At 37.7% G+C, this 72,089-nt stretch overlaps 1 long non-coding RNA gene across 1 annotated transcript; it reads left to right on the top strand.

Annotated features, from left to right (window-relative positions):
- Window positions 1–24,237: 24,237 nt before the first annotated feature.
- Gm34933 lies at window positions 24,238–36,761 on the top strand. Its single transcript, XR_377949.3, has 3 exons — window positions 24,238–24,450; window positions 26,156–26,360; window positions 36,638–36,761. It is a non-coding gene; the product is annotated as a predicted gene, 34933 (long non-coding RNA).
- The last annotated feature ends 35,328 nt before the right edge of the window (window positions 36,762–72,089 follow it).

The following is a 72,089-nucleotide window of genomic DNA, read 5'->3' as shown; positions in this document are numbered from 1 at the left end:
AAGAGTGGTAGCTGTTGTAAAACCTTCTTACTAGGATAATGATATGTTGTGAGCCGGCCAGGGTCTCAGATGTCCTGGTTCAAGCCTGGGAGGCCACCTGGAGCTGAAAGAAAAGAGGGGACCTAGGTGGGTCAAGAAATAATGGAACCAAGACATGCTAGTCTGCTCAAGGTTCAAATGTTTAATGGCGGACATGCTTTATAAAGGAGGGGGGGAGGCCCATTCCGGCCAATTCATCCTTGGAGCCTTGAACCAGCTGCAGGTGTAGTTAAGCCTCTCAGCAGGTAGCAGTATCTTGAATAGGAACAGCAACACTGGCTGAACAATAGAGTAATCTAGGGAGGAGGGCTCCACCCTAGGTAATCACCTTAGTGGCAGCAAAGTCAAGGTCTGGCTCAGCCTGCTTCTGGCTTGTTGGAGGTTACAATGTGGGATGTTCTGCATAGTATTCAGTTGCTACAGCCAACAGGGTGCTTATATTTTAGGCAGGATTATTTTCATTGCTTGGGAGTGATAGTATGAGACAGCCATTTCCTCCTTTAACTTCTGAATATCATCACACTGATTCTAGAAGGTGAATGAGAAATGGGGGGAGGGGGGAAAGTTGGTAATCTTTTTTAAGAAAAAGCCTGTGACAGATATAAATTGCTGAGTCAGAGCTCCCAAAGGCACCAAGGAGCATCTAAGACCACCACAGAAACCATATGGGGTGAAGTGAGACACTTGATTTATCAAGAAGAAGGGCGTGGGAAGCTCTGGAGAAGAAAAGCAAAACAGAGCATGGAAAATGGATCCATACAGTGCTAGTTGCAGTTAGAGGTCAATGCCACACTTAAGACAGATAATAAATAAATAAAAATGGAAATAGGTAAATATATTCTAGACCTGGCAGAATTTAATCTCCACATGGAACCTAACATTAAAAAAAAAAAAACAAGATTAGATAAATTTCTGCCTACCAATAAAATTGAGATATTAGTTAACATTTACTGAACAAGAGAGAAAAGTCATTCTTGACAAATGTTGAAAACAGGTGATTTTTTTTATGAGATGTGAACTATTTTGAAATTAAACTATTATAAATAAAATAGAAGTAAGGATGTAGCTTAGTGGTAGATGCCTGGTATCCACAGGGTCCTAGATTCTGTTCCCAGTATATTTATATATATGTCACTATAATCACTCCAACCTTGTCCTGATGTATGGATGTAAGATGACTTTTCTTTTGTATACCCAAGGTACATATATATGATATTTTATATCATATTGTATTATATAATATATCATATATTTATTATCATAGATATAATTTTACTACCTCAATACATGAGGGTAGTAAAATAATATTCCTTTTATAGGTGACTCAGATAATATGACTATATGCTTAGAAAAATTATGAATAATAAGATGTTACTAAAACTACAAGTAGTGACTAGACTACAATATACAGTCAGCAGAAATTTTCATAGATAATAACAGTAAGCAAAAGAAACATTTCATACTGGGGGGCGGGTAGAAAAGTGAAAAGAGGACAGATGGAGTGTGTTATAGAGCTGGTAAAACTGGGTGCCATTCTGGGAAAGAAACTGCATCTGCCATTTATACTCAATACCAAGAAAACTCCTGAACCCTTTAAGGTTTAATTATAAAATAAAATTATTTAATTTCTGGAAGAAAACAGAAGACCTACATTATAGCCTCAGCATAGAGTAGACAAAGCCTACTGAACCTCCAAAGGAAAACATTGAAAATTCAACTGCAGACATAAAGTCAAAGACTTTGTATTGACTATTAAAAATCAGCACAGGATAAAGAGATGCTCCAGTGGATCAGGGAACTACCTGCTCTCCTTGAGGACCCTATGTCAGTCCCCAGCACCTATACAAGGTGGAGCATAACTACCTGTAACTACAGTTCCAGGAAGACCAGACACCTCTCACCTCCATGGATCCTGTACTCATATACATATCTCCACACACGTTTACATACATAAAAATAATTTTTAAATCTCTAAAAATAGAGTCATTACATAGTTAAAATAGAAATGACTAAATATGAAAAGATCTGTTATTCAATTTTGTATGCAGACTATGAAAGGGACTGGGAAGTAGCTCAGTGGGTTAGAGAGATACCTTTGCAAGCATGAGGACTTGTCAGGGGATTCACAGCACCCATGTAAGGAACTAAAGAAAGAACAAGGCAAAACTGATTGTGCCTCTAGCCCCACTGTTGTGTGTAAGAGAAAGATAGAGGGGGCTCTCTTGTATGATGGCCAGCCAAGACAATGTGCAGGTTCAGTGAGAGACCCTGTTTCCAAACAGGAAGGCAGAGAACAATAGAAGACTCATGTCATCCTCCTCTGACTACCCTTTTGTCATGCACTAGTGTATGTTCACTCACCTATGTACACGTGAACACAGACATGTATACACAAATGGCTATTATATGTTTGTCCAATGTTTAAGTCCTTTTCAGTGATATATCAAAAGTTAAAACTCACAAATCTTGTTTCTTTGTCCTTTACATTCTTGTTAGCCTGAACGTGTGTCTGTTCATGGCTAAAGACCTCTAGAAATTGATTAAAGCATCACTACTTATTAAAAAGGAGAGAGAGAGAAAGAAAAGCAATGAACCCATATTCACAGCAGAGAATATCTTGAATCAATTAAAGCAAAACAAAACTAAATAACCACAAACTCCATTCATGAGAGGAATAACTTTAAAACCCTACTCTTGTATTATTTTTATTCTCACTTATTAGGGCAAAACAAACTAACTTAATATCTGATGGTGATGTCATAGAGGGCAGGCTCACTCATATCATCTCTGGAAGTCTAATTCAATATAACCCTGACTTCAGAATACGTTGGAATATCTATTATAAATATAAAATCAGGCCCTGCCCCAGAGCCAAGAATTTCCTATTGACAGAGTTTGATTCCCATAGTTTTACAAGTGATAAATATCACGTTCATGAAATTATTTACTAAGGAGCTCTTGTTTGTAAAAGCAAAGGTTAGAATCAACCCAAATGCAGCTCAGAAGATTAGTTAAATATGATGCATTTGTCTCAGGGATTGACAAACCTTAGTTCCCAGACCATACTCAGCTCAACACCAACATTTGGATGGCTTGGTAGTTAAGAATGTGTTTCACAATTTTTAAGTTTCTTTATTTTTGTTTTATATGTTTGGGTGTGTTACTTACATGCATATCTGCACCAAGGGTGCTTCTGATGCCTATGAGGTCAGAAGAAGACATTAGATCTCCTGGAACTAAAGTTACAGATGGTTTGAGTGCCATCATATAGATGCTGAGGACCAAAACTGGGGCCTTGGAAGAGAAGCCAATGCTCTCTAACAAATGATCTATATAGCCCTGTGGATTTCCTGTTTTAAAGGATTTTTCTGTTGTTTTATCAGTGTCTCTCTTCATAGCCCAGGCTTATAACTTTCTTTTTGAGATTTTGGAGTGCTAGAATTTTAGCGTACCCCATTATACTAGGCTTCCAATGCTTTGTTCTCATGCTCTTTTCTCTCTCTCTCTCTCTCTCTCTCTCTCTCTCTCTCTCTCTCTCTCTCTCTCTCTCTCTCTCTCTCTCTCCCTTCCTTTTCTCTTCTTCCCTTTTCTTTTCCTTTCTTTCTCCCTCCCTCTCCCCTTCTCTCTCTCTCTCTCTCTCTCTCTCTCTCTCTCTCTCTCTCTCTCTCTCTCTTTTTCTTTCTTTCTTTTTCTGTCTGTCTGCCTTCCTTTCTTCTTTCTTTTTTCTTTCTTTCTCTCCTATCTCTCTCATTATTGTGTTTGTTGATGCTGTTTTTTTTTCTTGTTTGTTTGACTGATTGCTATAAAAAGGGTAATGTCCTGTGATATCTGCAATTGATATAGAAGTATGTGTTAATTACATTTAGTGCAGGTGTAAGAGCACATGCATGTGAGGGGGCACACATGAAATCAGAGGACAACTTGAATGTGTCAATCCTCTCCTTCCATCATGTAAGCCTTGAAGATGAAACTTGGGTCCTCAGGCTTGGCAGCAAGTACCTTTTCCTGCTAAGCCATCTCCCTGGCCCTAAAAATATGGTTTTAAAAGTTTGTTGGAATGCAGCAGTCGTTGGTTCGTGCATTGCCTGTAGCTTCCAGGCTTGTTGCAGATTTCAGTGGTGCACTTAGAACCCTGCAGTGTTTTGAATATCATTCAGCTAATGCATAGAACTCACAATGGGTACAACAAAACTGTAGGTATCCATTTGTGCAAGCCAGTTAATTATTTTGGTGTGCTATTGATATATTCAATATCAAGTACTTTTGGAAAAAATAAAGGAACATGCTATACATACACAACTAAAATCACACATAGTAATAGTTTAGTGGCATTTGGTCACTTTCAAGAGGCACAGAAATGTAGGTTAAATATTCTGTTAGCCAAAAAACATTGATTTCCAGGCAATCATTTAAGAAACACTAAGCTACTTTCTAGATAAGTAGGAATTTGAGATTTCCCACAGAAGGGTGATATTTGTGGACATTAATAAAAAATGAATGCTCCAATTCTTGCACACCTTCCGATGGCCCTCACATTGGCTGTTTCATGGTAGCTATTCCTACTCTGCCCTCAGCTACACAGGGTCTTCCCTTCATGGATAACTCAGTTATCACCCTGCTAGCTTACCACACATTGTATATAAATTAAATAATTTTCATAAAATCATCACCCACTTATCTCAGGCATATGCTCCCTAGCACAGGTCCAAACAAGTCCATATTACTTAGTAGTAGGATGATTTAACACATTGATTTTCACAACTCTGTAGCAAGCAAATGAAGACCTATTGGATGATATGTGTGGACTCTGTGGTGTTATAATATAATTAACTATCAAGATGAATACTATAAAGCTGAATACTAGCTGGGCAGTGGTGGCACACGCCTTTAATCCCAGCACTTGGGAGGCAGAGGCAGGCAGATTTCTGAGATCGAGGCCAGCCTGGTCCACAAAGTGAGTTCCAGGACAGCCAGGGCTATACAGAGAAACCCTGTCTCGAAAAAAGCAAAAAGCAAAAACAAAAACAGAAACAACAACAACAAAAAAGCTGAATACCATGAGTAATTGACAGCTGACCAGTTTCAAGTATCATGAGAAGAATACATAGACTATGTTAAATGATAACCCTATAAAAGCAAGTTTTATAGGTCTTTGGAAGAGAAGTTAATTCTTACTAATATGCCAGAGAGTGGATTTCTTAGAACATATCCATGCTGACAATGGTTCTTTTATTCAGAAATTATATTATAGTCACATTGAGAAGACAAACATGGACTATAATTCATCTAAGCCAATTACAGAAATTGAAAGAATGTTTTAGATAAATCTGGAAATTTACATATCACAGCCATGTTATGACTTGGATGTACTTTAGTTGTTTGTGTGCTAGATGATTGCATATATTGTATTATTTAAAGCTAGGCTAGTAATCTCAGACACAATAGCAATTTATCACAATTACCATCAAGATACATCAATTATGAGGGTCTTACGGTTAAAGGGATTAGCTATTTGGAGGAACTATAAAAAGAAGTTAGCCTTTCTGACCCTGGGACTCAGTTGTGTTCGCCATTTTCTCTCTGGGTACTCTCAGAGGTGGGTCTGCACAGGAGAGCTTGGGGCACAAAAGCAGCAGAGCTTTTTGGACAGGGTCCCTTAGGGCTTTCATCCTCAGCCAGGAGGCAGAGCTGATCCTCAGTCCTCTGTGCACCTTCCCTGCCAAAGGAGAGCTTGCCTACAGCGGGTGCCCAGACCCCCGGGACTCAGGTCAGATAGCTCTTCTCTTCTGTTCTCTTCTGTTCTCTTCTGTTCTCTTCTGTTCTCTTCTGTTCTCTTCTGTTCTCTTCTGTTCTCTTCTGTTCTCTTCTGTTCTCTTCTGTTCTCCTCTCCTCTCCCCTCCCCTCCCTTCCCCTCCCCTCCCCTTCCCTTTTCTTTGTTTTTGTTTTGTTTTTTTTTTCAGTTACAATAGTCCTTTTTTTTTATTAGATATTTTCATTTACATTTTAAATGCAATCCAAAAAGTCCCCTATACCCTCCCCCTGCCCTGCTCCCCAACCCATCCACACCTGTTTCCTGGCCCTGGCATTCCCCTGTACTGGGGCATATAATCTTTGCAAGACCAGGGGTCTCTCCTCCCATTGATAGCCTACTAGGCCATCCTCTGCTACATATGCAACTAGAGACACAAGCTCTGGTGGTGGTGGTGGTGGTGGGGTACTGGTTAGTTCTTATTGTTGTTCCTCCTATAGGGTTGCAGACCCCTTTAGCTCCTTGGGTACTTTCTCTAGCTCCTCCATTGGGGGCCCTGTGTTCCATCCAATAGATGACTGTGAGCATCCACTTCTGTATTTGCCAGGCACTGACATACTCTCACAAGAGTCAGCTATATCAGGGTCCTGTCGGCAAAATCTTGCTGGCATATGCAAGTGTGTCTGCGTTTGGTAGTTGATTATGGTATGGATCCTTGAATGGGGGCAGTCTCTGCATGGTCCTTCCTTCTGTCTCATCTCCAAACTTTGTCTCTGTAACTCCTTCCATGGGTATTTTGTTCTCCATTCTAAGGAGGAACGAATTGTCCACACTTTGGTCTTCCTCCTTCTTGAGTTTCATGTGTTTTATAAATTGTATCTTGGGTATTCTAAGTTTCTGGGCTAATATCCACTTATCAATGAGTGCATATCAAGTGACTTCTTTTGTGATTGGATCACCTCACTCAGGATGATATCCTCCAGATACATCCATTTACCCAAGAATTTCATAAATTCATTGTTTTTAATAGCTGAGTAGTACTCTATTGTGTAAATGTACCACATTTTCTGTATCCATTCCTCTCTTGAGGGGCATCTGGGTTCTTTCCAGCTTCTGGCTATTATAAATAAGGCTGCTATGAACATAGTGGAACATGTGTCCTTATTACAAGTTGGAGCATCTTCTGGGTATATGCCCAGGAGTGGTATTGCTGGATCTTCTGGTAGTACTGTGTACAATTTTCTGAGGAACTGCCAAACTGATTTATTGAAGGCAAAGGGAGGGGAGGGGAGGGGAGGGGAGGGAAAAAAGTTTTAGAATCCACATGCTGAATAAGAAGGAGGAGTGTGTCCTTCATTTGAGAATCCACACCACATGGGGGCAGTAGTGAGAAGCACATGGGTGTACCCACAGAGAGTAAAGAGCAGATTAACCATACTAAGGTTACAGAAGGCATCTAACCTCTAGGTTTGAACTCACTATTAAAAATTAATTGGAAATGTAAATGAGGAAGATACCTAATAAAAAATTAAAAAAAAATTAATTGGAGATTCTTAAAGAGAAAACACTCTCCATGATGTGAGTTTAGGAGGTGGGGAGAACTGGTTTCTTGCCAGAGCTGCAGATTTTGCCTGAGCCATGTGGTTCCTCCCCAAGCTGCACAGGTTTGGAACTAGAACAAAGGATGTACTAATTGGTGTGTGCACAATTCTGGAGTTTGTGGGTTAAGGATGAGACACACCCAGGCAGACCCAGGAACATGGGCAGCAGGCTAATGGTTCTGCAAGAGCCTAAGCTGCAAATGCTAACAACTCCTGCTGGGCAAAGGCAGGCAGCAAACTAGGGATCTCCTGCTGAGGAGAAGACAGGCCACTGAGTTAGTCTAAATAACATACAGAAATGGAAAAATTGGCTTAAAAGAAAATGAAAAAGTCTATGCTTTACAAGCAACAGATTCTGTAAATTTGGGCTCCATGGCAATTCTGGGATTGCTTAGCCTGGCATATGACATTGATAGCCTGGAAATAAGCTCATACAGAAATGTAGAGGGGATTTTAATTAAAGTTAGAAGCATAGGAAAGGATGTTAATTCAAGTTATATAAAGAGAAAGGGGACACATATACCATAGAGATATTAATCTCTATAGAAGGGAGAATCTAAGTATACATAGATGAATAAATTAATTTAGGCCTTGATCTCACTATTAAACACTAATCGTGTAAGAACAAAGCAGGAGATAGCAAAAAAGCACTGTCTCGATGGATAATAATTGTTTAGATTGCTTTATATTAATTAAACTCTTATAAAGAGAAGGATGATATATATACCCACAAAGAGACTAATCTTCAGACTAATCTTCAGAGAAGGGAGAGTTTAAGTATGCATAGATGAAGAAATAAATTTAAGCCTTTTGATCTCAGGTAGATCAGGGCAGAGGGGAGGGAGGAAAATCTTATCTCAGACAAATAGTAAAAACTTAGGCCTTGTTCTCACTATTAAAAATTAATTGTGTAAAAACAAGACAGGGCATAGTTAACACTGTCTCAATGGATAATAACATTTGTTAGATTGCTTTAATTTCTTTGAATTGTTTTAATTATCAAAATTTATGTGGTTATAAGTTTGTTGGTTGTGGCATTAAAAATCCTCGGGAAACAGGTCAAAATAGAGCAGGCTTGAAGAAAAAAGAGGCAGCTAATTTGAATCAATCTATACCTTTGAGGATTTTGGATTACTGGACCAAGGACATGCTATTTTGGGAGAGAGGCTCTGTAATTGTGTTAATAGGAAAGAAGAAAAGGATTTGGACCCACACAGGTCCAAAAGGAAGGGTCCAGAGTGATATGGATTAGATATGATAGGGGAAGACTCCCTGAAGATCTTTGCTACAGTCAGAAAAGAAAAATTCAAGAAGATCAAGCAGGACAGGTAACTTGATTTGCTGATTCCTCCAAATGGAAACAGCGCTGTAACTGGCTTAGACATTAAAATGTCTCTAGCCAAAAGTTCAGCTAAAATAAGCCAATGAATCTTGTTGGTTATGGAACCCTTAAGGTTCATCATTCCATTCTTCACATGGCATGAATGAAGATTTATTACAATTGGTTATTGATCAAATTAACTCATAAAAGGATAGTTATCTTCCATCTTCTCAAACAAAGAGCAAGTAATTCAACCTAAACTGATCTGTACACCCTGCATGATCCATGCAAATATATTAATAGTACTAAAATTTTGGTTGTAAGATTCATATGTTGCAGAATGTGCAGCTTTGACAAGATTCATCTGTAGAGACACCGAAATAACCAGCTGTTCTAGCTACCTGCCTCCCAAAAACAGCATCAGGAATAGTTTCTGATTCCTGATGGACTCAGCTTATCTAGCCTTACAAACAGATCCAGTCAGAACTTCAGTTAAGTACTGAGCCTTCTAAACACACAGAAACTGGATAACAGATACTAAAGCTAGCTTTTAAAAGTCTAACCAAGTTTTTTTTTTTTTTTTTAATTTTCTTATCCCTCCCCACCACTTTAAAAATTTTTCATTGCCCCAATTAAGCAGGAAGAAGTTGTGGAGAGTTGTCTTCCTGATCCCTTGGATTTGGGTGTCTGTTAATGGCTACTTTGTAAATTATAGGTTGTCGTTTTTAAGGAAGGATTTGGAAATGATCATAATTTTGAACAGAGAGGAATAGATGGAATGGATTACTAAATTATGAACAAAGCATTATATAGCCATAATCTTACATTGATAGAAATCTTTATAACTGATGCAAAATTGAAGTTATAATTTTGTACATTGGTACAGAATTTATATATTGGTACAGATTTAAGGTTTTCATTGGAATAAATCATTGTATATTGGTACACAATTTGAAACAGATATTGTTACTCTTAGACATTGTGCCTATGAAACTCATTTAAAAATACAAGGCTTAGACCCAGTCCCTCTTATAGCTGCTATTACAAACCATTTAAGATGATTAAGTAATACAAGTTAAGGGCTAGATAATAAACTCATTCTGATTTAATCATATGATGGTTTCAATATTATTCGAATAGAAATAGCTAAAAGCAGTCAAAGTTTAACAATTTAGATATACTTTACGGAGTTAGTCTTCAGAAAAATCAAAAGTCCACAGATTATGACATTTATACTCATTTCATTATTATTAGATTTTTGAGTAAGAGATATGTCTGCTCCTGACAGTACCCCCTTCCTGGCTCAAAGAAGATATTGAACATCATAATCTCCATGTGGAGTTGCTCCAGTTGTAAGTACTTGTCAAGAATTGCCCAAATTTATCAACAGACAAAAAATACTGTCCAGGAATAGGACAGGACACACAATGTGGAATAGTTGACAGCTTAGCTTTGCCAAAACAGAGTAAGCTAGTCCATCATAATTCCAGCTTTACTTAAGGTCTGTCAGATGATTCTAGGCCAGAAGGCTGAAGATATATGCTCCAACATTTTGAGGAATAGAGGATTGTCTGGGTAGTCAACTGTTTCTGCAATTTGTTTGTTTTAGAAGCTATGTTTTTTTGTGCTTCCTATATTCTTAGGTAATATTTAATTCATTCTCATAGATCTGATGGAGTTTAGGACTAGTTATAGGCCCATAAGCAAACTTAAGTTGCCTAGCACTAAGGATGATGATCTAGATTTGATAGGATGGTCTTCAGGTGGTAATGAAAGTTAATTTCAGAACATAATTCAGGTATAGAATTGTAAACTCTTTAAGTTAAGATGGGTGTTAGAATAATGTATGTAAATTGACAAAAATTGATAGATTGGACATTATTAGTGTATATCATAACTTATAGTTTACATAACTGTTATTACTATGTTCAGTACATATCTAAGAGGAAAGGTCTTTTTAATAGATGAAAGGGTAAATTTGTTAATTTGGTTTATTGCTTATGGTATTTGGGTTCCCAACTTACACAGGATGTAACATGTTTGCATGTAAGATGCTGTGGGTCCCTGCCTCCAGTAGGTTTTAATTGGTTAATAAAGTTGTTGGTGGCTAATGGCTGGGTAGAGAGATGGTAGAGGAACTTTATATTTCCCAGGGAAGGAGAGGCAATGTTTTAGAATTGCCATGAAGGGGAAGGAGGAGGATAGACCTTGAGAGCCGCAGGAGGGAAAGCATGCAGCCATGTAAGAAGCAGGGAAGAGTATCCCAGCCCTCCTCCCCCTCATTGGGTCTGGGGTAGTAAAGATTGAATATAGATTTTAATATATAATAATTCAGGAGTATCAGAGTGGAGGCGTTAGCAATGTGGAAGTTTGAGAGTGGCCCAACCGTTGAACTGTTTAGGGCATAATAAAAATAAGACTGTGTGTGTATGTTTTTCATTTGAGAATCCAGAGCATTTTGGCAGGTGGCAAGGAACACACACCATTGCTGTGTGTGTGTGTGTGTGTGTGTGTGTGTGTGTGTGTGTGTGTGTGTGATTTGAGTCTCAGTATTAATTAATACAAAACTAGAACAAATATTCTACTCTGTCATGTGGTATCTTGGACATGCAGGATTCTGTGATGTCTAGTTCTTTGCTTGCCTGATAGTTTTTTCATTATAAATCTTAAGCATAATTTTTAATTGTTTTTTTTGGGGGGGGGAACAGTATCTACGTCTTTAAGTATTCATAGTCAATTTGGATTTAATATTAAATTACTTTACATAAACTGAAACAATTATTACTACAAAGCCCTGTTCATTCACTTATCCTCATCCTTCCTCTCCCATCATATTTATTTGATCTAGATATATTTTAAAACTCAAAGTACTAGTTTATGGTTTTTCCTTAACATAGCTATTTGTTTTTCAAAGAATTAGAAGGAAAATGGTGGATATTTTCTTTTTATACACATGCTTGGCATCCAAATATTCAAGGAATATTTCCTGTCTGTCTGAAAACCTTCCTTGAACTTTTTTTTTTAATGTGTTGGGTGCTGTTGACAAATTCTTAATTTGTTTGGCTAAAATTCTATGTCGCTTTTATTCTTGAAGAATGTATTTTGCTGGTATAGAATTCTATTACTTTCGTTGTTTTAAAGATAGCATTTCGTTCCATTATGGGTTTCATTTTGTCTCACAAGAAGTCAGTGGTCAAAGGTGGTAGTGTTCCCTTGCATATAATGTTTTCAGTATTTTTATTTTTCTAGTTCATTTGATGTTCCTGCTTACTTATACATTTCAGAAATTTGATTGTGGTTTTCTTAGTAGTTGTATTTAAGTTTCTGTTTTGCTTCTTGAATCTGTAAATATCTATCTTGATCTAATTTTTTAGGTATGTTTCTAATTGATTTTAAGCAACATTTTTTCTCTTCTCTTCAAGACTCCAATTACATACTTGCTAGTTTAGTTGACAATGACCCATGGATCTCTAGGCCTAGCCTTACTTTTTTTTTCCCTAACCTTTACCCCTTTTCAGATTTAATTTATCTGTAAAGTTACTATCTTAGGTCTGTCCCTAATTGAGTCCATGTCACCTTTGCATTGATGGCGCTTGCAGTTCTTAGATTTCCCGTTAGAGTCATTACATGCTCTCTGTTTCTCATCTGGGATTTTCTGTGTGTCAGTGATGTGTTACAGTAATTAACTGTGCATCAAATTATATTCTGACAAATACTGATTTAAAAATAATTACCAAGCAGTTAACTTGCCAAAGCTAAAAATCTGCATCTGATTTTTTTTTTTTTTTTTTGATGGATAAGATAGCAAGAGTCTCTGTGTAGCCCTTTTACATCTTAGCTGGGCTGCTTCCAGTCAAATTAATGAGGATCCACCCCTAACTGAGGAACCACTGGCAAAAGAGATGTGGTGAATGGTAGGTTGTCCATGCTCCAGTGGATGGGCCTACATCCATACACAAATGGGCAAAACTAATTGGACTCAATAGGTTGAAGAGAGGGGACATGGAGATGAAGGTAAAAGGCAGATGTGGTATGATTGGTCTGGGAGAAGTTGGAACCTTAGGGGTCCATGTGATCAAAATACATTTAATATATTGTATAGTGTATGAAACTCTGAAAAAATACATAAAATATGTTTTAAAAGATCAGCTAGAGATCAGGGTAGAGATTATTCCCAGAATACAGAGTTTTTACTCACAAGAATCAAAATGCAGTACCTCACTTAGCTAGCTAGACTCTGACTTCTGATGTGAAACCAGGACGCTTCTGAGACTGTGTTATTACCTATGGCCGATTTCTCTCCCTTCACTGTCAGCCTGTTGTTTTGATGCCTTTTGTCTCCTGCCTTTTCCTCTCCTTCCTCTTCCTTGGTTTTCTTCAATATTTTGTTTCCAGTTTTTTATTTTTCCTTGTGGCTTGATATAAATGGTACCACTATAACTAGAAGAAAAATTCTATTAATATATTTTTATTTAAAATATTTAGATTACATTGCTTTGTCATATTGGTTGTGATCAATCTAAAAAGCTGGGATGTTAAAAGAATTTTTTCTTTATTTCTAACATTACACTGGATGGAATAAATGCTCTATGGGTGCTTAGATCCAATCCCATCAAGAACAAAATGAGAGTTGCACATATAGACTGATAATACGTTTGACATTATTTCTAGCTTCCATTTTTGAGACTTCCTTTCATGTTGGCAATATTTTTTAATAAAGAAATTACAACCACATCTAGTAATATAATGAAAGTAGTTATATAATGTGGCAGTGATACAGGCTTCCACAGCAAAGCACAGTTTGGAATAATTTGCATCAATTACTCTGTTTTTATTAAAGAAAATGCATTTTCTCCTAGGATTTGTTGAGCTTTAAAATGTTATTTTAGAGAAACAATTCTTTAAGATATTCATAGCTTCACCCGAAGGAGTAAAGAAATTTACTCAAGCACAGGTACGAATGATACAATTTTCATGTCCTTCTGAGGAAGTCAGTAATACTGTCTCATTAGGATTTAACCTGTTAGGTCCTAAGCTGCAATTAATTCAGAGGTTGTCATTTCCTAGAAAAATCCAATCAACATGCTACTTGATACAGCTCACGACGATGACAGTGAATTCTGATAATCACAGATATCAACAATTATATATCCCAGATATAATGTTTGCCCCTAGTCTCCAAAATTCTCCTGTATAGCACTCAGGAGCTAAATAGTTAATGTAGACTATCACAACCTTGATGTTAAATCTTCATTGTCAACTTGACAGAATTTAGAATCACAATAGGGACATATGAAGGAGTTCTAAGCCAGAAGTGTTAAAATGAGAATGGGGTGACACTTCCTACATATGGGACCATCAGTGGATTGGGGACCCAGAGTGAAAGACAAGGAAAAAGTGACCTAAAGCCAGAACTCCTCTCTCCCTCTCATCCCTGACTAGAGACATGATGTGACTGGTCGCTTCTCATTCCTGAAGCTGAGCCTTGTGCCTTGCCTGCTACTATGGACTGTGCCTTCAAACTGAGCACTAAAACAAACCCTTCCTTCCTTGACTTGCTTATATTGGAGTTTTTCAACAGAACAATGAGAAAAATCACTAATATATTTCCATGATTTTTAAAAAGTTAAATAAAAGCTTAGGACAAAGTCTGTAATGTGTCTTTCTCCCATACTTTCTACTTTATTATGAATTTAGTAACTCATAACAAAGTAGAAAAGAAAGTATGAAAAAATATACTTTTCATATTAAATAAGCTCATATAAAATCCCACTACACTAGAAAAATTAACAAGGCTATGAAAATGAGGAAATTGAAACTTTTTAATATTAGTTTTCACTGAATGCCTTTTGAGAGTGAATGTCTTTCTTTAGTTTTTTGTTGTCTCAGTATAATATAGTATCTTCTTAGGAATTATCTTCAAGGAATACAGATTTGTGATGAGAATATTGTAAAATTTCATTGCAATCTTCATATTGTAGCCCCCCCACCCAGTCTCAATTCTGATTAAGTTAATGATTCCATCTTGGGTTTTGGTGTATGTTGCTATAATTGAAACATAGTAGCTTTTGTAATGTTGATCATTTCTCTTGATTTTTTAAGAATGGCAAGTTGCCTTCTAGACAAATTATAAAACAGAGACATTTTTAATAACTTCCTGTAAAATTCTCAATTGTGAGACTATAAGAAAAAAAAAGAAAAGATTTGAAGTTTCTCACCAGGTAATTGGTGCTGTGATTTTTTTTTCTAATTTATTCACAGACCTTCTAAAAAATACTATCATCAAAAATCTGTTGAGTGTTCTATCTTCATGACAGTGACCATCAGATTTTTTAAAAAGATGTTAAAAACCAAAGTAAACAGGATTTTGGTGGGGATGGATCATTTCATTCCAGAATGCAAATATTTGACTAAAATTTAGGTTTACTATTAGCTACTTAAGCAAATCACCAGGAAACATCAAGACACAGGTTCACACACTCTTAGCCTCCATCTTAAAGTTGCCGGACTTTAGCCACTAAATGACCATTAGTGGGCAAGTCCTCTAACATTTTTATAATTTGGTTTATTCATTTTAATGTCAAGTTGTTTCAGATTCAGATAACATTTGAGAATGATTCAGCCTAGTAATTTGCACACTGGAGATTAATTCTAAGTGAAAGACAATACTCACTAGTAGTCAGAATACATAGTTGTATGTGTATTATCTTTCTGTCTCCCCCTCTTCCTTTCCCTCTCTCTTTGCCCTCTCTGTACCTCCCTTCTCCGTATCTCTCTTTGTCCTCATACACGTACAAACCTATATCTATATATTTCTCTTTCTATCTCTCTGACTACCTAACATCCTACCATATATATGTATATAAACACACATGCGTGTGCATACACACACACACACACACACACCATCCATCCATCCATCCACTCATCCATCCATCCATCCAACTCATGGTGTTACCTGTATTATTCTGGGTGGATTTTTTGGGGGGGGTTTATTTTCTTCATGCCTATAAGTTTTGTGAATTAGTGTCTAAGATAGAAATTCTTGTAGCGAAAGCTGAACTTTTTCTTTGTCTGTGTTTCTTTGATCTGTTTTATAGTTTCTGCAAAATAAAAGACAATAACCCTGGGTTTCTGAGGCAGCGGTTTGATGCACTGTCTTTAAAATCATCGCATGGGATCCCAGAGACAACACTGTACTTTAAAATTTTTATCTTTTAAAGAATGGTTTGATCAATAGATAAAAGACAAAAATCTCTAAAAAGGAATTTTGAACTTCTACCTGAAAGGATTTCCAATTGTTTAATGTTTTCTATAAAAGAAACTATGTATCAGCGAACACTGGGAATTGAGACAGATATTAAGATGCTGCTCTGTAATGGATTCATCCTAAATGAACTTGATTTTTCCAGGTCCACTTCATTACTTGACTTCTCATATCACTTATGAATGCCATGTATACCACATCATTTTCACACTCAATAGTAGATTCATTTATTCTCAATTATATGGAGAAATCATTGATCATGGTGGGGCAGGGGATCTAATGAATTAACTATGGAGTCTAGAAGTTTTCTGGTTTTGGTTCTCAGCAGACCAGTCAATTAGCTTTTCTTTTTCTTACTTATGATTTTTAACATGATACTTTTCTTCCCAAGATGGGAGAACTATCTAAAATAATAATCAGTGGACAACTTACATTTTTCATGCCAGGCATCTACTTAATAGTTTAGTATTATTAGCTAATTCTATTACTATTTCATCAAAAGCTAGAATTTTTTTCTTGTTAATTTCCAGATTAAGAGTTTATTTTTTAGGTCACATGACTCCTATTGTAACTGCTCCTTCCCTCTCTTGCTGTGGAATGGCACTGGTTATAGAAAACATGTTGACCAATTAACTATTTAAAAAACAAACTTTGTTTATCCACATTTATTTTTTAAAAGTTAGCATCATTTACACACATTTAGCTTGATTTTGCCAGTCCCCAGCTAGACTGAAATGGCTATTTAATGACATTCAGAAGGGTTACAATTAGTATCACATATGTTCTTGTGTGATGAAGAGGGTAAAAAACCGAATATGGAGAACTAAGTCTATATTAGGAGGAATCTATGGAGTGAGGCATATCAGTTTTTAATTAAAAATTGAGGAACTGGCAGGGTGTTAGAAGCTGGGAGTGAGAGTATTCAATGTGAGGCAGAGTGTGGTGGCACATACCTCTAAACCCAGGCCGGTGAGTCTCTGTGAGTTTGATGCTGGCCTGGTCTAAAAAAGAAAGTTCCAGAACATCTAAGGCTCTGTTATCAGAGAAACCATTTCTCAAGGAGGAACAAAAAGAGTCTCCAGTGTGCTATTTGGGAAAGATGAGTCTGTAGCTGATATGAACAGTAACGGCAGGGTATGCAAGGTAGACAGCTGCTGCTCTGGGGAATGAGGTGGTAAACAAGGGGCATAGATTAGCAGATGCTAGAAGAGCTTTTTCAGGATTATATAAGGTTCTTCAAGTTACAGATATCCTTTTGCATTTATGTCCCCCTAGGAGTTAATATGAGGGAAGGGACATTGATCATTACAGCCTTAAAATTGATGACTATTTCATGATCACTTGAGGGTAGGCAGCAATTATGGCGTGAACGCAGGCTGAAGACTACTTTCTTTTATTCCTTTATTGAGTGAACACTTTTTTTTTTTGTAGTGTGTCTGGATTTTGGCACAGTTTAGAGGATGGAAAGACAGGGTGTGTGCCCTGCAATTGTATCCCATTTAATGGCATGAGCTCTAGAATCTAACCAAGATGGTCTGGAAGCTCACTCCTGTTGCCCTTAAGCCATGCAAACAATGGCAAACAGACCTCTTTCCTAGAATGAATCTCTATTATAAAGCTACTGGTCTGGAGCTGAGGGAAGCAGGGTTTAAAGAAGATATTAGTTTGAAGGATGGTCAGGAGGAGAAGACAGATTTTCACTATGTGTAAGATATTACTAAAAGACAGTCAGGCACCCTCAAAGGATACTGAGAGGAAGGTCACCCGGGGCACAGGATAGTGTGCAGAGAGAATGAACTCTGTAGGAAGAGTCCTCAGCTTGTTTGATTTATTGTTTAAATGCGTATGGAATTTGTACATTTATCCATGGTTTGAATAAAATATAAAGTTCTACATTTTATTAAATAAATTTTGGAGAACCAGTCTCTTAAAAAGTTCACAAAGTCTGAATTACTTCAACTTGAAAGATAGAGTGGGGCCTCATGAATTTTGATTTCCACCAGGGTTTCAAGGAGTCTATTTTAACAAGTCTACGGGTAATAGGCTGCTTGCTAGAGAAATATTATGTGACAAGATGACACCTTTAAAATAGGATCTGACTTCTCTTGATGTTCCTCCAAAGATACTAGTGATTTTGCCCCTACCAATATGACAGACTTCAACTCAGTTTTACTGATCAGTATTATATAACACTCACGTCCACTAAATATTGATGACCATTTCAATGAGAGGACTGTGGGTACTCTCTATTAGTGGAAGACTCCAAATGTCTTAATTATATATAGAAACACTGGGATATTTTGAAAACCTACAATTCAGGAGTTCTGAAACACAATAGTTTTTGCTACACTCTCCAAATCAGTAGCACAGTGAAGAGCATTGCTGTGGTCTCCAGCTCATGTTCATACTTGGACTCTGTTTCCTGGAAGCTGAGGTCTTGAAGGTTTCCCCTCACTTGGATTAACCTGAAACAAAATTGCCATAGCTACATGAGGCTGGTCTTTAGGTCACTTGTGGTCACTTGTGGAAACAGAATATATTGTATGTGAGATATAGGCAACACACAGTATATTTTTCTAACACAGAATGAAGTTCAGGTTGACTCCTGAGGATACAGTTAGGGAATTATATTTTAAAATTTCCCAGCAGACACATTTCTATTATTCATTTTTCTTGGTCTCTGATCATCTTCTCTGGTCCTAAATAAGAGAGAAAGGAGAAGTAGGCAAACAAAGTCTCAATTCTTCCTTCAATCTGCCAAACATAAGAATTCTGTTAAATTGTTCAGGTTATTGCTTGGTCCCTACAGATTAGTTTTTGTTGTTAGATGAAGAGAGCCAGGGGATAAATGAGGACCAGTATAATTATGTTACTCTTAGCCCTCTAAACTGGATCATTCTTTCTTTTTTTTTTCCAATTTTTTATTAGGTATTTTCTGCATTTACATTTCAAATGCTATCCCGAAAGTCCCCCATATCTTCCCCCCTCCATGCTCTCTTACCCACCTACTCCCACTTCTTGGCCCTGGTATTCCCCTGTACTGGGGCATATAAAGTTTGCAAGACCAAGGGACCTCTCTTCCCAATGATGTCCAACTAGGCCATCTTCTGCTATATATGCAACTAGAGACACGAGCTCCGGGGTTAGTTATGGTTAGTTCATATTGTTCTTCCACCTATAGGGTTGAAGATCCCTTTAGCTCCTTGAGTACTTTCTCTAGATCCTCCTTTGGGGGGCCCTGTATTCCATCCAATAGCTGACTGTGAGCATCCACTTCTGTGTTTGCCAGGCACCGGCATAGCCTCACAAGAGACAGCTATATCTGGGTCCTTTCAGCAAAATCTTGCTAGTGTATGCAATGGTGTTTGCGTTTGGAGGCTGATTATGGGATGTATCCCCAGGTGTGGCAGTCTCTAGATGGTCCATCCTTTCATCTCAGCTCCAAACTTTGTCTCTGTAACCCCTTCCATGGGTGCTTTGTTCCCAATTCTAAGAAGTGGGATCATTATTATTCTAGAATTTTATGGTTTAAGTATAAAGAACTCTCCTAGACAGAACCTTTGCCTGAGTTTCTCAAATGGTTTCCTCAGTACCCCTCCCTCTGCCAATCCATCCCACACAAACCTAGCAGAACAATCTCCCTTATATATTCTCTTTTTATTTCACATCTATTTTAGAATCCACAATGCCTCCCTGATATCGCCCTGTTTATTAACTTAGCATCCCAATGTCATCATAGGAGTCTTCTCTTCTTCCTCTTCAACTCAATGTAGATTCATTACTTCATGTAAACAGATCACTTCTAGACAAACCAATCCATTTTCCACACTCCCAGATTTCCTCAGCAAACTCTGTACTCTTTGTTGCTTTAGGACTAGCATCATTTTCTCTTAGCCTATATCCAGATTTAAACTACTTGTGTTACTGTCTATAAGACAAGAGTCATAACTGATGCCAAAGAAGCCAAGTTTCCTTGTTTCCTCTTTTCCATTGTTACCATGAGATCTTCTGAGTTTTGTTTAGAGGGCCTCAATAGAATGTATATCTTCCTTTATGTGGGAGATTGGTATGAAGCATTTGTGGTGATGAATCTGTGTATTTTTACAAATATCAACTTTACATTCTATGTGTTTAAATACCATCTCTTTCAACCAGAGGATGCCAATGATGAATTATTGAAAAGAAGTAAAAAGGCATACTGGTGGGGTGAAATGTCTTCTTGCTGTCCATCTTTCTCTGACTCACCACCAGTGGCAGAGGTTCAAATGCTAGCCTTCTAAGCCACTATGTAATATCCAGGTATTATGAGATAGGAGGCCATGGGAAACTGTGGTTTCATAAGTTACTCTACTCTACTTTCCACTCCACAGCATGCTGGTTCTGATGATAGACCTTCACTCCAATACATGCTTCCAAGAATGGAACCACCAAAAGTCTGGTCCTCACCTGGGATTTTGTAGTATTCAACTTTTCTTGCTTCATGAGCTTTTCTACAGCTAGTTCTCACTCCTTTACCCCAACTCCCTGTCTGTAGTACGAATTTTGATTTCTTTAAAAACACAGTTATGCTATGTGAAGATAGTGTTGTTTTAATCCTAGGTGTAGGATTGTGGCTGCTTCAGGTTGCTCACAACAGCTAACTATGATTTGTCTCATTCTCTGGCAGAGATGTGATTCTGCCCGCTAAAGATAGTTTATGTTTGAAATTCTAGGGAATCTTAAGAAGGTATAAAAGGTCATTATAGCTACCACCTCTGTGGCTAGTCCCTGCTGTTGCTTCTGCTATTTGCTGGGTTGCTGGATTGCTGTTTTCTGGATTGCTGGTTGTTGGTTGGAGCTATCTAAATGACAAAGATTGGACCTGCACCTCCCTGGCTTAATGCCCCATAGATTTCAAAGTAGTCAAAAGAGCTCTATGACCACTTTCCTCTCTAACTTTCTTTCTCACCTATCTAGTGTTGTGGGCTTTGATGGAATTGGGGTGGAGAAGTGTGGTAGATATAAAAACCCAATAAAGATCCACATGATCTTTGAACTGCAAGGCCACATGCCCTGTTCACAGTCAAGCAGAATGTGGTTATGACAACTTATATATGCTCATCCCAGGGAGCTGCAGGCTTAGAAGGTGTGGCCCTGTTAGAATAAGGGTGTCACTGTGGGTGTGAGTTATAAGACTCTCATCCTAGCTGCCTGAAAGTCAGTATTCTGCTAGCAGCCTTCAGATGAAGATGTCAAACTCTCAGCTCTTCCTGCACCATGTCTGCCTGGATACTGCCATGTTCCTACCTTTGTAATGATTGACTGAACCTCTGAACCTGTAAGCCAGCCTCAATTAAATACTGTCTTTTTAAGACTTGTCTTGGTCATGGTATCTGTGCACAGTAGTAAGACAGGGGTCAAGATTTCTTAGCAAAATGCTCAACTTTAAACTTCAAATTGCCCTCCAAAGAGGTGGATAAAAGTTCCTGGACTCTGGAGATTCGTGAGTACATGCTGCTTAGAATCAATCCTGTAATGACACATGCTACTGTCTCCTTTAAGAGTCATTCATCAAAACAAAGTTCAAGGGCATTTTGTGGAAGTAGTCATTGTCAAAGGTCTTTGCAAAATCAGAAAAGACTCAATTTGGAGACAGAGCTGGAGTGTTGCATTTAACACCAATGCTTGGAGCATTGACAGTCAACAAATTATGGTGTATTCTTTTGAAAAATCTTCTCAGATTGGAATATAAGCAAATGCTTTGATACAATAAGCCAGCAAGTTTTCTAAGTACCAGCATTAGGTTTCTGCTTCCTTGTGGTTCTATTCCTTCTTTGGGGACCCCTACACATGAATTTTAATAACAATTCCCTAATAATATCCAGCCTTCCCGCAGAAAATGAATGACCTTCAAACACATTCAAGGAGGTTCAAACAACCAATGGTAGCATCCATAGTTGTACAAAAAAAAAAATCCTGATGAAAAAAATCATTAAAATTTGCATGCTTAATCACAAGCAAGTCAATTTAACTTCCCCCCAAGCCATGTATATCCATGGACTGCCTACTTTCTATGTGGGAATCTTATGTGCAGTCAGACAGTAAACAGTATGTCAGCTCTTTACACTGCTTTGGCACTGTGAATGCTGTCATGTTTGCAGGGGAAAAAATTAGTAAACTGTGAAATTGGAATTTAATTGTGATAAGATAGTCTCTCAAAAAGTCACTTAACAATGGACAGCATGCAAGAAGTTTCCTTCCCACACTTGGCTCTACTTTAATTAATCACAATGACAGTTTCTCAGCAGATGCCTGCTTGATAAGCCACTTAATATATGTGCTTATCCTGGTGGCTACACATGGGTGACATCACTTGGGGATCTAGGAAAAGAAGGGAAAAGGCCAGGAATGTTTCAAGTCATACAAGTTACTGAGAATGTAAAAATAAAATATTCTCAGTTGCATTTGCACCTGAAGTATGTCATTATCTGAAGGAAAATGGAAACCTAGCCCTGAGGTTTGAAAGATGAACTGACTATGAATTTTGAAGAAGTTGTTTTTAATAAGGTTCTAAAGTAAAATTTAAAGACTAGTAGCTAACCTACCTATTTAATTTCAAATGTCCACCAGTATCAGAGTCCTTAACACCTTTAATTCATTTCTTTCATCCTCCTTAAAAAGAGTCCATGTTTTTAATTTATGTTTTACAAAGTGGTGAGCTTAAAGTATGGAACCTGAAGTCTTCTATAGTATCACCTGCCAGGTTCTGAATGACAATCATTCTCTTTAGAGGGACCAGTGTTCCAGGAAAACAGTATTCACTATGTCATATTATGTACCTAGCAAATATCCATCACTCAATCAGCAATCATCAACTGATCAGTCAACAAGGATAGTAAAGCATATAATATATAGAGCAAATGTTCACAGTTTAGCCATTCAAAAATTAGTTATTGAAAATTTCCAATATAAATTTCAATTTTTTGGTCTCTCAATGTCTTGTTTATTGATATTCACCATGTTTCACTGAATGGGCCTTTAAAATCCGTGGATATTTTTTTACTAGGATTTGGAAGCATGAATTCAATAGCACAGACAGGATCAAAGAAGTATCCTTGACCTTCATCATTGAAAGATTCTGCTTCTTTGTTCATTTTGAGACCTTCCTCTTGGAAGTTAATAACATGCTGAAGTTGAGAATGGAAAAATCAAGAGGACAGCAGCCCACAGGCTATATAGATGTTGATAAGATGTAATCTGCCATAGGCACCTTACTGGAGCATCCTTAACACCAACTACAAAATGCAGAAGAAAGGCAAAGGCATACATTAAATACAATAGATAAGTTTCATGGCCTTACTTGACACTGAACTTGGGAGTTGGCATTTGAATGATTCTTCAAAGTGGAAAACATTCTTGGGCTATTTGGACAGAAGTCTGATTTATGCTATCAGGAAGATAAACTGTTATTTGCTATTTTACAAATGGAAAGAGCTAGTATTCTAATGTCATGGTTGGACTTTTGAAATAAATTGTGTATGAGAGAATTTAAAATGAGGTTTAGATTTGCAAGAGTACTTCAGAGAAGTGAACCAACATGACATGAATGCTAAACTTACCCTAAGAGGAATGATTGCTGGAAGGAAAGAAGTTTGAGTTTAGAAAAATGAATGCTCAGAGACACATGATAATTTTTGAAGAGCATTTAAAATTTGCATGCAGATCTTGTACTTGGTGTCACACCCACTAGCTGAGGGTCTTTCAGCCATTGATAACTTCTGGGAGAAGGAGACTCAGTTGTCTTTAAGGATGTGGCATGTGAAATAAGCCATACTCTGATGAATGGTCACACATCCAAAAGTATATGAACAGCCCAAATTGGATTCAGTGGGATTTTAAAAGATGAGGACACAAAGTTAGGTTGGTGTGGACAGGAAGTTGATCCAAGAGAAGTCAGCACATGACTGTAATCAACATACATTGCATGAAATTCTCAAAGAACTAATTAAAATGAGGGAGAAAAAATATGTGGATAAAAGACAGACAGATTTTCCTATTGTAAAAGCCAAAAGAAACCAAAGTATGTGTATCTATGTGTGTATATCTTTCTCTGCGTGTGTATGTATATGTATGTGTATATGTATGTATGTGTGTGTGTGTGTGTGTGTGTGTGTGTGTGTGTGTGTTAAATGAAATCTTCTAGCTGGACAGTTTCACCAATTTAAGACCATGTGATATAAAATATTTCTTCTCAAAAGTTGTTTTCTTACCTATCAGTAGGGTATTTTGAGGGACCTACTTACATAATACTCAAGACAATCCTTGTGTGGCTTCACATTCACTTATATTTCAGAGGGGAAACTTCATCTTTTAAAGAGGATTGGTCGGATGATTAAGGATATTCTGCATGCCATAGGAGCAGCTAAATGAAAATAAAGTTCCTTGTAGCCCATTACCCTGAGCGATTCGAAGTTGGAACAAACTTTACTAGAAGGTAAGTGGACTTCACCTTTGGAGGATTCCCCCCCCAAAAAAAAGCCAAGGTTAGAATTTCCTATCAGTCCTTTGTTAGACCCAGACTTCTGAGAGCCTCTTGGTCCATTGAAAGATGTCAGCGATTATCCATGAGATAATGAACCATGAATGGAAAGAGACATTTGGACCACATGTCTGGAATAACCTTAGCCCATACGAGAGGTTAGAGGAAATGCTTTCCCCTATTTTAGAACAAACAAAAAAAAAAACCTTGCATGGCAGTTTGTTGCCTAAGAATTCTGCGTTGTATGGCATTAAGGTGACTGCTGCTTTAACCACAGAGGCTGGCTGAGAAATCTGGGAAGCTTGGTAATTCAGTGACTGAATATGAAATCAGACCAGCTGGTGGTAAAGTCTCCCTCCATGCACATCACAGTTATTACTTTAATATGCTCAGGTTGCTCATCAGAAACTGGGCAAGGCAGTGGCTAGTTCACCCGGCTCCAAGGAGAATTGAGGGGAATGCATACAATACTCCTAGTGGAAGGGAGAACTGTCACCACCACAACTGTAATAGCAGAATAGAATTCTTTTTAAGGGACTGAAGAGACAGCCCAGTGGATGAAGACTTCCAATGTGAGTGTGAGAACCTGGGTTTGAATCCCTAGAATTCATGTAAAGATGGCTGCTTAGCATAGACTCCTCTGATGAGATGTGGCACAGAGCAAGGGAAATTTCTGGAAGCTCACAGGTCAGCTAGCCTTGCTGATGAAGTGAAGCACACAAAGTGACTCAGTCTCAAACAACAGATACCTAAGGTAGGTCCTCTGATTTCCATAGTTTCACAGTAGCATGTATGCTTGACACTCCCATACACATCTAAATATCACACACACACACACACACACACACACACACACACACACACACTTTTTAGCATGGTTAATACTGACCTGGCTTTTTTCATTTACTTTGCTTCTCTGTTGTCTCCTGCTCAGGGATTTAATTGCTTGATACAGAGTCTGTCTCACATTAAGTCATCTGAAGAGGTCAGGATGCATGCAGCCATCCAGTATTCCTCATAACTGAACAAGAAGGTACATTAGCCTAGATAGTTTTTGCAACTCAAAAGTGACATTTATGAGTTTTCCAGTAGAAAAAGAATATTCCATCTCCAGTAGTGAGGAAATAAGAAAAGAAACTGAAAACAGGATTTCTGCTTTATTCTTTAATCATGAAAGCACACAGACACTAAACATGACCTTACAGTGTGAGAGAATGAAAAAAAAAATCCAAATCTCAGCCTTTCTTACTGATGCTTTGACAATACAGCCTCTGTCAACATACTTGAGGCATAAGAATAAAAACTCCAGCTATCATTAAAAATGTAATCTACAGAGAACTGGACCAGGGTGCAGGGAGGTTCAGAAGGTGGCCTAATTTATGTGCTTTCAAACATCTAATCTGAGAAAGGGTAGATGGCATCTACTTATTTGAAGTTAGTATTCCACCAGGGCAGTGGACATGACTTATGGGGTGATATGCTATCACCAGGAACCAGCTAATTGCTGCTTTCAAACAGAACCTACACATTATTTTTATTTGATTAGCAAGCATGATCATTTTGTTCCCTACAAGTAAGAATCTTCGTGTATTTCTTTTTTAAAATTACAAGCTTCAAAGTCTTCAGAGCAATAGCTGTATTTTCTTATTTTATTTTTCAGGATGACAGTTGGTGCCCCAGGTGCATCTGCCTCACTGCTCACCTTAGCTCATCTCCATAACTGCCCCGTCTATCTCTGCACCCAAGATTCACTCAAAAAGGCTACACTGCGCTATGTTGCTTCCCTGGAGCTTGTTACAGAGAATTTCTTTACCATTTGAGGAATGTGTTCAAGATGCCGTGACAGATTTGCCGAAATCCTTCCGGTACAGTGTGTGACATGTGATATATATCAGAACAGCCTTCATATCCTCAGTATTCCCCGACTCCTTGTTCTAGAAATTTCATTTACCTCAAGAGGAATATTGAATCTGAAAGCTTTGGCGCAGGAAGTGGCCTTGAGTAAACTTTGAGACCTTTAGTACTTGGCCTACTTTTTTATTTTTTCTTTATGTAAAACTACATTTTTCTAGAGAAATTTCTAATTTCTTTGCACCAAGTTGTATAAACAGTACTTAAGACATTTTAGTTTTTTGGTTTTTTTTTTTTTTTTTTTTGTCTTGGGCAAGTGAAATGGCTCAAGAGGTCAAGGAACTAGCTGCTAAATTCAAAGGCATGTACCATGGCACATGACCCCACTCTTGAAAAAGGGAAAGAAGTAAACCTATAATCATTAAAAAAAAATACTTAGTGCCAAAAGAAATCTTTTTTATTCTAGGCAAATCTGCTGAAGACTCACTAAATTCCAATAATTTATTATGCTCCCAACAAAATCATGTCACAATCTATTACTACAGAAGCTTCCTAAAACATACACACATACACATACATGTACATGCACCTATATATGCATGTGCACACACACAAACGCACACACACACACACACAAAACAAGAGGTTTAAAGGACTAACGCTACAATGAGCAGAAAATACCTCAACAAGACACCTCATGCTAGCAAAGAAAACTCCCAGTATCAATCACAGGTTACTTCTTTTTTGAGTTGCTGGTCAATGGGGCTACATAGACCTCTTCAATATAATATAATATATATATATATATAATATTATATTGAATATATATGCATGATATTTCCTATACTCTAGGCTACCATCTAAGACAGTTTTACACCTTGGAGTCTGTAACAAAAGATTTTGACTTATAAGATTGACTGTTCTCATATGTAGTGCTTGGTCCAAACTCGATGTGAAACAAAGGCAGAGCTCATCTACAGGGCAGTTCATGCTCTGCTGTGTACACATCATTTAAGACATGAGATGACTTCCTATCCGGCATGGACAGACCTACATTAGGTTACTCTCTTACAACCCTGGTCTCGTATGCCCATGCTATAAAGAATAACTGGTCTTTCAGTTCAGATATTCAGATGAACATTATCAATAAAGAAAATATCATGGCAGAAAAAAATGTCATTTCTACTGAGAGAAGCCCTTGATATTGGAATGATTAATATTATATTCAATAGAATTCTAACTTCTAATTCTACTTAGAATTATTCATAGTACCACGAATCTTTTCCCAAGTTGTCATTTTTTCATGAGAACAACTGAGAACATGAAGCTGATAGGTAGGTTCCCATTAAAACTGATCGATCTTTTTCTAGCTCTACATGACCCTACAAAGCAGACTTTTTTTTTTTTTTATTTGTAGCTGAAGGTGTGTATTCTGGTGTTGACAGTGTTGATGTGTCCACTGTCATTTTGTGGCGAGTTACACGGTCAGATTCTCAACTTACATTTGTATAGACTCGATACTACTGCAGTGTTAATATGGGCTTTGTCTCTAAGTTATGGAGTTGTACTTGGGATTCAATGATCCATAAACTCTCTAAAATAGAACCTCAGTTTTGCTTTATAAGTGTGATTGGTTAAAAGTAGTTATTGAATACCCTTAATAAGTTTTCAAAGAAATACATAGAACCTTAAATACTATTAATAGCCATATGTTGTGTTGCCTCTATATTTTGTTAGATATTCATATCAATATGAATGAAAGGAGACTTGGCAGTTTTCAGCTATCTTATGTTTTCTTTTTTTAATTTTTAATATTTTTAATTAAGTATTTTCCTCAATTACATTTTCAATGCTATCCCAAAAGTCCCCCATACCCTCCCCCCCACTCTCCTACCCACCCATTCCCATTTTTTGGCCCTGGCGTTCTCCTGTACTGGGGCATATAAACTTTGTGTGTCCAATGGGCCTCTCTTTCCAGTGATGGCCAACTAGGCCATCTTTTGATACATATGCAGCTAGAGTCAAGAGCTCCGGGGTACTGGTTAGTTCATAATGTTGTTCCACCTATAGGGTTGCAGATCCCTTTAACTTCTTGGGTACTTTCTCTAGCTCCTCCATTGGGAGCCCTGTGATCCATCCAATAGCTGACTGTGAGCATCCACTTCTGTGTTTGCTAGGCCCCGGCATAATAGTTTTCAGCTATGAGATATTTCTCAATTCCAAGAATCAGGTATAAATAGCATTATCTCTTAGCTTCTTAAGATCTGTTGTATCAGGAATAACATAGACAATCTTACATTACTTATATCAGATACTATGCTGGCATGAGAAAGGTAGACATATCACTCTAAAAATACAAGGTCAGCCTTTCAATTTTATGTTCATAAAACTTTAACACTCAGGATAGAAATAAGTGGATTTTTTTACTGATAAAGCCTTTTTTCAAGTCATTTTAAATCTTTTTTTGAATTGTTTGGTTTTCAGCATTGATTCATCCTATCCCTCTTAAGTAATTAGTGTTTATTACCCATAACCAGGAAGAGAAGAGTCACAATGGGGTATATATTGTTTGTGGTACATGATTGATATTTTGTTCAGAGCATAACCCCAATTTCAGGTTCCATTGTTTTGGGGTTGATAAATCACCTCCTATCCTTTCCCCATTCTTGTTCTCGCTAACATTTTATATAAAAGTACAATTATCACGTATGTTGGACTTACATTCTACAAGTTGAAATGTAGCTAATAAAGTGTAGTGTCCATTTTCTGGTGAGAAAACAACTGAGTGTTTGGCCGTACATCAGTACTAGCATGTTGCCTGAGTGTCAGCTGGCTTGTCTCAAGGTTGCTGGAGGAGTCTGTAATTGCAGCATGCAATTTGCAATTATTCTTTGCAGAACAACTCAACTGAGAAGTTCAGCACCAGGAAAAAGTGTTTTTCCAATTTCCACTTGAGCATGTTGCCTCCTTCTGCCAATTATGTTAGTAGTCTCCCGTGGAAAGCTGAGTTAACGAGTGGCGTGCTTAATACTTTATTTCAGAGATGGTGTAATGTGCTTTATGAACTGATGTCCCAGACAGCTGTCCAGCTGTCCACTACTCCCCCTTTAATTTGACTCTACAGACAAGAATACAGCAAAGATTAAATAAATATATCTGTCAGGCACTTCAGGGGAGCCGTAAATACAGACAATAACTAGAAAAGAGAACTGGTTTTAGACTAATTTCTCTAAATGATTACATTCTTAAGAGGAGAAAATATGTTATGATTCCTTACAGACTCAACCTGGAAGCTTTTATTGATTCTTAGAGCATTTGTGTGTGAAATGATGAATCAGCCTGAAAGACAGAAACTTGAGTCTAAAGTGTGTGTTTTGACCCAAATTTTAATCAGTTCATTCGTGTTCCTCTTTAAGGGTTGTTGGGACACATATAATTTTCTCAAACCTTTTTGAAGAAGAGCCAGATTTATAGTACAATACTCACCATACTTAAGAGTTTTTTGTTTGTTTGTTTGTTTGTTTCATAACATAAAATATTTCCAGTAGCTATGTGATATCATTTTGGAAAATGTCTATAGATATGGTTGGTTAGAAGAAGGTTCCAAGGGGCATGAGACCAGATTTTAGCTTTGATAACAGTCCAGATAATTAAAATTATAGACTTGAGCCAAGGCAAGGCTGAGTGTGGGTCAGTCCAAGAAGAAAAAGCTTATAGTGGAGGTTTCTCAGCCTTTACTTTGCCAACTCACTCAGGCAAGGATCACATATCAGGACAAGGATAGGCAAGGCAGGGATAGGGCAAGAAAAGGAAGAGTTTTGAATTATGCTTCAACATGATTAAAAGACAGCATTTTTCTGACTGATGAGTAGGGATGAAGTGTATATTAAGTACTAGTTTTTCCATAGGTTGGTGGACACATTTTTTTGATCTAATTCTCCTTTCTGGGTGGTGACAGAAAACACTCACCACTGTAATAAATCAGGCTGCCAGTGTAAATGCTAACCTACAAAATAACAGCATTGCTCCCCTGCACCTGAGCCCACAGGGAGAAAAATACATTTTCAGTTTGTCATGGTTTAATAATGTTTAAATGACTCAAATCATTTTCCTAAATGAATTTATTACAGAGTTCACATTCAAGAATTAGCAGTAAGCCATAGTGGACTTGCTAGTTTGTTAATTTCATTAATGTCTATCTTATTATTAGTAATATAGATAGGAAAACTGCATTACCATCCATTGACTCAGGCACAGCATGTTCTAAGCTGGAATTTTAAGAATGTCTCTTTCACCCTTGTAATTTAACTTTACATTGGGACTCATGAATAAACCAGTATGATTTTAAATCCCTTTAATATTGCACTTTCATTCTAGATAAAGTTTTCAAATTTGGGGTGAAGAGAGTAGTTGAGAGCTCTTGCTTCTCTTGCAGAGGATCAGAGTTTGGCCCCAAGCACCTACCTCTGGTGGCTCACAACAGCCTGTAACTCCAGCTCCAGAGGGTCTGTCACCCTTTGCTTCCCTCCAGAAATGTACATCCAGACACATGTGCTGCACACACGCACCCTCATGGACATGCACACATACATACACATGCAAAGAAATACTTTTTAAGTTATAAATTAAACAACAGGAGGATAGTTGTTCCACACAGATGCACTCTAACTGTAGCATTTATTCTTTGTCAGCATCTTTTGTGAACTACCATAATTTACCTTTGTTCCATCCTATCATTCTTCTTTCTCCTTTTTGAAAAACTTTAAAATCATATAATCATATTCAGATGAATACTGGGCTATCTATAGTGTGTTCTAAGAGTCCTTGACTTTTAGATTAGAAGATATTATTATTTATTGAGACAACTTACTTTGAGAAACTTATGAATACTTTCCTAGGGTTTCAATTGCCCTGATAAAATACCATGAGCAAAAGAACCCTTTCTTCCAGGTTTCTGTCATCTTACATTTTATATGTTATTTCCAGGTAGTACTCTGCCTCTTAGGGATGTCAGAACAGGAGCTCAAACAGGCAGGAGCTGATGCAGAGGCCATGGAGGAATGCTTCTTATTGGCTTGCTCTTCCTGGTTTGTTCAACCTGTTTTATTATGGAGCCCAGGACCACCAGCCCAGGGGAGACACCACCCACAGTGCACAGGGCCCTTTCATGTCAATCAACAATAAAGAAAATCACTATGAGCTTGCCCACATGCCCAGATAATGGAAGTATTTCCTCAACTGAGATACCTTCTTCTAAAATGTCTCTAGCTTGTATCAAGTTCACACAAAACTAAACAGCACAAAGAGATACCTGGAAAGTAAAAGTGTCAAAGTTGTTCATACTTTAATATCAAGGGCAAACTGAAATCAATGGTAGACAATGAAATTTTCCTCAGAAAGGCCCACTGTCTGTTTCCTTCTGCATAAAACAAGGGAGACACCCATCATTCAGTTTTCCATGGGTTTTTCCATGCCACTCAACTTGATTTTTTTGCTCCTGGACACCAGGATATTTCCCCAGCCTTCATCCTGCCTGTCACATCCATCAGTATTCATACAATTGCTCATGAAAGATATGCTCAACTCATCTTTCTGTAAGCTAACACTCTATCAGGATGACATGTATTGAAGAAACAAGCACCAAATGATCACAACCATGAGGAATCTGTAAAGGAAGACATTCTAGGCTGTTCACTGGTAATGCTGCCCCGAACTGGCTAGGGCATGAAGACTGGCTCTGAGATGTAAAACTTGGTTATTTGGAGATAGAAAACAAAATAAACAAAACAAAACAAAAACAACAAACAACAACAAAGGTGCCAGACATGAATAAAGAGGCAGCAGGAGGGATCAAGCTCCCACTGTCACCATCTTCTTCCACTTTTGGGGGGAACATTTAAGAATATTTATTTACCCTTTTGCATCACATAGGCTGACCATGGAAGGGTTTATGCAGGAAAATGACACAATCAGATTGGTGTTTGAGATAGAAAGAAGGAATACCATGGAATTCCTACAAGCCACACTTCTTCATTAACATCACTCTACAGACTATAGTTGCAAAGGAAGTCATATTAAATTTCTCTTTGGGACACTTGAATGACTTAGTCTCAATCTGCCATTATTTCTATTGTAAATCCATTAAGCAGATGCTTAGCTGTTTCACAGGTGGTGGTAAAAGATTGTAGGCATGGTAGTCCAGAGAGGCACTGATTATTTTAACTGTTAAACGAGACTTGTTAGATCCAGCCTCTGCTGTTTATTCACAAAGATACACACACACACACACACACACACACACACACACACACACACACACACACATCTCCATAGAGATTTCCTTTTTTATTTTTATTTTTATTTTTATTACTGGTGGGAATATGTAAAATAGGTTAGGAAATTTTGTGTTGGAATTTGCAGTGTGGAATGTAGATTGTGTGTGTGTGTGTGTGTGTGTGTGTGTGTGTGTGTGTGTGTTCAGAGTACCCTTTGGCCTTGGGTGTCTTCCTCTATCACTCTCTGCCTTATTTTTCTCTCCCTGAGTCTGGAGCTTGTTTAACTCCACTGGCTGGCCAGCGAGAGCCCTAGATATACCTGTCTTCACTTCCCTACTGCTATGGTTACAGAAGAGTGAGGCTTTCTCTGGATTTTGCACGTGTTCTGGGAATTAAACTGAGGTTCTCCTGCTTGCACAGCAAATACTATCCACCAAGCCATTGCTCCATCTCCCGGGTATAGTTTTACTCATGAAATCTAGGGCTGTTTTCTGAATGTCCTGGGACTTCTGCAAAGGTGATTGGCAGAAGGCCATAGATATAGCTATCTGGCCTCTGTTTTTGGGAAATGTAAAAAAAAGGCACCATCCCATGCTACTGCTGGCTACTATCTGCCCCCCACACCCCTCACCCCCAGTCTCGCCTCCTCCATGGCTAGCCTCATGCAGTGACTGCCCATCTCATGGTTCTCTTGCTGTAGATTCTACTCACATCTCCAGCCACCCACCCCCCTGTAGTCAGTGGTCCCAAATCCCAGTACAGTAAAATCAAGATTCTAGAGGCTTGTGATTTATCAGTAGTTGACCTTTGACCTTTTCTATATATATAAAAAAAATCTTCGAGACCTTCATTATCTTTCTACCTTCCCTTCCTGCTGAATCATTGCTCCGACCAATCATTCTTAGGATTTAGCCTATTGTCTGTCATCAAAGCAACTGACATGAAGACTCAGTTATAACAAGTCCCAATATCACCTGCCCCTCCTAAACTCCATATGTTTGGAAGGTGCTGCTGTTCTGTGTACCACTACCCCTGAGCAGCATCATTCAGCAGGCTTTAGAACTCACACTGATGAACTCACACAGACTCCTCTGCCCATCTGCTCGAAATTTGATGCCTGAGCCCTGGGTGTATTTATTCCTACATATCTGCATTAACTCAAAATAACTAGTATTTTAAAAGTGAGCCAGAATCATGACAATGCATATACTTGATTTCATTATTTTCCCTGTTTAATTCAGCCACCTTTATAAAGGACACGACTGTGTTCCTATTCCAGAATATAAATATCAGACTGTGTTTAAGTCTTGTAGCAAAAGACGGGATTGTTTTTGCTCTTTCTTTATTAGGGCTAATTTAAATCTGTGTAAAGATTTTCAGTTCACCATTAATTTCCAGCCAAATGACATTTGCTTAAAGTAAGAAATATAATTTGCTTACCAAAATTTATTTTGTTATTAATATGAAAGAGATTGCATAACAATGATTTTTAAAATGGATTTTGTTATTAGGATATGCCATGACCCATCTTCGAAAAAAATCGAATCCTGCAAACCACATGTTTTTATCAGCATGGATATCTTTGTGAATTGAGGCCAACATTTGAAAGTTTAATTGTTCTGTTTTCTAGTATGGGTTGGGGAAAACTAATGAACCTAGAAATCAAACCTCTATTCAACCAGTATTCCAGAAGTTCTACCAATCTAGTAATATTAGAATCAGCTGAAACAGAGCCATCTCTGCTGTCTTTTGTTAGCTTCTACATATTTCTGGCCAGGATCCATAAAGTGAATACGAGCAATGGAAAGTAGAGGTGCTGATGTTCTAAGATAATACCTACAAAGTATTGCAAGAGCCAGGCATCTTTCCTAGCGTGTAACATGCATTAAAGAAATTTAACTCTCTTAAGATCCCAAGATTTTAAGTACCTTCATTGACCCCATTCTTTTTCAAGTGAAAATGATGAGATGTTACAGTGTGAGAGACTAACAAATCTTTTACTACCTGCATCTCTGCATGCTTCACTTAAAACTGTTCTGGGATCATTTCCCCCTATAAGACAATTCATAGGAACAGATGCAATTTTGGAGCTCACTAGCATTGCAGGAAGACAAAGGTTCATTCCTTACTCACTGAATTCCTTCCACTTGGCTCTCTAAAATCTCCAAACACTGCCCTGGCTGTCCCCATTAATGTTAAGATTTGGATTCACCATTTTGAACCACAGTTTCTCCCAGGTTCACTTGCAACTTATTCTAAAATTACACAAGTATAAAAGAAGTTTAAGAGGTTTACAGTGACTGTTGTCGGTGTTCCAAAAGAAAACTTCTTCCATCATCCATTTCTTGTGTTAAGGGATGTCTCTTCCTAGACTGTAAGTTCATAACAGTTGAGCGATCATAATAGCAGCTTCCTTGAATTGCCTGGGCCTGGATTTGGGATATTTGCTACTGAAGCAGTAGCCCTGAGTCAACAGTGAAGAGTTTTGGAGATTTGCAGGTTCTAGGTCTATGTAGATTTACTTTCGCATCCTCAGCACTGGTAAAATGCTGGATGCATAGGAAATGCTGAATAAGAATGAGCTGAAAATGAATGGCCGCTGGGCTCACTTTCAGAGGTAGAAGGCTTAAGTCCAGCAGAAGGCTTTCCAGGCAGATGGAAGAACATTTGTGAAGTGGGAGACAGTATGGTCACATGCCATATGATGATATTTTACTTAGTGATGAACTACTTATAACACTATGGTCTCATAACCTTATAATGGAGCTAAAAATGTTTTATCACATTTTGACATCATACTTGCCCCAGCACTGCAGTGCAGCACATTGTGTGTTTGTGGTGATGTTGGTAAAAACAAATTTGGGCAGCCAGTCAGATAAAAAGTACACTGCATTTATGTATAGTAAATGATACTCAACTATGATATAATGGCCCTGCTACAGGTTTCTTTACTATCATTATCTTGGAATATATCATTCTTCATATAACAATTATTACTGGAAAGCTGCTGGGTTAGCTGGCAGCATCCTGGGTACCTCATGTTCATCAAGTTCCCTGGTTGTACCAAGAAGTTGGCTGAGTGAGTGGCATAACCCAGCAAGATGTGTCCCAAGCATACTCCATGATGTTTGCCTGATGACAGAGCCAGCCAATGATGCAGTGCTTAGAATAGCTTCTTGCTTTTGAATAATACACAACTATATAAGATATACAAACATGAAGTCCATGCATTTGAGGAGTAAACAGAGTCAATGCAAAGTCATGCTATGTGTGGGTAAGGTAAGGGTATATGATCCAGATCACTAAGGTTTTGTGTTTTATGGTAATTAGATGAATTGCCTCATGGTATGAAAAGCAAAAACTAAAGAATTCAAAGGAGGATCTCAGTACAGTACAGTACAGTACAGTATTACACATTGATAGCTATTTGGGCAGGATAGAGCAGTCATAAAAAGAGTGAGAAGAATGAATAGACTAGATGAAGGAAGATGGACCAGGTCATAAACTATCACAGCTGTATAGCAAGAGATACTGAATGCATTTATTGGAATGGTAAAGATGATAGAAAATGGGAAAGGGAAGGAAAGGGTAGTTATGAAACTGAGAGTCAGTAAAATTAACAAGCCTGTCCATGTACTAACCAGCTTAGGAAGAATTGGTTGTACCTTCTTGGTACAACCAGGGAACTTGGTGAACAAGAGGTACCCAGGATGCTGCCAGCTAACCCAACAGCTTTCCAGTAATAACTGTTATATGAAGAATGATATATTCCAAGATAATGATAGTAAAGAAACCTGTAGCAGGGCCATTATATCATAGTTGAGTATCATTTACTATACATAAATGCAAAAGGGAGGGATTTGAAGTTACTCCCAGATATCCTTCCTCTCCTCTTTCCCTCCCCTCCCCTCTCCTCCCCTCCCTTCCTCTCCTCTTCTTTCTTCTCAACACCTTGCTTGCCTTGCTGCTCCTATGGCTCATCCCTACTCATGATTGTGGTTTTCCATTTATTAAAGAGTAAAGAGAAGAAGGCTGGAAGAAAACTTGAGCTTTCATCTGTGAGCAGCTGTTGAAGTTGGCATTGAAAACACAGCCTTCGGACTAAGAAAGCCAATAGATCCCAAGTTGGGCCTATCACTGGACCTCCTTTCCTTCTGTCTCTTTTCCATTTTTGTCCCTGTAGTTCCTTTAGACAGGAATAATTCTGGATCAGAGTTTTTGACTGTGGGATGGCAACCCCATTCCTCCACTTGATGTCCTGTCTTTCTACTGGAGGTGGACTCTACAAGTTCCCTTTCCCCACTGTTTGGCATTTCATCTAATGTTCCGCCCTTTGAGTCCTGAGAGTTTCTCACCTCCGAGATCTCTTATACTTTCTAGAGAGCACCCACCACCACCACCACCACCACCACCAGTGGGTTGCATATTTCCATTCATTCTTCTGGCCCTCAGGCCTTCTCTCCTGTCTCCTTCTCCCTTAAACCTGGTCATGTTCCCATTTTCCCCTCCTCTCCCCTCTTGCACCCAGGTCCCTCCCTTCCTTTGCCTCCTGTGATTGTTTTCTTCTCCCTCCTGAATGGGATTGAAGAAGCATCCTCATTTGGGCTCCAAGGCCTGATACTATTAACTGATGCTATGGTGTGCTTATAGCCTAGCATGGCTGTCCTCCAAGAAGCCCAACAAGCAACTGACTGAGTCAGACACAGAAACTAAGACCCAAGCATTGGACTGAAGTCTAAGACCCCTGTGGTTGAACTAGGGAAAGGCTGGAAGAAGATGAAGAGGGTGGCCCCATAGGAAGACCAGCAGTTTCAACTAATCCTGACCCCTAAGATCTCTCAGACGTTGAACTACCAACCAAGCAACATATACGAACTGATCTGAGGCTCCACAACACATATATAGCAGAGGACTGGCTGGCCTGGCCTCAGTGAAGAAGATGCACCTAACCCTCTAGAGACTTGAGGCCCCAGGGAGTGGTGAGGCCTGACGGTGGGGAGGGGGCATCCTCTTGGAGACAGGGAGGAGGAATGGGATGAAAAATTATGGGAGGGCAAACTGAGAGGAGAGCAATGACTGGATTGTAAAAAAATAAAAGTAATTTAATTAATTGACTAACTAATTAAAATTGCAAAGAAGGAAAAGAAGGTCAATGGACTAAGTGCAATTATCAAACAGAATGATGCTATTATCAATGTGAAATATTTTCCCTAAAGTAAAAATATCGACTATTTGGCAACACTGTATGTCACTACTGTTATGTATTTTCAAATACACATTTCACATAAAACTGTACATTGCATTAGAGTTGAAAGAAAAGTACTTTAACATAGCCACTACACAAAACACAGTTCATCGTGAATGCCTGAATACTCCACTCTGTGCTAGTAACAAAAAGAGTGTTTCTTTTAGTGTTCATGTGTATTGTTATTTTAAACATATTAGACTACTTTATAACTGTGTCTTTAAGAAGAAAACAAGACTGTTTCGCACAATAGATATCATGTTCTAAATGTGATAATAAAGATCTTATTTGAATGTTTCAAAAACTATCGACTACTACCGACTTTCCTATTTATATATTTATTTTTAGATTAAGAAACTTAGGTTGTGTGTGTGTTTGTCTGTGTGTCTGTCTGTATCTACATATATTTATGTATGGAGGTATGTGCACATGGGGGTCAAGTGTCTATGGAGGCTGGAAGAGGGTATAGGATCTTCTGAAGCTTGGGGTATAAGTAGTTTTGAGCCTCCTGATATGGGTAGTATGAATTGAACTTAGGTTATCTACATACTCTTAACTGCTAGACCCTCTCTTCAGTGACAAATACGATATTTTTTTTAAAAGTGAGGAACTCATGTGCGTTTTCAGTGTGTCCTACACAAATATTCAGAGATGATTGCTAATAATTTTCAAATAAATGTTAATGCAGAGTGGTCCATCCATCAATCATGTGCCCATTTGTGCAACTTCTTTTTGTACCTTGTTCTTCTAATTTAACACATGGCATTTGCCATCTAGCATGCAGGGAGGATGACTTTGCTTGCAAACGTACAATAGCTCACTACTTGAGAAGCTTGCTGACCTCACCTGGCACTAGCAGCTAAGATATAATTCACTTCATGTCAGCCATGCCATGTGGAGGCTTATGATGGAAGCTACCTGACAAGGTGAGCTGCTGTGTCTTTCCAGGTGCCTTTTGCTCTTCTGTCTGCACATTAATAATTCTAACCTTTACTGTCTTATTGATCAGCTCCCAGGTGAGGTCCCCATTGCCCATCCTGGGGAAATCCTCACAATGCCTCGTTCAGCCATCTTCCTGATTTTCTGTTAAGGCCTTGACATTGTTTCTGGGACTAAACAGGGGGGATTTTATACCTCTAACCCAAACCATTTCTCTTTGTTTCTTAAGAAGACAGAAAAAAAAATCCAAATGACTGTCATCCTTTATCAGAGGTCCTTGGAAAAAAATATTTTTTTCTTGAGGTCTGACAGTGAGGGCAAAGAGAATTTTATCACAGTACTGGAATGCTAACCAACTCTGCTGTCGCTTTCTCAAAGAGGCTCTGTGGAATGGAGGAAAAAAGTTGTTATGATAACCTTTAGAAAGTCAAGTGATTGATGTGCAGACATTCCGAGATAAAATATAACCCCTAAAATATAGGATGTGGGAAAGCAATTTTTAAATTATATGGTGAGAATGGAAACAAAATTAGCATTCTTTTAGAGCACTTGATGTATCTCCAGCAGCTGGCTGCTCCTCCTGGAAACTGGGGAATACCTCTCATTGCCTGAATTTTACTGATACATTCATATACTGTGCTTCCTGCCTTGAGCATTTTAGAAACTTTAACTGTAAACAGCATGCCTAGCCCGCCAGGTGACTGTATATTCCAACAGTACAGATGGAGAAGCAGCAACCTGGGGGTCTAACTGCATTGCGGTGGGCTCTTAGGCACGGTGAGGAATGGGAATGGGAACTCTGAGTAGTTTTCCTTGTTAAAAACAAGTACTTTTTCTCTGAAACTTGGGATAGTTTCTGCTTCCTCAGCATTTGCTGTTCTGGGAACAAAAGCCTTGGGTTTATAAAGGCTTTTCTCACTTCTTCTCACTTCGAGTCTTCCTGTTTTGAATGTGATTGTAAACCCCTTTCCATGGGTAAGGCTTTTGTGGCCCAAGTATGGCCATTTGGTGTAGTCTATTTCCCTGATCATTCTGTGTTTGTAGAATGAGGACTCCTAGAACAATTTTAACTGCGGCTTGAATTCTTTTACGCTTCTGTTGGCAAGTGGATTCTTAAGAAAATACAATTGTAAATAAAACCAACTAGAATCATAAGAACCAAACAAACAGGAGTAAGACGAGTTGTGTGTCTAGTTCCGGTATTCAAATGTGCCTGAAGAGAGACTCCTGGAGCTCTTGTCACCTGAGTCATGTACGTGAGGCATTCCTCCTGATAAAATTAAGATTCTTTCATCAGTGCAATGAAACCATGCTGACATAAACATATTACAGCCTTTATAACTTGATCCTTGAATATGGACTATTTCATATGTCCCTTTGCAAATCATATGTGTGCATGATGTCTAGATGTATAAGTATGAATGCATATTTTTATGTGGGAGAAAAAAATTATGTACATGTTATGGTGTATATGTGAACCGAGGCAACCTTCAAATGTTGGACCTTGCCTTTCCACATTGTTTGAGATGTATCCCAGATTACCCATCCTGAAAATTCCCATCAACTCTTCTGTTTCAGGTTCATATCTCTCTATGGGGCGAACTAGAATGATAGGCATCTCAGTCATTGTATCAGGCTTTTATATCGGTTCTGGGAATCCCAACTAAAGTCTTAAGGATTTGGGCAAAAAGCACTTTTACTCATTGAGCCATTTCCCTAGTCCTATAACATAATTATTTTTCTTAGAAATATTTTTTAATTTCAAATTTTATTTTATATGTATGGGGTTTTGCCAGGATGTATATACACAATGTATATGCAGTGTCAACAGTGGCCAGAAAAGGGTGTTAGAGTCCTCTAAGACATGATTTACAGATGCTTACGAGCCATAGCATAACAAATAGTTAATAAAAGTTCCTGTAACCTAGAATCAAAAGTTATTCAGGAAGAGAAATTAATTAAGAGGGCAGTGTTGCAAATAGTGAAATGAAATATTATGAATTTTTGAAAGATGCAGAAGCATCTCAAGTGCATTTTTTTATGTATGAGCATAGTTTTGTGAGCATTGTTAGATGTTTTTCAGAATTAATTCTAGAGCTATTAGTCATAATTCCTTTAGCCCAGTAATGGAGTGCCAGTTACTCTGGGTCAGAACTGGGCACCTGTGCATTCTGTGTCTTTTTCATTTTTCTTCCCTTCCACTCCACAGACAGGATGCTCTTTTATTATGAAGTCGTGGTACAAGCTTATGTACTGCTCAACCGTGTGTGTGAATTTGGCAGAAAGTATCTAATGTTTGTGTTTTAAAGGTCAACACTGGACATGGATAAGAAATGAGCTACAGTTGTGTCTTTGAGATATGCCTTCCCACTAAGTGGGCATTGTTTCTAGATTGTCCATCAATGTCTCCTCACAAAGCAGAAGAGGGATGGAGAGTGTATGCCAGTCATTAATCCCAACCAAGTTCAAGGCTTATTAGGCAGATAACTGACCCTAAATAGTCTGCAAGTTTGAAAATTAAATTTTTCATCTCAATCACTGAATGAATTTTGGTCTAGGGCTACCAAATTACTAATCTTCTCTCATGTAAAAATACCTCCATGTATGTCTCCTGGTGTCTTATCATCCTACCATCTCATGAAAGCAGGCAGAGGAGCATGAGTGGAAAGTTGCAAGGGTGGCTAATATCTCTTCACAGTGCTTGCATCAATATCTGACTTGGGATGTTCTGGAATGGTTATTTTCTATTTCAAAGATCAATGTACTTGATAAGGGGTAAGAGGTGTACTTATCCACAGGTATAATGATAAATAGTTAGAATGTACTTGTTGATCAGAGTTGTCCATTAGATTCATCAAACATCATTGCTCTTGTTTGCTCCCCAATGGTAGAAGGCAAATCCCTTCAGATACAGAGTTCAGGGGCTCCTGAGTTGGGACTGATTTGAAAGCCTCCTCCATGAGAAGTAGCTTTCATGGCATCTGACCATTCAATACCAAATGATCAGCCCTGAAAACATATATACAAATAATATTATACAGACTGAGGAGTCTCTATGAAAACTTCCAAAGGAGGGAAGCAACCAATAATCCTACCCAGGTATATACCTATGAATCACAAAAGTGGGCAGCAAGGCACAAGTATCCTAAGGGTACAGGAGTAGCACACACATACATCGACAGTAACCAACCACACTATAATTGAATTAAGATTTTCTTAAGATGAGGGAAATCATGCCTTATACTGGAGATCTAAACAACTACCTAAAGTTGTGAAGTCATGTTTCTTTGAGGAAGACTTACAACTGCCTTTACTAGCAGTTAAATTTTAGGAAACTACAACCAGTAACAGAAAACCACAACCAATCAAAATTCAGTGTTTTGGAGCCCAGTTCCAATGGATACAAAGAAAATACAACTCTCAAGGCAAAGGCTCAGGAATCATTGTAAAAGAGAAGATTGTAAAAGCCAGAGGATCAGGTAATATTTTATGAGACTGTGTCTCCTAGTAATGTCAGAAACTACACCCACAGAGTGTTACCAGCATGGCTGCCTAAAAATGAGCTGAACAAGTACAATAAAAATAGATATGCTAAAATATACTAGAGAAAGTTCGTAAGTCTTGCACCTTACACAAAGAAATTAGGCAGCTAAGGAATTCTGAGAGTGAGAACAGTCTTTCCCAGGGAAGACTGCATAGCAACTGATCATCTAATACCAGTTGATCAGCCCTGAAAACATATATACACGTAATATACACGTAATATTATACAGACTGAGGAGGTTTTTTAGGAATATATATGCATATACACATATATTTATATGCATGTAATAATACTCAATGGAAAAGGAGCCATGAATCTGATAGGAGGGATATATGTGAAGGTTTGAAGGGAAGAATGAGAAGGGAAAATGATGTAGTTATATTTTAGTGTCAAAAATACATAAGCAATAATTACAAATACGTTTCATCATCTAGTTGAAGTAGGCATAATAATAAAATGTTCTTTCCTATTTATGTGATAAAACATTGTGGACAACCTAAAGAAGGGAGGTTAATTTAGGCTTCTGGTTGCAGAAGGTTAGAATTCACGATGGTAGATAGAAGGTATGTTGGCACAAAGCTGGGGGCTTGCATTTTAAAACACAAGCCTGAAGCAGAGAGAATGACCTGGGAGTGGCATGAATCTTTAAACTCTCAAAGCACACCAGTCAGAATGGCTAAGATCAAAAATTCAGGTGACAGCAGATGCTGGCGTGGATGTGGAGAAAGAGGAACACTCCTCCATTGTTGGTGGGAGTGCAGGCTTGTACAACCACTCTGGAAATCAGTCTGGCGGTTCCTCAGAAAACTGGACATAGTACTACCAGAGGATCCAGCAATACCTCTCCTGGGCATATATCCAGAAGATGCCCCAACTGGTAAGAAGGACACATGCTCCACTATGTTCATAGCAGCCTTATTTATAATAGCCAGAAGCTGGAAAGAACCTAGATGCCCCTCAACAGAGGAATGGATACAGAAAATGTGGTACATCTACACAATGGAGTACTACTCAGCTATTAAAAAGAATGAATTTATGAAATTCCTAGCCAAATGGATAGACCTGGAGGGCATCATCCTGAGTGAGGTAACACATTCACAAAGAAACTCACAAAATATGTATTCACTGATAAGTGGATATTAGCCCCAAACCTAGGATACCCAAGATATAAGATATAATTTGCTAAACACATGAAACTCAAGAAGAATGAAGACTGAAGTGTGGACACTATGCCCCTCCTTAGATTTGGGAACAAAACACCCATGGAAGGAGTTACAGAGACAAAGTTTGGAGCTGAGATGAGAGGATGGACCATGTAGAGACTGCCATATCCAGGGATCCACCCCATAATCAGCACCCAAACGTTGACACCATTGCATACACTAGCAAGATTTTATTGAAAGGACCCAGATGTAGCTGTCTCTTGTGAGACTATGCCGGGGCCTAGCAAACACAGAAGTGGATGCTCACAGTCAGCTAATGGATGGATCATAGGGCTCCCAATGGAGGAGCTAGAGAAAGTACCCAAGGAGCTAAAGGGATCTGCAACCCTATAGGTGGAACAACATTATGAACTAACCAGTACCCCGGAGCTCTTGACTCTAGCTGCATATATATCAAAAGTTGGCCTAGTCGGCCATCACTGGAAAGAGAGGCCCATTGGACTTGCAAACTTTATATGCCCCAGTACAGGGGAACACCAGGGCCAAAAAGGGGGAGTGGGTGGGCAGGGGAGTGGGGGTGGGTGGATATGGGGGACTTTTGGTATAGCATTGGAAATGTAAATGAGTTAAATACCTAATAAAAAATGGAAAAAAAAAAAACTCTCAAAGCACAGCAAGCCCCAGTGACATACTTTCTACAAGGAAGCCACCCGTCCTAAACATACCCAAACAGAGCCACAAACTGGGGACCTAGTATTAAAATGGCAGAAACTGTGAGGGCCATATCCTTCACACTACTACAGGAAGGATTTGTCTTACTAGATTTAAGAAAAATTTATCTACAGATATATGTGATAAGTAGCTAACAGTCTGCTTTGCATACCTGGTAAAGTTGCAATGTAATAAAATCTTTTAATGAAGCATCTTTAAAGAAACAGAGCATTTCCCTTTTTTTAATTGGATATTTTATGTATTTACATTTCAAATGTTATCCCCTTTCTCAGTTTCCTCTCCACAAATTTTCTATTCCATTCTTCTCTCCCTGCTTCTATAAGCGTGCTCCCCAACCCACCCATCTCACTGCCCAGGCATTCTCCTATATTGAGACATTGAGTCACAAGACAAAGGGCCTCTCCTCTCATTGATGCCAGATAAGGCCATTCTCTGCTATATATGCATCTGGAGCTATGGGTCCCTCCATGTGTACTCTTTGGTTGGTGGTTTAGTCCATGGGAGTTCTGGGAGGTCTGTTTTGTTGATATTTTTGTTCTTCATATGGGGTTGCAAACCCCTTAAGCTCCTTCAGTCCTTTCCCTAATTCCTCTATTGGGGGTCCCTGTGCTCAGTCCAACTGACTGCAAGCATCCACATCTATATTTGTCAGGCTCTGGCAGAGCCTCTCAGGAGACAGCTATATAAGGCTCCTGTCAGCAAGCACTTTTTGGTATCTGCAATAGAGTCTGGGTTCAGTGACTGTATATGGGATGGATCCCCAGGTGAAGCAATCTCTGGATGACCTTTCCTTCAGTCTCTGTTCCACACTTTGTCCCCATATTTCCTTTAGGCAGTGTCCATTGTCTTACAGAAGCTTTTCAATTTTATGAGGTCCCATTTGTTGGTTGTTGATCTTAGAGCATAAGCTATTGGTGTTCTATTCAGTAAAATTTCCCCTGTGCCCATGTGTTTGAGGCTCTTCCCCATTTTCTCTTCTACAACCATCCAGTGGAAAAAAGACAACAGTTTCAACAAAAAGGGCATTTCTTTTTAATTTTTTTTAGTATTTATTTAGTTGTATAATGAATAATGAATAACCTGAATGAGCTTATGTGCATTACATGTGACAAACTGTCTGACTTGTGGTCTTGGAAGAGATAAAAATGAGTCTGTGCATGCCCTTGTATTATTATGAAGACCTCAGCTGACCAGCAGGTTACACAGCACTTTGTGCTTGGCAAGTCCTCACTTAGAAAATAGAGATTATGTTGTTTACACTAATGAATAACCCACCTCCAAAATTATTTTTTTAGTGAGGACCACTGTTCTATTCATAAACTCTTGAGTTTTACTATTGTGTCAAGACTCTTCTCCTCTTGCCATTCCATCAGCAGACCGATCTTAAGCCTGCCTGTAAATGAATTATCTTTTATATAAATTTAAACAGAGAATTAATCTGCCAACTGTATTTTTTACTTTATGCTAGTCCCCAATAACCACACTGAGAAATACATTAACCAATATGTATTTAAGACTGTACCTTAATAGCTGAACATTTAAATGATCTACCTTAGCCTTCTATGGTAATCTGGCTCCCTCTTAGGCCCATCCCATGATACTTGCATATTATTGTTGGTCTGGCTCTTTAGGCTTCAGGTATGTTTCTATGATTTCTTTCCAGACCCCTTTATTGTGGCTTGAAATCTGCCATCCTTACTGCTGATCTGAATTTCCCTCTCTCCCCTCTTCTTCCTCTGGTTAGTGGATGCCCCACCCTACTCTCTATTCTGCCCAGCCACTGGACGGTCAGCATTTATTGACAAGGCAAAGACTATATAGTAAGAACAATTTACGCAACTTGAGACAGGAGATTTTTGGTGTATTCAATACAGTGCTATGTCTGGGTTGAAACAAGATATGAGGGCAGAGAAATAAGAATTTGAGTAGCATAAGGTTAATATTTACACAATGTACAAAAGTCGTATGTCTACACTGTCTATAGTACACTGAAGACCACACTAGATTGCCTTACCTATAAATATCTTTCCAAGAGAATAAAAACTTGCTCAATCAAATATTATCACTTTAAGGTGATCACTTTTACCCCAGGGTCCAGAGAGACAATAAAGACATGTAATCTATGTACTGGAAAAACTCAGGAGCAATTCTGTCTTGTACTTTATTGAATCTACCTGTCTGCAGCATCTTTTGTACTTGAGCCTGGGCCTCTAAGGACAAGTAAGAGGATCAATAGTTGTCTAGGTTTTAGAACTCAAATACGAATAACACCAATACAGAAGCAGAATTTTGTTTAACTAACATTGAACAGATAATCTTTGATTTATACTCAGAGGAAGCAAGCACACTTTAATTCACACCATGAAAATTTGATTAAGAATTTTTTCTATTAACTTCACGACAGCCATAATACAGTAATGTGATAATTATCCAAAAATGTTTTTTTCTTTTTTTATTAGATGTTTTCTTCATTTACTTCTCAAATGCTATCCCCAAGGCCCCTATACCCTCTCCCCGACCCTGCTCCCCAACCCACCCTACTGCTTCCTGGCCCTGCAATTCCCCTGTACTGGGGCATATGATCTTCACAAGACCAAGGGCCTCTCCTCCCATTGATGGCCAACTAGGCCCTCCTCTGCTACATATGCAACTAGAGACACAGCTCTGGGGGGTACTGGTTAGAACCTAAAGTTCAGATAGCATGCTCTTTTTGTCGAGGACTGGGATTGAGTATGATATTTTAAAAACCAATTATGTGAGATATATAATTTATGTAAAGGGTATGGTATAGCATTGTAGGGTCAGTTCTGATACTAAGGCCCTGTTCCTCAATTGGTTCTTGATCTGTCAGTAAAGAAAGCCATGGGGTAATTGCTGGATGGAAGGAATAGGTGGGACTTCTGAGTCCCTGGAAGAAAAACAGACAGATTCAAGAGAGGAGGAGGAGAGCTTGCCAGGTTTCTGATGGAGAAAAGTTGACCAGCCATGTGAAATCTCTAAATGGAGTGGACACACAGGCTGCCTCTACAGGAAGGTGGTTAGAAGAGTTTAGCAACTAAAGTTTAGGGCAGGTGGGAGGTTTGGACATAAGAGTAATGATAAGGGCAAGCTTTTCCAGGAGGGAGATAGTAGCACTCAGCAATTGTGCCAAGAAGGCAAGTTAAAATTGAACAACTGTGTGCATGACTTTTACCCATGGATTCAAGGGAAGCTGTGTGGGAACTGGTAGCATGGTCCAATCCCAGAATTAAGTTGTGGTAGCAAAAAGCTATAGTCAACATAGCACAGTGTTTAGAAGATATTTTCTGGTATCAGCAGAAGACTCATTAGATAGATTTGCTACCAGGCATGATGTTCTAAGTTTGGTACCTGAGATCCACATAGTGGAAGTAAAGATGACCAAGTTCTTTGTCCTCTCTCATACACACTGATATCCCTCCACGCACATACACCATGGCACCTAAACTTCTCCCTAATAATTAACTAATTTTTAAAAATTAAAATATAACTTTGGTATTGGTAGTTGTTATGGATAATCTTACTTAAGTCAGTCTAGTAAATCTTTTAGTATATAACATTAATATTTAATATATTTTTATATTAAGTTTTATTTCTTTAGAAGCCTAATATAGTACCTATTAGTTTTAAGCTCAAAATCTTGATGTAAAAGTTTCTTTGGCTTCATCCAATCTTCTTTTCTTTTCCTCATCTCCAGTTTTAAGGTATCCCTTCCTTCTAAAATCAAGGATTTGAAAGGCTATATGTTGCTGTGGACCAGTTGGTCAAGGATACTAGAGATAAGACAACAGATTACTAGGAATGAGCCAGAGAAATCCAAAAGAATGCTGATCACAGAAGAAAAATGTGATTGAGGGTTAGAATGACTGTTCAATTGGTAAAGTGTGACCAAAACGCATGAAGAGTTGAATCTAAATATACGAAAAAAAAAAAAAAAAACAAACTTATGTAAGAAGCCAGAAATGGCTGTATGTACATGGGACCATTACCATGAGGATGGAGAACATTCATGGAAAAAGGCAAATCTCTGAGAAACTTGTTGGCCAGTGAGCCTAGTAGATTTAGTTCAGGTTCAGTGGAAGTGTCTCTTAAAAAGTAAAGGTATAAATCAATCCAGAAAAGCCATCTAATATTGGCCTTGGATTTCCACATACATACACACACATGTAACTAAATACATACATGCACACACCCATACTATCAAGTATACTCAATACACACACACACACACACACACACACACATACACACACACACACACACACACACACACACACACACACACATACACACATACACACACACTCACACACACACACACACACACACACACACACACACACACACTGATTGAAAATAGTATGGGAGCTACACTGAGAACCAAAAGTCATAGCCATACAGAAATGTTAAGCCAGAGAGGGAGTATGCACAGTGGGGAATCAGAGAAAAGAAGTAACATTTATTAAGGACACTGTGATTGATGTCAGGAAAAAAAAATTGTTTTCATGCCTTCTTGTACTCGAATTAAGCAAAATTAGGTAAATTGTTGACCTATCTGTGAAGCAAGGATTATATATACCTGCCACTGTTTAAAGAATGGAATAGTCAATCGATATCAGGTACTCTGTAGAATATCTGTCACACAGTAAGAACTCAACAAAGTTTACATAATAATAGTACTGATAATGGAGTACATGAACCTTAAAGATTGCTAAGAGTTAATCTTGAAGGAAATTGTTACTCTTGATGTAGTCCTTAACCTTAGATGAATTTGTATCCCTAAATGACAGTAGCACAGAACAGACTCTAGGAAACATACCTGATGTTTTCTAGCCCAGTCAGTAAGTCCGAAGAATCCTTAGATTTCTTGAAGCACCACATACTTCATTGATCCTGCCCAGTTTCTTCTTCCAAGAATAACATGTGTCATCATGATGACACATGCCATTATCTAAGTGGTAACTCTCTTCAAGATCACATGTTCTCAACAAGACATTGAACAAGACATTACCTCATTAAGTTCATCAACTCAAACTGGGTTTTTTAATCTTCATTCTTTCTAACGTCACTTTATTGTGTAGATGCGAATTTATCTGAGAATCCTCATATAATTTGTTAGTGAGATAAGATACATTACAACTTGTAGATAGTATGGGAAATGTTTTTTTGAGAGGGAAGTTGAACTGATAGCCTTAGTATTTAAATCCAACTGAGCTTAGTAACTTTCACTTCTAAATGTTCTGGGCAAACAACTGAGCATATTTTTATTACAGCCTCCATGCCAAATAATTACAAATTCTGAGACATCTTTGCATCTTTATATATATCCAACCAAATATCTTGGTTAATTTGTTACTGCAATATTATATAACCCCATGAAACCAAGATCAAAGTGATTTTTTTAAATTTAATTTTGCATTGGTAAGAATCTCCCTTTCGAACTTAATCTCACACATCTACATAACTAACAGTTTAACTCGTTAACCATTCATCTTGATGAGATTAGTTGCATTATCTGGAAAAAAAGCATATATTTAATTAGTGGGTCCTCAGTATTTTCAGCTACCAGGCTTTAGGACCATAGAGATAAACTCATTCTTAGGTAACTCTCTTTTTTTCTATGTTAGTCTTCAATTTTTTGAAAATCTAGTATTTGTTGGTTTTCACTTAGTCTCCAATGACCAAATCATGCTGCCCAAATATTCTTGGATGCATGGTTTTTATAGGAATGTGTTCCATGCAGCAAGGCCTACACTCTTAGAGAAAAGCTGTCTCTTTCTTCCAGCAGCTAAACGTTTCCAATGTGTCTAATGCAAGGAGCGGGATTATGGACACAACTCTCTTCTTCATGCTGGGATTTGATCTGTCTTTGACTTTCATGGAGCTTTAAAACAAATAAAACACAAATGATACAAAGTTGAGTAGATATAAAGGGAGATATTTCTGCAAAGGGTTGTAGGGAAGGAAGGTGAATATGATTTTTTAAAAGTTTTATAGGAAAAGAAAAATCACCTTCAAAGGAAAATGTCTTGCTCTGCATGTGAGAGGGACTTATACTGTGCACACTGTAAGATTTTGGATTGTTGTGCATGTTGACCATTTGATTTTATTTTCTTCTACTGCAATGGCTCTACATTTGTTCTTTGTATGTTCAAAGATTCCTTGGAAGCCAGTTAGATGTGTCTGTCAAGACAAAGGCAGCCAGATGAGTTCCAAAAGCAGTCCTTAAGAGCTAGAAGTTTTCCCTCTTCATAACTGAATGTAGATGTTATAGAACTCTGGACGTTTTTAGTCTCCCACATCAAATCAGCACCCAAGAAGGTGCAAACGAAGCTTCTAAATCTGCTGTGAATATTTGACAATTCCTATGATTATTTTTAGCAACTCTTCCCTTAGAAGGGATTTTCTTGCTTCAAATTCTTATCATCACTGGATTTTACACATTTTATAAAGTTCATTAATAGTTTACATTTGTGTTGAAGATCCTTGGCATTTATGGATTTGGCATAAGCAGTTTTGACTGTTTGCTGATGAACCTGATAGTTCATGACATGCTTTGATTTCAGATCTTGCTCAGACACATATTGCAATGGAGCACACAGACAAGCTGATGTGTGGGAGCAAGTCAATGTAGCTAATGGGTAATTCTAACTCGCTGCCTGACACCCACATCTCAATATGCTTATATTATTCTCTTCTCACTGGTTTATGATAATTCATCTGTAGCAAGTAAAACCTTTGCAGCCTTGTGAAATATGCCCTTAACTCAAACACACACACACAGACACATACACAGACACACACAGACACACACAGACACACACACACACACACACACACACACACACACACACACACTCTTCAACAAGATTGAAGAGGATAACAGACACTGTGATAATATGTACAAAGGAAAACAAAAATGAAATGTAATCCCAGAGGAATTCAGAAGGATTTTAAAAGGATTAAAAAATTTTTAGAGATGAATTCAGGGGTGGAAGATAGATTTCAACTCTCAGACTACTTCTGACTGACTTGTGAGGTTGGATACACAGCATATTATACATTATAGTATTTGTATGATTTTCCTCTTGCTTTGCTGTTTTCTGCTGCCACCATACAGAAATAAGTTAGAAAAACAATTTTGATAATATTGTCAGTTGATTATCCAATATCCATGTCTTTCACTCCAGTGTCCATATGGAACCATAATATTTTCCCTTATCCTCATGTCTGGATACCCAAAGTTGGTGGCATTTACATGAATCCTGAATATTTAGGTATGCTCAATATTTTGACATGGCAATATGACATCATCATTTACAAAATCCATTCACAAGACCCTCTCCATTGAGTTACAGGAGCAAGAGAATAAGGCAGCCACTCCACAGCTCGCGCTCGCTCTCTCTCTCTCTCTCTCTCTCTCTCTCTCTCTCTCTCTCTCTCTCTCTCTCTCTCTGTGTGTGTGTGTGTGTGTGTGTGTGTGTGTGTGTGTGTGTGTGTGTGTGTGTGCAGTAGTAGTAGTAGTAGAAGACATTAGATCCTTTTGAGCTAAAGGTGCACATCTTTGTGAGCTACCCAACATGGGACCCAGAAAGCTTACCTAGAATCTTTAGAAGCACAGCAAACACGTATCTTCTGAGATAGCTCTCTAGTCCCAACCTTGTGCTTTAGTAAACTATTATTTTGTATTGGCTTCATTCATAGCTATCCTGGGGTACATGTTGTCCATGGCCTCCAGGCTAGATATGCCTGCTGGAACATCTATATTAAAATGTCCTCACAAAATAAAAGAGAAGGGCTTAGACTCTTAAAAGGAAGAAAAGTTTGCATTTTTTTCCTCATGCCTTCTTGCCTCTTAGTTACTGGGAATCCTTTCATTCTTTCCCAAACTTTCAGTCATGTATATTAGATATCAACATGAGGGTACATGATCTGTCATGAAAAAAAAAAAGCATCTTGGAGCCCCCAAATAAACCTCCTTTAGGATGAATTCAATATTGAAGATATCAGGATGAACTATAGAAACAATTCTTTCTGGGGGTAAGAGTGGAATTGAGTCTTTTTTTTTTTTTTTGAGAATCATATGCCTACAAACTACTCTCACACTCTGCTGGTTATGTGAATATTTTTTGTATGTGCTTAAAATCTGTTTTTGAGCAAGAAGAGTACATTCTGTGTCTAGCTGGTATAATTTTTCCAACTGCAGTATGCATAGGAGGTTGGAACATTTTTTTTTTATTTCTGGACTTTGTGAACCTTAGCACATATTTGCATATTGAATCTCTATAATCGTCATCTAAATATGTCAATTTTATTAATAAACTTAACACAATTTCAACCACGGCCTTGTCAAACTCTCTCCCAATCTTTTCACCTCCATACCTTATTATAGTAACCTTTGGCTGTACTCACAACTTTTCTAGCATATTTGGGAATGTACTACTTAGAATTTATATAACAAGAAACCTACATACAAAGAATTTAGCTAAAGTTTAGCTGCAAATGTGAACAAAATTAAGCCATTCTGTCAATATAATTACACTTTGAAGTGTTGATTTTCTCTGTGGTTTTGTCCATGCAATGCTCAGCAATTCTATGCATCTGTTCAGTTCAATTAAACCCCTAATAAATTCAACCAAGAGAAACAGTAAAACCACTTATCTGACTGGATTGATCAGCCAGTTCAATTGAAATACCTCATCTACCACATTACTTGGGGTGAAGTGAGTTGGACATTTTTTTTCTCTGATGAAAAAGAAAGGAAGAAGACTTTACAGAATTGACATCAACAAATTCCTTCACATTCTGAAGATGTGCCTCATTCTGTATTAGACTGCTAGCACCATGCTTGATCCGTGTGAAGTAAAATTGAAAGTTTATAAAGTTCAGAGGAGCTAAAGTGAATATACTTGAAGGTCAAATGGATAGGAGCTTTCTAGAATGGTTGGAAGGATAGTGTTGGCTCAGTTAAGAGAGCTGGAGATGTAGAGCTTCCTTTTATGAAGGAGAAGGACTTGCTGTGGTCAGGAGTACCAAAGGTTTCATCAGGAGAATCCCAGCGAAGATGAATTTGGAATGCGCTGGGGAAAATGCAGAAATCAGAGAAATAATTGTAAAACTTTTGCTTATGCGATGCTACAAAATTCACAGCAGGAATGGAATTCCTGTTATGACAAGGCAGAAAGTTATACAAGAGATTGGGTTCATCTGTTTATCAATGAAAGATGTTTTGGATACCATAAACTTCACAAAGTCCCACTCATGGGTTGTTTCATGGTGTATCCAGGATCTTCTTAGTTTGTGTCCTCTGTATCTTTGTTTTTCCTTTTGGCTTTCTTCTAGTACCAAGCCTCACCTTCGCTAGAGTTACCTGAGGATCATTTTGTACACACTCCTCTCATCATTCTCTCTGCTATATCCAGTTTTTTTTTAAGTTATTTTGTTGTTTATTAGAACACAAAAGTTATTCCCGTTGGATTCTAAACCCAATCCCTTATCTATTCGTTCTCTTTCTCCTTTGTAAAGATTGTCATAGCTGCTTTCATGGACCAAGGCATAATCAGAACAGCCTGTGAAAGACATGGTGGATTTGTGTGAAGGAAAAAGAAAAGATAGATAAAGTACTAAAATTAAGAATAAATTTTTAATATCACAGACTCAGGGCATAACTCTTAGGAATTTTTTGTACCAGACTTGAATGTCACTCTGTTTTCCCCTCTTCCCCTAAAGCTCTAGGAAAATAGCCTTTCTTCTCTGATGCTCATTGAATAGCACCTCTGCTTCATGGTCATATCTGCCTCTACTGTTCTCTGTCTCATAGTATCTTCCTTAGAAACCACACCCACTCAACAAAAAATACAATTTATTTTTTCCACTCTCCATGTGACATAGGAGCTAATATTTTCCCTAGTTGATTTCCTACAACATTTTTCTTTAAAAGTAAAGTGCTATCTCAATTCTTCATTTTCCCTTCTCAGAGTTATTTACTTCTGAAATATTTACCTTGTACATTTATCATCATAGCAATATATAATAAAGTTTCAAGTTTGTATCACCTACATACAAATTTCAGTTTTCACAGGTCCTCTGAAACTTGCCTAAGTATAGTTTTTTCGTATTTGTAATTTTTATATATTGTCCTTCTGTGACTACATTTGTTTTTTTTTATCTTTTTTTAATTGGATATTTTCTTTATTTACATTTCAAATGTTGTCTCCCTTCCTGGTTACCCCACCCACACCCCGGAAAACCCCTATCCCGTCCCCCTTTTCCTTCTTCTATGAGGGTGTTCCCCCACACACCCACTCCTGCTTCCCTGCCCTCGAATTCTCCTAAACTGGGGTATCGAGCCTCCACAGGATCAAGGGCCTTTCCTTCTATTGATGTTCAACAAGGCCATCCTCTGCTACATATGCAGCTGGAGCCATGGGTAACTCCACGTGTATTCTTTGGTTGGTGATTTAGTCCCTGGTCTCTCTGGCAGGACTGGTCTGTTGTTCCTCCTATGGGGCTGTGACAATCTTTGTGTACTGCTTGTTTGTGTATCTGAAATAATCTCCTTAGCTCTTGATTAGGATGGTTTGTACATTGTAAACTTTCCTGATTGTCAGCTGTGTATAAAAAGTCCCAGTCGATAATGATAGACTAAAAACCATGTCAGTTTTATTGGATTGTAGTGCTTTAATTCTCATTTTATCACAAATTGTTAAAAAGAGTAAGTGGTCATATTTGTATTATGAAGGGCATGTCCCTCTCCCATGGACTCTATGTCCATAGCCAGTTTTTCCTTGCAGTGTTATTCATCCTTTTAACTGTTTTGTTAATAGATTTTTCAGTCTCTAAATGTCTTACCTCTGATACTTGCTGACTTTCATCTTGGTAGCTTCTCTTTGGTTCACTTCAATTCAATTTCATCTCAGAAAAAGGGGAAGAATAGGAGGACCAACAAATTTGTTCTGATAATTAAATATTGAAACATGCAGAACAGCGACTGGGAATGTAGTTAGCTTGAGCTACCATATTGTTTAAAAATTACTACAAAACCTTGTTGCTTTTTACTAGGCCAGCTGAACATAATTTTTAAATTTTAATGGAGAAAAGTCTCTCTTGTGGCCTTTGCTTTTCTGCATCTTGTTTGTGAAAGTGTTCTGTGTTCCATAGTTCTGCTAACCCCTATTCTGTTCTCAGTTTCTATTACATAACTTGTTTAGATTCTCTACTCTACAAACAAGATCATGTGCTGACTGGCTCTCTTCCCCTAACTTCTTTGATTCAGCACCATCCAGGTTCATACATGTTGTAGGGGACACTGCGAAATCCTGGCCTTTCGGGCAAAGTTTACAACTAAGTGAAACACGTTTCAGTGCTGCATTATGTTACAAATCACCAAAGAACTCTTAATATAGCACATATCTCTCAAAGCAGGAAAAGACTTTTAGTGTTCTTACAAGGTGAGATGGTGATACTAATTGCATCTGTTTGATTATAACATGGGGCATACATGTATTGAAACATGATATTGTATCCTATCTTTGGTTAGGATTCTATTGCTGTGATGAAACACCATAACCATAGCAACTCGAGGAGGAAAGTATTTGTTTGGCTTACACTTCTACACCATTGTTCCTTATTGAAGGAAGTCAGTATAGAAACTCAAACTGGGCAGGAACTTGGAGGCAGGAGCCAATATAGAGACCATCGAGGGGATGCTGCTTACTGGCTTGCTCCTCATGGCATGCTCAGCCTGCTTTCTTATAGAACTGATGACCAGCAGCAGAGGGGAAGTACCACCCACAATGAACTGAGTCCTCCCACATCAGTCACTACCTAGGAAATTGTTCTCCAGGCCTTCCTACAGCCTGATCTTATAAAGAGAGGCCTTTTTATTTTAACTGAGGTTTACTCCCCACAGATGATATTAACTTCTATAAGGTTGACATAAAGCTATCCAGCACATAACTCCTTAAGTATTATAATTATTGTTAATAAATTTTTAAAAATCATTCCATGGCCTAATAGAAAAATATGCTTTTGTATTTTCCATTATAACCTACCAGGAAATGAAATGACATGGGGTTCTAACTGCACTGTTTCCTTTCTGAGAAGCAAACATTCTTTGTGTCATTCTTAGGTTTTCGGGTTTCCTTCTAATTAACTCACTCTGTCTCTGGTCTCTGCTCTACCCCATGTTTCCATTTATGTTTGCAATTCTTCTAAGTCTCTCTACTTTGTGCTACTGATCAGTTTGTCTGTTCTTACCAATTTTCAATTTCTGATCTTTCCAATTTTCTGCCTTGTACCGTCAAAAACCTCTCTGTCTCTTTCTGTTCTCTCTGTCTCTCTGTTTCTCTCTCTTGCTCTGTGTGTGTGTGTGTGATGTGTTTTAAAAGCCTTTTTTTTTTGAGTGACAACACCCCTTTCCTTTAGGCATGTTGGTTCCATGAAACTAGGAGGCATTTATTTTTTCTAGGTGCTTATAATATTTGTTTGCGTTTATAATGAAATTTTCTTGTTATTTTTATTTCGAGGTTAAGCCTGGGAGACATGCTAATTTTAGACATTTAACTCTATAGTGACTGGTACAGTGGAAAACCATGAATACGTCCCATGAAACCAGCTCCTAAGAGTAGCATTCTTGGCCACGTACTTGCTTATAAGTAGCATTTCCACAAATGCTCCTAGGAAATAGAGTGGTTTATTTAGTGAATGCTTGTTGCCTCTATGCTTCTTGTGGTGTCTATTGAAATAGATTTTAATAAAGAGCATACCAATCTATTTCCGCAGTGTTTTATTTATTCCTTGGAAATTTCATCCCCTTATATAAATCATTCTGATCTAATTTCCTCCAACTACCCATAGAGCTTATCACCCCATCTTCCTTCAAACTTCATGTCCTCTTTTTTTTTTTAAAGCTTTATAGTCCTCTGAATTCAACTAATGCTGCCTATATTCACTTGGCATGGGACTGTCTACTGGGTATGGGCAACCTACTAGCAGCCATGTCTCCAAAAGACTAATTCTTTCTCCCTGAGCAACCACCAACTGCCAATAATTTCCCCACAAAGGATGGGGTCTTCGGAGCCTCTCTACATTCCTATTGTAATTTTGACTGAATTTATTTTGTTCAGGCATTGTACAGATAGCCACAGGTGCTGTGTGTTGATGCATACAGCAGCCATGCCATGTCCAGGAGTCTGCATTAAACCGCTTTCCCCACCCCAACTGCTAGCTCTTTCTGCCTGCTTTTCCAATGTACCAATTTAAACTCTATGAAGTGTGTAGTTCTTTAAAATATCCCAGAGCATATTGTTTGCCTAGGATATATTGACATACATGTAAAGTAGCTTTGGTATTAGAAATTAAATATCTTGAAATGACTATGCCAGTTTTCTTGCTTAAGACAAACTGATACAATTCATTTCACAGTGTCATTCACGGGTTGCAATCCTATTCTTGATATAAAAATTGAGTACACTGTATTTCAGAGACCTGAGTCTGCAGTGGATTGATTTGCTGCCATAGTCTTCAACAGTCCATTAAGGAAAGAGTCAGAAATAGTGAATTAATTTGAAATTCTTTGTTGGTGTGGATGAAGTGAGAGAAGTATTTATAAAACCATTAATCATGTTTCAAAATATACTTGAAAATGAGAGGACAGATGTAATAACTGCATCTCCTTTAGTTCAGTCTCAGCATCTTGAGAAGTCTTATTTAAGTGTTGTGAAGTAATACCTGTCTTTTTCTCATTTCTTTGATTTTGATAAATATATCTTGTCACAGAGACATCTGTGCAGCCATGAGAAATAGATTCTTACCCAACATATTAGGTCTATATCCAGATTAGATGAATAAAAAAATGAAAAACCCAATAAGCTTTGAAATTGTAAATCAGGTCAAACATAATTTCTAATATAATATTAAAAAATACTGTGGAATCATATCTTCTTGGTAATTTTTGATATTTTTAAAATTTGATCCCATTATATCTCTTTGCCTTCAGGTCACTTTCTGAAGAAAGGATGAAAGAAATTGATGGCTTATTTTTCTCTTTCTTTAGTTGTGTAAACCTTGTTACTTAATTCAAAACTATTGGTTAAGTAAAATGGCTACAGCCAATTATTGGGAGGATTAGAGAGAGACATGTCTTTGAGTTGCATGGATTAGCATGGAAGAAGGGAAGAGAAGAGAAAGAAGTTGGAGAGAGAAGATGTCATGTGGATCATGAGAATTGGCCAGTAGAGTTGGCCAGTTGGAGTAAAGCAGCCCAAATCAAACATTGTGAGTCATATCTCAGAGTTATTGATAGGGAAGTAGAAACTAATAGCTTAGGGGGTAGATATTTATCCAGCTCTAGTGCTAATTAAGTCTTATTATTAATATAAAGGTGTTTTGCCTTTTATCTGGGAACTAAATGATCAAAGGTGGGGTAGAATCCTCCAATGAGATTAAATATTTACAACAACAGCTGTTAGTACAACACACACACACATACACACCCATATATATACATATATACATATATACACATATATTATATACATACACACATATATACATATATAAGTATGTATGTATGTATGTATATATATATATATATATAAAATTCAGTCCACTGAGTATTGTTTGTATGTATATGATTTCAGGAATAATGATTTAGAATTGGATAAACAGTTGGAGAACTCATCCCCAAGAAAGACTACTTCTCCTGATTCCAACATTCCTAAGTTATATGAGATTCTTTGTTTAGAGATGGGATGTCAGATTTTTCCCTTCCATTTTAGCATGCTTTTTGTTGTCGCGCTTATTTATATGTTATCGCATGGGTAAAGCTTCCAGGTCATTTCTAGAAGATACTCTCACAGCAAATTTCCTATTCCTTTGGCTTTTATAATTTTTACGTTCCCCACAACAACATAACAACCACAAGAGTGGCAAGTGGGTTAAGATATCCCTAAGGGTACAGTAGTGGCATCCATATCTTGGTGGTAACCAACAACTTTCTAGTAGGTATTAAGGCCCACCCAACAGGAAGGAAATCATTCCTGGCATAGGAAACCTAGCGAGCTATCAGCAGCAAATTGGGGGCAGAGATCTTAAGCAGCCCTAAGAGTATTCTGGATACTTATAATGTTAGTTACATTTCAAAGGATATAAGAGTCCAGTTTTGATGCTTTAGATGGTATTGCAAAAGTATCTTAATGATAAGAAAATGGAAAAAGTGATAAAAAAAACCTTAATATAATAGGTAATTGGTATTTAATAGATGGAAGAGTAAAGGAGAAACTGGGATGGCTGCTCGGAGTAGTATTGTTAATGTACTGGTTTAAGATGGGAACAATTTTCTGGAATATGGTTTCAGTTTGTGAATGTGAAACTTGAACCTAGTTGACTAGATAAAAGTTCAAATAACATCTAAAGTTCAGTAATTAAAAATTCCATACCTTGTTGGTGGGATTGCAAGCTTGTACAACCACTCTGGAAATCAGTTTGGCAGTTCCTCAGAAAATTGGCCATAGTACTACTGGAGGACCCTGCAATACCTCTCCTGGGCATATATCCAGAAGATGTTCCAACTGGTAAGAAGGACACATGCTCCACTATGTTCATAGCAGCCTTATTTATAATAGCCAGAAGCTGGAAAGAACCCAGATGCCCCTTATCAGAGGAGTGGATATAGATAATATGGTATATTTACACAATAGAGTACTACTCAGCTATTAAAAAGAATGAAATTATGAAACTCCTAGGCAAATGGATGGACCTGGAGGGCATCATCCTGAGTGAGGTAGCCCAATCACAAAAGAACTCACATGATATGTACTCACTGATAAGTGGATATTAGCCCAGAAACTTAGAATACCCAAGATATAAGATACAATTTGGAAAACACAGGAAACTCAAGAATAACGAAGACCAAAGTGTGGACACTTTGCCCCTTCTTAGAATTGGGAGCAAAACACCCATGGAAGGAGTTACAGAGACAAAGTTTGGAGCTGAGACGAAAGGATGGACCATCTAGAGACTGCCATACCTGGGGATCCATCCCATAATCAGCCTCCAAATGCTGACAACATTGCATACACTAGCAAGATTTTGCTGAAAGGACCCTGATATAGCTGTCTCTTGTGAGGCTATGCTGGGGCCTAGCAAACACAGAAGTGGATGCTCACAGTCAGCTATTGGATGGATCACAGGGTCCCCAATGGAGGAGCTAGAGAAAGTACCCAAGGAGCTAAAGGGGTCTGCAACCCTATAGGTGGAAGAACAATATGAACTAACCAGTACCCCCTGGAGCTCATGTCTCTAGCTGCATATGTATCAGAAGATGGCCTAGTTGGCCATCATTGGAAAGAGAGACCCATTTGACTTGCAAACTTTATATGCCTCATACAGGGGAACGCCAGGGCCATGAAGTAGGAGTGGGTGGGTAGGGGAAGAGGGGGGAGGTATGGGGGACTTTTGGGATAGCATTTGAAATGTAAATGAAGAAAATACCGAATAAATTTTAGAAAACCTGCTAATAAATTATCAAAAGAAAATTCAACACCTGAAAAAAGTTCAATACCTGGTCTTAATTTCAAAACAAAGAAAACTCAGAGTGAAGTGAGATAAACATTATGGAATATTTAATGAAAATAAAGACTAATTCTACTAAATTGATATTGCTATTAAAATACAAATTATAACAGGAGTTTGGTGAGATGCCTGAGTGGTTATGTGCATAAACTGCTCATGCAGAGGACCCTAGTTAGATTCTAGCTCCAATAACAGGCAGCTCACAGCAGCCTGTAATGTCAGATCCAAGGGATGTGATGCCCTCTTTTCAATACTCATGAGTACATGCCTGTCTCCCACACACATAACTAAAATTAAAATAAAAAATAAAGACAATGAAAGGGTCAGTAAAACTGTTCTCACAATTTTAACATAATTTTTGAAAGTTCAAGTTAATTTTCTAGCACAAACATGGCATAAATGTAAGACACATATTTGTAGAATGAATCATAGCCTATAGATTATATAATCATATACTTTCCAACCAATTCCACTGAAACTGTCAAGAGAATTCAGTGAAGTAGCTCTAGTCAATAGGAATGCCACAGAAGTAACAGTATTTTTCCTTTGTGTTAGGAATTACCAAAAAATTGAAGGAAAAAAAATTTTTTTCACATTAGACAAAAGTGTGACAGACCTAGAAATAAATTTAATAAGAAAGAGCAAAAACCATGTTGAATGAAAAGCATAAAATTTGAGGAGAACTAAACAAGACTTGCGTAAACGGAAGTGGAGGCATATATTCTAAAATCACAGCATTATGCATATGTCAACTCTTCAAGTTAATGTGTGAGTTTACTATAAATATTTGGCAGATCACAGCATGCATGAATGTGTCAAATCCTGATGTAAGTGGATTTCACAAGATTGAGAGCTTATTTTTTCCAACTACCAGGTTTTATGTCCCATATTTTATGTTGGCACATCAATGACTTTGGAAAAGGACATATTGTAAGGAAAGGAATAGGAATAGGAATCTGTAGGGAGAGTTTTAACAATCATCACGAGCTTTTAATTATGAAACAAATATCTATTATGGCTTGTAGCTTTACATGACAAAAGGAAGTAATTAATCTCTGCAGATGATTAGGATTCTATAAATAACTAGCCAAAGAGTCATTTTATGCATCAAGGATGATATCTTGAATTAATCTGTAGGTTCTCTCCTACAGATTTTATGTTTAAAGTTTAACTTTCTAAGGTTGAAATAGTGTCTCATAAGTGATAGATAACTAATTTGTATATTTCACATCATTTATAATATGGAATCTACAAAATAGATATTTAATAAATGTCCTTTGACTAAATGAATCTAATATAGTTATGTAGTAAAAATAAAATCATTACTTATTTCCTGGTATTTATTTTTGCATCTAGTTACTTTACTGAATTTTATCATTCTTCATTTGCATTTTTTCTTACTTGTATGTGCATATATGTGACCATGAATCTAAGGATGCATGCACCATCACCTTTTAGACCGTTTTAGGTTCTCATCTAATGCAGACCCTTGTTGGCCTTGTACATGCTGCCTCGGTCTCTGTGAATTCATATGTATATTGTTCATGTTGGTTAGAGGGTCTTGTTTTCTTGGTGTTCTCCATCTTCTCTGACTGTTACACTCTCTCATCCTCATCCACAGGGTTCCCTGATCCCTCAGAGGAAGTATTTTATACAGGCATCCAAGATCTCTCGTTCTCTGCATAATGTCTAGATATAAGGCTTTGAGATTGTTCTCATCTGCTGCAATAGGAAGCTTTTCTAATGATGACTGAGCAGGGCACTGACCTATGAGAACAGCAGTATGTTATTAAGAGTTATTATTATTAAACAATGGTATTTAGTCTTACCATAGGTCACTGGGGTATCTAGTCTCAGGTTCTTGATCACCCAAGCAATATTGGGTATGGGTTCCAGCCCATGGAGTGGGACTCACGTCAGATCAGTTATTGGGTGGTTATGCCCACAGACTTTGTTCCACGCATTCCTTAGCATAGCTTGCAGGTAGGACATCACTGTATATCAAAGGGTTTCTGGCTGGATTTGTGTTTATGTTTCTTCCTTACTAGCATGAAGAGTATGTTCATATAACAAAGATACTAGAACATAGAGGTGAAGGCTCTATGTAGCCACCAGCTCAACTTTTCCACGTTCAATGAGTTGTGTAGGTGTTACCTTCAGCAATAGGGCATTGCTGTCAGTTTGCAAAGAGCAACCTAAAGTCTCAAAAACAGCCTGGGTTGTTTGGTCAGTTACCATTATACTTCCTTGGCCAATAGTCCAATTAAATATAACCTAATATTAGTACTGAAAGCTTCATTTGGTATCAGTAGATAGCCAGTTGGGACTCTGTCTCCCCCATTACTTAAGAATTTCATTTAGACAACTTTCACATATGTATGTAATATAGAAAGCATCTACTGTATTATGTTTTTAGTCTACCTCTCCAATTCCCCTTAATTTTAGATGTCACTAAACTTTATTTCCTCCCTCATCCTTCTCCTTCCATCCCACCTGATGCTCCTAATCCAGCCCCAGCCCATCTGTAAATATTTATTCTAGTTTCATTTCCTAGAGAGATCTATCAGCCCTGTTCCACTCTCTTACTCTATACCTAACCTCTGTGGTTTTGTGGATTGTAACTTGGTTATCATTGACTTAACAGCTAATATCCACATATAAGCATACTATATTTGTGTGACTGGGTCTGGGTTTTCCCACTCAGAATGTTTTTCTAGTTCAATTCATTTTTAAGTGAATTTCATGTTTTTTTTAAAATGGCTGAGTAATAGTTAATTGTGTAAATGCACCACATAATTTTATCCATGCTTCTGTTGGGGGACCTCTAGGTTGTTTTCAATTTCTAATTATTATTAATAATTAGAAGCAGCAATGGACATGATTGAGCAAGTGTCTCTGGTAGGATGAAGAATCATTTGGGTGCATGCCTAAGGGTGCTGCTGTATGTGGACCTTGAGGTAGGTCTACTCACATCTTCCTAAGGAGCTGCTATATTGATTTCCATAGTGGTTGTACAAGTCTACACTCCCACTAGTAATAAATGAGTGTTCTCCTTAATCTACATCCTAACTAGCATGAACTGTAACATATATGGTTTTAGCCACTGTGACAGGTGAAAGGTGGAAATATCAAAGTAGTTTTGATGGGAGTTCCCTGATGCATATGTTTTTTTTTCAGTGTTTATCAGCCATTTGAGATTCCTCTTCTGAGAATTCTTTTAAATATGCATCCCATGTTTAATTGGGTTATTTGTTTTCTCAAAACCTAGTGTATTGTATGTATTTGTGATATTAACCCTCTACTGCATGTGCAGTTGACAAAAATCTAAAACAACAACAACAACAACAAAAAGCAAAACAAAACAAAACAAAAACAAAAAGCGAAAATAAAAAATCAAAAAAACAAAAAAAAACTTTCCACATTTGGTAGACTGTTGACTTGTCTGGGAGATGGGGTCTTTTCAGTTTCATGAGGTCCCATTTGTTAATTTTTTGGTCTTAGTGCCTATGCTAATGCTGTTCAGAAAGTTTGTTTCTGTGCCAATGATTTCAAAACTATTCCCCACTTCTCTTCTGTCAAGTTCAGTGTATTGGATTTTTGCTGGGGTTATTAACCCATTGAATAGAGTTCTGTTTGTGGTGATAAGTATGGATCTATTTTCATTATTCTACATGCAGCCATCCAGTTTGCCCAGCACTATTTGCTGAAGATGCTGCCTTTTTCAGTGCATGTTTCTTTATAAAAATTCAGCTGTCCATAGGTGTGTGAATTTATGTCTGGATCTTTAATTTGATTCTATTTATTGATGTGTCTGTTTTTATGCCAGTATCATGCTGTTTTTATTAGCATATCTCTGCAGTACAACATGCAGTTGGGGATAGTGGTACCTCTAGTGGTTCTTATTATTTACTTTTGTATTAGCTCACTTGCTTTCTTGCTCTGTCCCTCTTTGTGTGTGTGCATGCATTGCCATATAAACCTAAACAATTATTCTTTCAAGATATGTAAAGAATTTTGTTGGGACTTTGTGAATGTTGCATTAATTGCTTTAGATTGCTTTTAATATGACCATCATTTTTACTGTATTAATTCTACCAATTCATGAGCAGGAGAGATTTATCTTCTGATATATTCATCACTTTCTGTGTTTAGTTTCTTAAATTTTATAGCATACAAGTTTTTCAGTTGCTCAGTAGAGTTACCCCAAGATACTTTATATTATTTTTGGCTATTTTGAAAGCTATTGTATTCCTGATTTCATTCTCAGACCATTTATCATTTACATATAGGAAGGCTACTAATTTTGTCAGTTAATTTTGTATTCAACTGCTTTGTTGGAAGTGTTTATCAGCTATAGGAGTTCCCAAGCCAAATTTTTGGAGTTGGTTGTTTATACTATCATATTATCTACAAATAAAATATACTTTGGCTTATTTCTTTCTAATTTATATCACCTTTGATCTCATTCAGTTGTCTTATTACTCTAGCTAGAACTTCAAGTTCTATATTGAATAGGTAATAGAGTGGATAACCTTGTCTTGCTCCTGATTTTAGTAGAATTGCATCGAGTTTCTTTTTATTTACATTGGTGTCAACTATGGACATGCTATTAACTGCCTTTATTATGTGGAGATATATCCCTTATATCCCCAATCCTCCAGGGGCTTTTACATAAAGGGGTGTTGGATTTTGTCAGAGGTCTTTTCTATATCTAATGAGATGATAGTGTATTTTTTTTCCTCTTTCAGTTTGTTAATATCGTGAATTATATTTACTGTTTTATGTATATTGAATAACCCCTGCATCTGGGATAAAGCGTACTTGATCATGGTAGATGACCATTCTGATGTGTTCTTAGGTTCACTTTGCAAGTATTTTATTAAGAATGTTTGCATTTATGTTAAGGAAAACTGGTCTGTAATTCTTTCTTTTGGATCTTTCTGTGATTTGGGTATTAATAACTGTGGTTTCATAAAATGAATTAAGCAAGTTATATTAATTTTCTGGGTTTTTTTTGGAATAAATTGAGGACTATTAACTCTATGTTGAACCTCTGGTGGAATTCTATCCTAAAACCATCTGGCCCTGGGCACATTTTGCTTGGGAGAATTTTCATGACTCTTTCTATTTTATCAGGCCCAATAGGTCAGTTTCTATCACCTCTTTGATATTGATTTAACTTTGGGAAGTAGTGTATATCGAGAAATTATCCATTCCTTTTGGATTTCCAACTTGGTAAAGTTCAGGTTTTTAAAGTGTACCCTTATTATTCTCTGGATTTCTTTAGTGGCTGTTATTATATCACCCCTTATCGTTTCTTCTTTTGTGAATTTGCATCTTAATTTGGATAGCGTTTGTTAATCTTATACATTTTCTCAAAGAATGAACTGTTTGTTTTTATTAATTCTTTGTATCTTGCTTGTTTGTTTGTATTTGATGATTTTAGGCCCAAGTTTGACTATTTCTTGCCGTCTATTCCTTTGAGGTGTGATTTCTTCTCTTCAATTTTCCCTAAACTTTCAGGTGTGCTGTTAAGTTACTAGAATGGTGTCTTACTTGGGTTTTCTCATTGTGAAGAGACACTATGACCAAAACAATATTTATGACCATATTTATTTACATATGCATATGTGTATTTCTGTATATGTGCATATGCCTGAAGTTAGGGTCATACTTTGGATGCTGGAGTTACAAGCAGTTGTAAGTTGCCTGATGTGCATGCCAGGAGTTGAACTAAGGTGCTTTGCAAGAACAGTACATATTCTTAACCACTGAGCCATCTCTCCAGCCCAAGGCAACTCTTATAAAGGAAACATTTAATTGAGACTGGCTTACAGTTTAAGAGGTTCAGTCGATTATCATCATGTCAGGAAGCATGGCAGTGTGCAGGCAGACATGGTGCTGGAGGAGAAGCTGAGAGTTCTGCATCTTGGTCTAAAGGCAGCAAGGAGGAGGCTCGGATTCCACATTGGGTGGAGCTTAGGCATAGGAGACCTCAAAGCCCACCCCCACAGTGATACACTTCCTTCAACAAGGCCACACCTACTCAAACAAGGCCACACCTCCTAATAGTGCCATTTGTTGTGAGCAAAGCATTCAAGTACATGAGTCTATGAGGGCCAAACCTATTTAACCTTCACAAATGGGATCTCTCAAATTTTTATGTAGGTGCTTAGTGCCAAGAACTTGCCTTTTAGAACAACCTTTATTATATCCTATAAGCCTGGGTATGGTTTGTATTTATTTTCATTCAATTTTAGAAAATCTTTAATTTTTTTTACTTAATTGTCATCTTGGCACATATTTCATTAATTAGTGAGATATTCAATTTTTGCGGGTTTGAAGTTTTTTTGTTTGTTTCTGTTATTGCTGATATCGAGCTTTAATACATGGTGACCAGATCTTTTGAGACCTGCTTTGTGTCTAAGTAAGTGGTCATTTTTAGAGAAAAATTATATGAGTTTCTAAGTACTTGGGTGAAATGTACCATAATTACCTGTTAAGTCCACTTGGTTTAAAATGTCTGTTAACTCCAGCATCTCTGTTTAGTTTTCGTGTGTATGACCTCTCTATTGATAAGAGAGATCCCACTACCAGTGTGTGGGTGTCAATATGTGATTTAAGCTGTAGTGGTGTTTGTTTCATGAACTTTGGTGCCCTTGTATTTGTACATAGATGTTAAGAATTGCAATGTGCTCTTGGTAGAATTTTGAGAGGATACTGTGTCCTTCCCTATCTATTCTGATTAGTTTTGGTTTGAAGTCTATTTTGTCAGATACTAAAATAGCTACATCAGCTTGCTAATTAGGTCCATTTGCTTAGAGTATCTTTTTCATCCTTTTATCCTGAGGTGATATTTATCCTTGATACTGAGATATGGGGTTTTTTGTTTTGTTTTGTTTTTTGATGCAGCATAAGGGTGGATCCTGTTTTTTTTCACTTCCATGATGTTAGTTTTTGTCTTTTTATTTGGGGAAACAAGACTATTGATTTTAAGAGTTGTCAGTGAACAGTGTTTGTTGATTCTTGTTATTTTGATTTTGTAGTATTTATGTGTATTTCCCCTCTTTTGATTTGATGGTCTGATGTTTTCTTGGGTGTAGTTAACTTCTTTATGTTGGAGTTTTTCTTCTAGCAACTTCTTTAGGACTGAGTTTGTAAGTAGATATTGCTTAAATTTTGTTTTATCGTGGAATGCCTTATTTTCTTTATCTATTGTGATTGTAAGGTTTCTTTGGGCATAGTAAGTAGCCTAGGCTAGATCTGTGGTATATTAGAGTCTGAAGAACAACTTTCCTGGCTCTGAATTTTAGAAGTTTCCATGAACAAGTTAAGTGTTATTCTAGTACCTTTATATGTCACTAGTTCGTTTTACCTTACAGCGTTTAATATTGTTTCTTTGCTCTGTATATTTAGTGTTTTAATTATGTGCTGAGGGATCTTTCTTTTCCTGTCCAACCTATTTGGTACTCTGTATGCTTCTTGTACTTTGATGGGCATCTCTTTCTTTCAGTTATTAAAATTGTCCTTGATTTTGTTGAAAATATTTTCTGGACTTTTGAGCTGGGCTTCTTCTCCTTTCTCTGTTTCCCTTATCAATAGGTTTGGTCTTTTTATTGTGTCTCAGATTTTCTGCACGTTATCTGCCAGGAGATTTTTAGATTTAATATTTTCTTTGACTGCAGTATATATTTCTTCATTATGTCTTTAGTGCCTGAGACTTTCTCTTTTATCACCGATATATGGTTGATGAGGATAATATCTGAGGATGCTGTTTGAGTTTGAAAATTTTTCATTCCATATTTCTCTCAATTTTTTTAATGAATTCTACTTTCCACTGTTATGTCTTAAACCCTTTCATTCATTTCTTCCACTGTTTGTGTTTTCATAGATTTTTTTTAATTTATTTTTTTTTTCATTCCACATTCTATTCCCTGCACCACATCCCATATCTCCTCCCCTCCCCACCTGGGAGGGAAAGTGGATAGGGTGGGAGGGAGTGGGAGGGAGAGGGGAACCTGACTTGGTATTGAGTGAGGGAAAAGGACTGAAGACCTGAGGACTAGCAGAAAGAATGTAAACAGGCAACCTCAAGAAATAGGAGGTTGGGGGTACCCCCCAGTATGCACCAGAGACCTGGGAGGTCAGAGACTCCCAGGACTCAAAGGGAGGGACCTTAGATGAAATGCCCAACAGTAGGGAGAGGGAACTTATAGAGCGCATGTCCAGCAGAAAGACAGGACATCAAGTGAGGGATGGAGTTCCTATCCCACAGTCACATCTCTGACCCCAATTGTTCCTGTCTGAAAGAATTACAGGGATGAAAATGGAGAGGAGCCTGAGAAAAAGAAGGTTTTCATAAATTTTTAAATGGTATTTATTCATTCAGTCTGTAAGGACCTCTACCATATTCATAAGGGCTATTTTACATTGTTTGTCTTGTGCTTTAGCTATGCTGGAGTACTCACAGACTGTTGTGGTGGTGTTACTGGCCTCTAGTGACAACATATTGTCCTTGCTGCTATTGACTATGCTTTTATACCGGCATATGCATATATGGGTTTGGGATGAATATAATTCTAGGTCCTGGAATCTGGTCTTGTCTTTGTTGAATGGGTGTATTATTCCTTGGTTTCTTTTACCCTTCTGGTTCCTAGGGGAGTCTAGTGGCTATGTGGCCTGGTAGGAAATTCTTCTGGGATCTTAAAAGTTATGGCTATGGTGGGGTCCTGGTAAGATGTGTTTCAAATATTGGGAGCTGACACTGAAGAATGTGGGTAGTCTAGCATAGAGTGCTGGGGGGGGGGGTCAACAAGAGGGAAGAAAGCAGGGTGTTCCATCAGGATCTACTTAGTCTGTTGGAATGAGGGCAGACAGTTAAAGAGGCCACAGAGCTGGGTTGAGACTGCGTGATCTGCTACAGATCTGGGTTGGGACTGGGTGACTGGACCTAGAAGAATGGAGAGCTATGTGAAGATCTGTAGTAAGCCTAGCTGCTTTGCTGGCTGGTATGTCAATTGTAGATTTTAAATAGCATATGTCTAATATACTAAGAGAAACATTCCATTATCTAAGGTGAACTTACTTAGGCAAGAGGAATCTCTACTCAGAATTTGGCTCAGCTGCAAAGCATGGCTAAACTAATGCTGTATGTGTAACAGCAGATTAAAACACACACACACACACACACACACACACACAACACACACGTGCATTGGAGCTTTCTGGTCAGAGCAGGGCAGGTTCTCCAGCTGCTTTGAAATGGTCTGCAAGAAAAAAAGGAAGTTATATGGTTTAAGGTTTATGGTAAAAGGTTGGAGCCAGGGGCAGGGTGGGGGTGGGGTCCATCAAAACAGGAGGGCTTGAGTGATTTGAATTTTCTTCTGGTGTTAAAGATGGAAACAGCTTTATTGAATTGCTTCTGTGAACCCAGCATTTATTAGCTTTCTGCACCTAGGTCTCCTTATTTGTGCATTCCTCTGAGGTATAAACAAGAGAAACAAGTAATAATTGAAGGCTGTCAAGAGTTAAAAATAGAGTCAGATTCTATCACAAATGTGTTTTTATACTGCTTGAGAAAGTAGAGTTTTTTTGTGTAAATAGATCTTCCATGTAGGAGATATGGAAAGATATTAAAAGACTTTGACCTTTCCATTCTCTAGGAGGCACACCGCAAGAACTCATGAGAGGATGTGTGGTTTCCAGGCAGATTTATCTGATAGTTTTCAGGTAACGTTTTAACTTTATGAAACATTTCACATCTCACAACTTCAGATTTTCTTGTCAAAAACTGTCTCTGCCTTATAAGATTGTCTCTAAGTATCTGATCAGTCTCGTATTTCATACACAACAAGGCACGTGGTGAGAGCTCAGATTAATTGGCATTTATTGGTTCTTTCTGTTATAAAGGTTTTTCACAGAAGACAGAAATTAAGATATTAGTAAGATCTAAAGAAAATGAAAACCTTAGCATATTAGTAATGCCACTTGAATATCCAGTTAGAATCCTTGTCAGTTTTAAGAAATATAATGAAAATTACTATGATAAATGCATATATGAAAGAATGTATTAATTATTTAAGAAAGTCATACATATATATGATATATTCAGACCATATTCACCTACCATTCCTCCATTAAATCCTCCCAAAGCTCCCCTTGAATTGTGTTGGTTTTTTTGGGGGGGTTGTTTTTGTTTTTTTTTTTTTTGGTAACCCACTCTCTGTATAACCCTATGTGTAGGGCCCATAAACCTCTATATGCAAGGCCATAGTTAAATGTATGAGGTGTGTTTTACCTGCAAGGGTCTACACTCATAAAGAAAACTCAATCAACCACCCACCCCTCTCTCCCTGAAACCATCAACTGTCTTTAGCACCTCAGCTAGTGATGAAGATTTGTGAGTCCCTCCCAACTCCAGCAGGATGTTGTCTGGCTTGATGTTCATGCAAGTCTTATGTAGGCCACTGCTGTTGCCTGAGAACAGTGGTCCTTTATCTCCAGAAAATATTGTTTCTCTCCAGTCTACCTCAAACCCTGCTTCTTCAGGCTTTCTAACACCTCTTCTGTGGTCCCTGGTTCTTGTGGAGAAGAATTTGATAAACATGTCCCATTTGTGCCTGAGTACTATTGCACACTGCATTGTAAAATGTGAAAATAGTTTCAAAGTTTTGAAAACTAATAGAAGTTGACTATGAGTCATGAACACTTAAAATCTATTCAGAAGCATTTGAATCTGGTACAATTACTAAAATCTACTAGAGTAAACTATATTGGGATTTAAACAACAATGTATTATATTTACTATTATATATTATTTCATTATATTAATTACTTACTTTCTTTGTTAGCCTATGGGTCTCGTTTTGCACATTTAAACAGACTGTCATGAGGAATGCTATATGTATTTTTTAGATTGCTAAAGCAATGCTTCATCCATTAAAACTAAATTAAAAATTTAAGAGTTCTGTTGAAAAATGAAGTAGAGATTGATGAAAGAATCTGCATAGCCACTTACCTAACACTTTGTGTCCTGAACCATTAATGTTAATGACATCATTTTGTGGTTTGCACATGAAATGTCCTTGGAAGGCTTGTGTGTTGAAAGCTTGTTTCTAACTCAATGTTCAGATATGAGGCTTTAGGAAACTGATCATATCATGAGGACTTTTACCAAAACAATGACTCAATCCATTGATGGATTTGTAATTGGACTATTGGATGGAATTGGGTATTAGAAGGCAGAGCTTGCC

The sequence above is a fragment of the Mus musculus genome, chromosome 6 (genome assembly GCF_000001635.26).
Source record: "Mus musculus strain C57BL/6J chromosome 6, GRCm38.p6 C57BL/6J".
Lineage (NCBI taxonomy): Eukaryota > Metazoa > Chordata > Mammalia > Rodentia > Muridae > Mus > Mus musculus.
This window is presented reverse-complemented; position numbering and strand designations above follow the sequence as displayed.